Source organism: Lolium rigidum, chromosome 6 (genome assembly GCF_022539505.1).
Source record: "Lolium rigidum isolate FL_2022 chromosome 6, APGP_CSIRO_Lrig_0.1, whole genome shotgun sequence".
NCBI lineage: Eukaryota > Viridiplantae > Streptophyta > Magnoliopsida > Poales > Poaceae > Lolium > Lolium rigidum.
This window is the reverse complement of record NC_061513.1, coordinates 255,626,977-255,699,065: the sequence shown is the minus strand read 5'-3', so window position 1 is coordinate 255,699,065 and position 72,089 is coordinate 255,626,977. Positions and strand designations below refer to the sequence as shown.

At 45.3% G+C, this 72,089-nt stretch overlaps 1 non-coding gene across 1 annotated transcript; it reads right to left on the bottom strand.

Moving 5' to 3' along the window:
- Positions 1-36,567: 36,567 nt before the first annotated feature.
- On the bottom strand, positions 36,568-36,706 carry LOC124668797. Its single transcript, XR_006991878.1, has one exon. It is a non-coding gene; the product is annotated as a small nucleolar RNA Z247 (small nucleolar RNA).
- Between the last annotated feature and the right edge of the window lie 35,383 nt (positions 36,707-72,089).

Below are 72,089 nucleotides of genomic sequence, written 5' to 3'. Positions count from 1 at the left end.
ATATTGATATCTTTTGGATCAAGGACAAGTATATTGATTGCATGATGCCTTATGAACCCATTGATGTCAAGAGTCTCCTTGGAAGATAAAGCTGTCCTAAGCTAACCTCCTATGAAGTGGTGCACGAGATGCAAGCTCTCAAGGTGGCCGAACAAAACTCTCAATATTCTCGGAATCGTGCTATAGGGATGGCAAGAGGTACAAATCTTACTTTGAAGGTCAATACGTTGGAAGAGGTGGACACTCAAGAACCATATAGAACCTCTTGGAGCATGTCCTATCCGGAGGATTTGGAATACCACTACCATGACCATATGGCATTCCATGCAAGAGCATTTTGGGTTGATCCATCCAAAGCAAAGGAACAAAAACATCAAGAGAAACAAATCAAGTGGGTTCAAGAGCTCAGGCCCAAGATCAAGATCTTGCTTCAATTGTGGTGACAAGTTCCATTTCATCGTTGAGTGCCCCTATGAGAATAGAGAAACTTGTGGTGGAAGGCTCATTCCCAAGGACAAGAGCAAAGATTCAAAGGCCCCCAACAAGAATCTCTACATCAAGAATAAGAAGAACAATAGGCCATCAAGGATTGTACTAATGACTAAAGAGGAGTATTCTTCCGATGACAATGATCGTGATAGTGATGAAGAAGAGACCTCAAAGGAAGTGGCAGCCATTTCCACTACCAATATTCCCTCTTCATCTCTCTTTGAATCCCCCAATGAGAACCCTCACATCAAGAATGCACATTGCTTCATGGAAAGGTCCTTTTTGGATACATCTATTGTGCTCTCAACTCAAGAAGAATACACATCCGGGGATGATGATGATGATGATGATGATGATGATGATGATGATGATGATGATGATGATGATGATGATGATGATGATGATGATGATGATGATGATGATGATGAAACCTCCAATGGGTTGGTTGTGCTTCCATCTCCCCCACCTCTTCATCACCAATTGAAACCCCCAATGAGGATATTCACATGAAGGAAGAAAATTGCTTCATAGCTAAATCTTCTGAGGTATCATCCCCTAACCCCTCTAAGCCTAACATGCCAAATACTCTAGGGATTGATCATGCTAGCTTAAAAATTAAACAAGAAATGCTTGAGTTTGATGAGTTCATGCTTAACTTGAAAGGTGACAAAAAAAGCATGTTGGGGCTCTCATGTGTCGTCTAGCACAACTAGAATATATCCTTTATAAAAAAAATTCAAATAAAAAGAGAGGATTCTCTTGAAATTGCCTGTTTAAAAAATGATCTTTGGAAGAACAAGAAATTAGAGCCTCTCTTGAAAAGAAACTAGAAACTCTTGGAGAGACTCAAGATGAAATTGCTAAACTCATCAAATAAAGATATCTTGCTCGGGATAAGTAAAAGTGCTTAAAGAGGAAAAGGCCAAATTTGGTGTTGATCATGACAAATTTTTGAAGGATCTAGATGAAATAGACAAGGCTCACAAAGCCTTGAAGAGTGAACACTCTTTCCTCGCCAAGTCTAATGAGCAACTTAAAATTAGGCTTGCTAAATATGATGTGCCTAGCTCTTCTACCTCTACTTGTGACCATGCAAATATTGTTGAGGAAAATGCTAGGTTGAAGGATGAACTTGCTAAGGCCTCCTCTTCCCAAAGTAAGCTATCTTTGGATGACCTCTTGAGTAAGAAAAGGTCAAACAATGGGAAGGAGGGCATTGGCTATAATGCCAAGGAAAAGAAGGAAAATAAGAAGAAGGCCAAGCCCGCACAAGAAAATAAGAAGGTTGTCATTAATGGTGATTCCCCAAAGGCCAAAACCATTAATGATGATCATGCGGGAATTGCTAACCCTCACTATGTTTTATTTAAAGATTATTATGGTGATGTTTATGCAAAATATGTTGGCCCTTATGATGGTTATATTGCTTGGTATATTTGGGTCCCAAAGACCCTTGTTGCTAACAAAAGAGGACCCATTGAAAAATGGGTATCTAAATCCAAGAATTGATCTCATGTAGAACTATGTCGCCAGAGGTTCAAAATGGGTGCTTGATAGTGGATGCACAAGTCATATGACCGGTGGCAAGAATCTCGTCAAGGAGTTGAGGCCCAACATTCATGAAATCACCGTCTCCTTTGGCGATAATTCAACATCCGAAGTATTGGGTTTTGGCAAGGTTGTGGTTGCACACAACATTACTCTTGTGGATGTAATGCTTGTCAAAACCTTTGGTTATAATTTGTTGTCCGTTTCCGCCCTTGGAAAGATGGGTTTCGCCCTCTTTATTGATAATTATATCGTGGTCCTCTTGTGGAGCAAGACTCTGAAAGTCGCTTTCGTTGGGTATCGTGAACACAACGTATGTGGTGGACTTCTCGTGGGCCACCACGTCAAGTGTGATGTGCCTATGGGGAAAGGCGGATGTACGTGGGGTCGTTGTGGCATCGCTGCTTGGCCCATGTCAACATGAGAACTTTGAAAGTCTTCACAAGGGGAACCATATTGTGGGACTAATGGACAATGTTTATTTTTCCAAAGATCGTGTTTGTAGGGCTTGTGTTGAAGGCAAAATGCATGACTCTCCGCACCCAAGCTAGACTATTATCTCTTCCAAGAGGATCTTGGAGCTCCTTCATGTGGATCTCTTTGGTCCTACCACTCATGCAAGTCTTGGTGCAAATAAAAATTTCTTGGTGATTGTTGATGACTATTCAAGATACACTTGGGTCTACTTTCTCAAGAAGAAAGATGATACTCAACAAATCTTCATCGACTTTGCCACCGAGGTGCAGCATCAACACAACCTCACTATATTGGCAATAAGAAGTGAAAATGGCTCTGAGTTCAAGAACTACACACTCAATGATTTTTTTAGTGATGAGGGGATAAGACATCAATATTCCTCTGCGTACACCCCTCAACAAAATGGTGTTGCGGAGAAACGGACTCTTATGGATATGGCAAGATCTATGATGGTGGAGTACAAATCCCGCTACAATTTTTGGGCCGAAGCCATATCCACCGCTTGTCATTCTTCTAACCGGCTCTATCTTCGTAAGGGCTTGAACAAGACTCCATATGAAATACTCATCGGGAACAAGCCTAATATCTCATACTTCAAGGTGTTCGGCTGTAAGTGTTTATATAAAATCAAAGGAGTTCGTTTATCTAATTTGCTCCTAAAGCTTTGGAGGGTATATTTGTTGGTTATGGTGCCGAATCTAACACTTATAGAATAATTGAAAAATTCTCTGGGATTATCATCGAATCTTGTAGTGTGAAGTTCGAGGAAAATGATGGCTCCCGGGTGGGGCAAGTTGATGTTTGTGCAGGTGATGAAATACCCCAAGATACCATAGTAAGAATGGGTGTGGGATTGAGGGACATGGTGTGGAGTCTCGGGAAGTACTATGCTCTACTATTGTGGCGCCCTCATCCTCACAACATCAACAAGCTCAACTCTTGAAGATAATGATGCACCAACCCAAGAACAAGAACAAGACCCTCCCTCTAGTGTGCAAGATCAACCAAGGATTCATGATGGCTCCGATGAGTATCCATTTAGTATTTGCTACTCACCAAATGATGTCCAAGATCAAGCACATGATATTGAGCACACTCAAGAAACTGAGGAAGATCAAGTTGATGGTCAAGACGGGGACCGAAATGATCAAGTTGAACAAGTGAAACCTCCAAGGCCTAGAAGAACCAAGGAGGAGATCAAGGCCGCCGTCTTGCAAGAAGGGATAGGAACTTGGAAATTCTTGAACACACTCATGAGAAGGTCCTAAGTGATGTAAGAGGAAGAGTTTCCACAAGAAGACAATTGGCTAACTTTAGCAATCATCATGCTTATATCTCCTTAGTGGAACCAAAGAAGGTTTTTGAAGCTCTTGAAGATCCGGATTGGTTGGATGCTATACACGATGAACTCAACAACTTCGAGCGCAACAAAGTATGGACTTTAGTATAAAACTAAAAGGAGTGCCGCAATGTTATAGGCACTGAATGGATATTCAAGAACAAGCAAGATGAGCATGGAATTCTTGTGAGGAACAATGCAAGATTAGTAGCTCAAGGTTTCTCCCAAATTGAAGGAATTGACTTAGGAGAAACTTATGCTCCCGTGGCTCGCCTTGAGTCCATCCGTATCCTTCTTGCATATGCATCACATCATAATTTTAAGTTACAACAAATGCATGTGAAAAATGCATTTCTTAATGGTCCTTTGCATGAAGAGGTTTATGTTAAGCAACCCCTAGGGTTTGAGGATCCCGACTTTCCTAACCACGTCTATAAGCTTGATAAATCACTTTATGGTCTCAAACAAGCTCCTAGATCTTGTTACGAGCACCTTAAAGAATTGTTGCTAGACTGTGGGTTTGATGTTGGGCTAATCGATCCCACTCTTTTTACTAAGAGGGGCAATGGGGAATTTTTTGTTTGCCAATTATATGTTGATGATATCATCTTTGGCTCTACTAACAAAGCTTTCAATGATGAATTTTCAAAGCTTATGATCGATAGGTTTGAGATTTCTATGATGGGAGAGATGAGGTTCTTTCTTGGTTTTGACAAGCAATTGAGAGAAGGGACTTTCATCAAATAAGCAAAATATCTCCAAGACATGCTCAAGAGGTTCAAGATGAAGGAAATGAAGGGTGTAGCCACTCCTATGGTTGCCAAATGTCATCTTGCACTACATCCCAATGGTAAAGAGGTGGATCAAAAGGTATATCGCTCCATGATTGGATCCTTGCTTTACCTTTGTGCATCTAGACCGGACATAGTGTTGAGTGTTGGTGTGTGTGCAAGGTATCAAGCTTCTCCTAAAGAGAGCCACATGATTGCTCTCAAAAGAATCTTTTTATATTTGGTTGATACCCCAAGATATGTTCTTTGGTATCCTAAATGCTCAAGTTTCTCTCTTAATGGATACACAGATGCGGATTGGGCAGGAGACAAGGATGATAGGAAATCAACTTCCGGGACTTGCCAATTTCTTGGTAGGTCGTTGGTATGTTGGTCTTCTAAGAAGAAAAATTGTATATCTATCTCCACCTCCGAAGCCGAGTATGTTGCCGCCCTAAGTGGATGCACTCAATTGTTATGCATGAGGCAAACTTTAAGGGAATACTGTGTCACTTGTGACAAAGTGCCTCTTTTATGTGACAATCAAAGTGCCATCAAGATTGCCTGTAATCCGGGGCAACATTCAAGAACAAAGCATATTGAGATCCAGAATCATTTCATCAGGGATCATGTTGCCAGTTGTGATATTGAGCTATGCTATGCTCCAACCAAAGACCAACTCGCCGATATATTCACGAAGCCTCTTGATGAAGCAAGGTTTTTCTATTTGAGGAATGAGCTAAATATCATTGATTCGAGGAGTATAGCTTGACCATCTTGCAAACACACATTCTTCTCAAAACTTTATTTGGGTTAGATGTGGGCATGGACATAGGGGTGTGGTTTAAATTATTGAGCTATCCCTCCCCTCATAATTTCAATAGTAAGAAATCATTATCTTTATATCATGTGTTGATATGTGAGCGTCATTGACGAGTATTGGTTTTGGACACAAGATATATCTTCGCGGTGCCATACCATAACACTCATACATGATGGCCTAGGCCACCACCCTTCTTTGTGAAGAGTTGGTGTTATTTGGATCTTGATGGACTTTATTTGACATCTATATGTTCTTATGGGAAATCACTCTAGTTTGGCCTTTATTTGCTAATCTTACAAACCTGAGTGATCATGTACCATCTACAGTTTGAGCCATCTAAACCCAAGCCTATTCCCATCTATAGCCTTTTCCATCTTCTCAAAAGTCATGTTTTGGTTAAAACTTGGAGTTTGAGGAGGTCGGTCGGATATTGTTGGTTGCTTCATCTTATTGGCCAATTTGCACCTTATACATGGCATGATACTCAATATATTGTATCACATATGGGATAGTGCAAATACCCAACAAAGATAGGCCAGATTCCCAGTTTTCTGGAATTTCCGGAAAACCGGATTATCCGGCCCTTAAGTGCACCAGAATATCCGGCTTGGCCGTATTTATCCGCCCCAAGTTGGGGCCGGATTAACCATCCTGGGCCGGCTGCGCTAAAACAGCAGGGGCACGGGGAGGGAAGTTGCTTCGTTCACTTCTCCTCCACGGCGCCTCTCTCTCCTCCCCTTAGCCGCCGGTGACAAGGGTTTAACTTGTCAATGCCTACAAGTTGTAGACTAGGGTTTCGCGGAAAATATAAGGCAAGTAGATCTCGATGGTTCAGCCAAAAAAGGTGCTCGACTATGAAAACTAGGGTTTGTGTTGACAATGATTTGATGCTTTCTTTCTCCCTCGGCTCCCCTTTATATAGGAGGTGGAGCCGAGGCTTTCGTATCGCTCAAGTTACAAAGTCCGGGAGGTTATACGAGTCCTTCCCATATTATTACAAGACTCTATTCCTAATCCATCTCTACTTTCCATATCGACGCTTATTGGGCTTCCGGGCTTCATAATCTCCGGGTCGTGGGCCTCCAGCCATCCTCGGGTACTTTATTTGGCTGGCCCATTCGGGATGCCTATATCAGTAGCTCCCGAGATTTTTTTTGAATCGTAGAGTCGAGTAAAATCTCCGCCGTAAAGTAAATCCATAAATTCTTGGAATCACCATAACACTTTGTTCTAAAATATTTATATTTTGTGCAGGGATAATGGTAGATGGGGCTGGTTCATCTGACGAGTCAGGTACCAGTTAACTGCTCTCGTGGCAAACCCGCAAAAACCTACTTCAAGGTCAAGTCCCTGGACTCGATCTTGATACGTCTCAGACGTATCTATAATTTCTGATGTTCCATATTTATATCTTATATCTTATATTTACTAATTGGGGACTCCCATTAAGCCTCCACGTTAACTCTCACGTGAAAAGAAAACTAACCATCCGATTGTCTATTTCCAAAATCTAAACGGTTACATTGCAATCAACCCTAAAACATGTCTATGTGCTTCTCAGGAAAAAAAAACATATATCGTGTACGCCGCGGCCGCCGCTGCTGTCTGCGGTCTTCCACGATCTGCCGGCCGCCTCTCCTACTTCATCCCTTCCCTGCCCTGGCAGCACCTGATGTCCTTCCTACCGCCTCTCCACCGATTTGGCCGGGTGTAAGCCGGGTGCTATCTTCTCAGCTCTGCCGACGGTTTTGACGTGCAAGCAAATCGAGCACACCACATCAATTCTCATCTCTGCCTTGATGTTGCTGTACGCTGTGGTCATGCACAAGCGGACGGAGCATGGTAAGTCTGCACAGCTATCTAACTAATTAGCATCTATGATTGTTGATGATTTCACTTCTTGATGCCACGCAGACCCGTAAAGTCATGTTGATGTATGTACTCACGTACGTCTGGCTAATTGCCTGATAGACTCCCTCTCCTGGTACGCAAGCTGATGTGATCACCCATTAGTAATTTCTGCTACTAGCTCAGGAGAAAATTTACTTATACGGGCCTACAAGGAAAAAAAATGCATTTACATCGGATTATATATACATGTTATGTACAATTGGTTACTTTGGTTTTGATGAAAGTTCAGACGGAAACATCTCCAGAAACGAATTATATGAAAGAAATAAACCAGAATCTCATGCGAATTGAATTAAATATACTCCTATATCTTACTTTCATATTTTGGAAGTTTTGCAGTTGGTCTCGGAACAAAGGAAAAGCTGAAACAACTATCTTAGTTAATATCGCTTGAATTGTTCACATACTCAACAGAGAATGCATAACGCCAATCTGTGTTAGCTTTTGTTGCATTGCTTACAGATGGGAACTTTTACCCGACTAAAAACTCAATATTCAACTGAAAAGCCTTGGGTAGAATCACGACACAGTTCCCCGGATCAAGACTTCAACATAATCGAACATGCTCAAGAATTATGGATAATATGCAGATGCTCCTCTGAGAATGATAAAAAAAATACAGGGATGATGTAGAAAACGTCACAAGGTAAATGAATCTTTCATCTTGACGATTTTTTTTTTGTGAAAACCACTCTCTGAACATACGGAAATTGAGCTCATGTTCAAATCAAATAGTTTTATCAGACATATTCTACTTTCCTTGCATTTGGAATTGATGAATCTCATGCACCTAGAAAATATCTAGGAATTTAAGACTAGATGGAACAATATCACTTGGTAACCTCATTTCAGGTAACATAATACTTCTCTTAGGTTTGTATTTTGTTGCTGAATTTCTGTTCTCGAGCACATATCCGAAATTAAGTTTTCCTTGAGTTCTAAACGATTTTCTGCAAGATTTAACTCTAAGTACCATGCTGAACTTTTGCCATTCACCAAAATTTTAACATTTGTTTCCTAATATGTCAATAACAACAAGCTCTTGAACCATTGCAACGATGCATGGATAGGTAAGTAAGATCAATAAACATAACAGTAAGTGAATGAGTTAAAGAGGTCAAGATAAAGTTGGCTGATAGTTAAGTTTTTCTTCATGGGCATATATCTCAATAGTACCGCAAATCAACAATAATTACTGGTCAAATTTTCAGTATGCATTTTTTTAACCTTTACTACTTCCAAAGATTTTGAATTTGAGCACCTAATATAGAAGGTGACTTTCCTATAATATTTGTCTTTCCCTTCAAGTGGAATTGATTAACACAGTCGATGGGTGCTGATCATACCCTAAACAATAGATCCTAAGGGTCATTTCTCCGTCAGGGATCTTCCAGGATTTGGAAATGGGAGCATCATTGTATGCTCGACATTAGTTGCAGTGTTTATATCCTAGAGTAATCATGTTGCCCTCTTAATCTATATATGCGGCACTGATGCATGATTTAGTAAGAAATTATATTACACTAAATATGATTGTGAGATAACCCGATTCAACTTACCTCGGTTGGAGTTCATGATATATCATAGTAGATGGAGAAATAACACGAATAACGTTGGAAAATATGAAAATAACATGGTAACGTCGAGGTAGCACACTATGGCATTTTAAGTGCTTCCCATTATATTTTTATATGTTTGGAGTGCTACCTTTCCCAAGTTTTAACATATAGTCTGAATTAACCACTTTCTTTACGAACTATATCTCTCTATCATTTGCTAAACATGATATAAGGTGGTATTATGGATATTCTATATCTATTATATACTAAAAGCAAAATAAGAGATTTTAACGGAGACACTAGGTTAATCCACATCATCAAAATTAATTTTAATTGTTAGATCTAAAATATATGGCTGAGATTTTATGAAAGATTAGTAGTTATGTAACAAGTTGACACGTATATATATTTAAAGAATCACATCTCATTGAGCGTAAGATGCAAAAAGGAAAGTAACGGGGGGAACCGTAATTCTGTTGGACTCTAACAGCCTTTTCTAAATAAATTAAAATATGAAACAAAATATCTGTTAAAAGTGGAAAATCTTCACATTGCCATGCAGCGGGTCCACGCACGCCCCAATCCCATCAGCCAATGTCCCATGTGCATTGCTGCTAACAACTCTTGAGAAAATATACATGCATGCACGTTTATCTTAAAAAAATGCATGCGCGGTGTCATATAACATTAGATGCAGCTCACGTTAAAAAAAAGCTAGATGCAGCTTAAGTGTAATCTTTGTATGTGGTGCTGCTAGCTAAATGCCTGCTACGTACGCATGTGCACCTCCTGCTAGCTCGCTTGACTCGGTAGCTCGCCAGAGTTTTAATAAATTCGTCAAGCTTTGGCCCCGCTATTGACGACCATTCCGATCAAGTAGGTGCATATATTACTTGAAGATGGAGCTTCAGAGCATACATCCGTGATATCGTCTGATCCCTCCGATGACTCTGACTATGACGATCCCGAAGAAGACAATGGAGTTGTCGTGTGGCATGTGGTCACCGAATGTATTGTCCATGGGCCTTCGGCAAATTACTATCACAATTTTATGTTTTGCAGATATTTAGTACTATAATCAACATATACAATCTATCATATACTAAAAGGAATACAAGAGTCTTTTTCGTGGCACGAGGTTAATCCACATATGGTCAAAAAATATAAACCGGTTACTCTAATCTTAATGTCTGATAATAAAAAATAAGAAGTGTTACGGACAATAATATATGTATACAAAAGTAAACTTAGGACACGTAAACCCTACATGTGTCCACACGATCGAGTTCTTAGAACATATCTCAAAAATAATTGCATAGCCTAGATTCACACGTTCAATGGTTTAGTCCAACTTAGCAATCGTGCAATGAAGAGATCTCTATTGATAAAGTTCAGGCGGTTTTCCAGCCGGTAAAAAAAGAGGTGGATGTGCATTCTGACACGTGTCTATACCTATTTTTGAAGGTGAACACTGGTATGAATTTTCTTAGTTGGAAAGAGATAAAAATAATTCACCTAACGCAAAGGCCACCCGAACACCACCAAAGTTTGACAAAAACTTCAGCCAGTGATGATGTATGTAGAAAGCAAGATTTCGCAGAGAACAGATCCCAAAAATCTGCATAGAATATCTGCAGATAGCAATAGGTCAGTTTGTTTAGAAAAATAGACATACACACTACGTAGCTCCATAGAAATAAAGAGTCCGTTCAGGAAAAAAAATTACACGATCTGCATGTGCATTGTTGTATGTTTTACGTCCTCTAATTTTAGTATAAAACATTAAAAAAATGATATACTACATATTTTGAAACTTGATTTACTAAAAATTACGTGAAACACCTAATTATCTACATCAGTTAAACATGCATGCAAACAAAAAAAACAAAAAAAAGCTACTATAAGAAAATAGATGATACAATAAAAGTATTGCAAATGTACTTCTCTAACTTCGACTAGCGCATATAAACACGTCAATGAATCCGGAAAAAATACTACTAAAATGATGATTTTTTGGCCTAATCTTAATTTTTAGATCATATTAGTATACAATATAATGTGAACGGTGGTCTAAAAGTTCGCAAGTTTGGGAAAGAACAACAGACTTAGGTTACAGTTATAAATCCCCTGAAACAAAAGGTTACAGTTATATAAATATCTAATTTTGCTCACCTATTAACACTGATGAACTTTTTCTCTTTTAAGATCATCAATAAGATTTATCAATGTTAATTAAATCGCATTGTGATATACCACGGAGCATAGGTATACTACTGAGCTAATATTACTTACAAACAACACACATGGTGGATTTAAAAAGAATGGTGGAACTGTACTGCTTCCTATCTAAAATGTTACATCTATGACACCATTACTTCATTTCTCGAGCACTTTAAATCCACACAACATGATGCCCTCGCATTTGCGAGGGCCACCATGCTAGTTATAATTAATAGTATGTACATGTAAGTTCATATACAAAAAAATATAAAAATAAGCTTATATTAGAAATGCAACACATGCCTGCATTAAGTGACTATCATATTTATTTTAAAATGTGAAATTAGGTAAGCAGTATGCACACCAATGCAAACTAATGCTTAGTATGGACCTGCGATTACATCAATGTTATGAAAATATTAATAGTAACGAATATGATTGTAAATCATATTACAAATATAATTTTGCGGCATGCCTGTTGTTTTTAGCATTTTTGAATCATATGCGTGCAATATCTATACTTGATACATTTCAAGTATGTTATTACACTTGAAAAGATAACATGTTGTAACCTAATATTTAAACACGTATTACTTCCTACTAATCTTTAAGAAGGGTATGCGGCAAAATTAAAGTTGGAGCTATTCAAGTTTTGGTTTTATCTGTGGAAAGAATGAATCAATATTTACTTCATGGTATGGCATAAATAAAATAATATATCATCACAGTAAGCAAAACCATAGCTATTTCATCACGTGTGCATATATTAGACTAATGTAAGTATTTACTTAGGATTTAACAGTAAGTCATTATTTAGTTACTGAAATTTTGATTCATATTATTATAATTCTTTGCTATAAGCAAGATAAACTAATGATTAAGCTTTACAACTGAAGCTAAAGTCACTTTAAGTTTTCCCATTAAACCAAAAACAAATGTTATTAAAGTTGTTGAAAATTCTAGCCCGTGCAAAATGCAATTGCACGGGTTAATGACTAGTTATACCAATTGCTACATATTTTATACACACTTTATATCATTTTTATGCATTTTCTGCCACTAACCTATTAACAAGATGCCGAAGCGCCAGTTCCTGTTTTCTGCTGTTTTTGGTTTCAGAAATTCTACACAGGAAATATTCTCGGAATTGGACCCCACGAAGACAGAAGTCAATATTTTGCCGAGACGGACCCGAAGAGCCAGAGAAGGGCCAGAGGCGGGCCAAGGGGCTCCCACACCATAGGGGGGCGCGGCCCCACCCTGGCCGCGCCGCCATATGGGGTGGGCCCCTCGGGACTCCTCCGAGGCCGCCCTTCCGCCTATATATTCTCCCAGATGCGAAAACCCTAAAACGATCAGTCATATTCCACGAAGAGTTACGTAGCCGCCGCCATCGCGAAGCCAAGTTCGGGGGATAGAAGTATCTGTTCCGGTACGCCGCCGGGACGGGGAAGTGCCCCCGGAATCCATCTCCATCGACACCACTGCCATCTTCATCGCCGCTGCTGACTCCCATGATGAGGAGGGAGTAGTTCTCCCCCGAGGCCGAGGGCTCTACCGGTAGCTATGTGGTTCATCTCTCTCTCCCATGGTGTGATCTTTATGTGATCATGAGCTTTGTATCACTATTAATCTATGTGCTACTCTAGTGATGTTATTAAAGTAGTCTATTCCTCCTCCATGATGTAAAGAGGACAGTGTGTGCATCATGTAGTACTTGACGTAGGCTATGATTGTAATCTCTTGTGGATTATGAAGTTAACTATTACTATGATAGTATTTATGAGATCTATTCCCCCTTTCATAGCTATTGTTGACAGTGTGTATGCTATGTTAGTACTCGGTCTAAATTGCAACGGTATTATCTTGGATTATGATTTGATGAGGATATCCCTATGAGTGGTGTTTGTCAAGTACTTGATGAACTTTGAGTGGAGCTTTTGTAGCCACTACGTGATGATTAGTGATTCCAATAGGAGAGTAATTCGGAGTAGCACAAGTGAAGAGAAGTTATCTAATTGTCCAATTATGTGATCATTGTTGAGAGTGTCCACTAGTGAAAGTATGATCCCTAGGCCTTGTTTCTAAGCATTGAAACACCGTTTCCAACAAGTTCTGCTACATGTTCGTTTGCTTCCATTTTTATTTCAGATTGCAATTACTACTTATAATCATCCATATTACTTGCATTTCACTATCTCTTCGCCGAACTAGTGCACCTATACATCTGACAAGTGTATTAGGTGTGTTGGGGACACAAGAGACTTCTTGTATCTCAATTGCAGGGTTGCTTGAGAGGGATATCTTTGACCTCTACCTCCCAGAGTTCCATAAACCTTGGGTGATTCACTTAAGGGAAACTTGCTCGCTGTTCTACAAACCTCTGCTCTTGGAGGCCCAACACTGTCTACAGGAATAGAAGCATGTGTAGACATCAAGCTATTTTCTGGCGCCGTTGCCGGGGAGGTAAGGTAAAAGGTATTCACATCCTCCGACTACTAAGCTATTTCCTAGCACTGTTGCCGGTGTGTGAGTGCTCAAAGCTATCTCCTTTAGATTCTGCAATTGCATCTTTTTGTTTCTTGTTTTTATTTTCACTAGTTAGGCATAATGGAAGACAACAAAAAATTTAGTGAGCTTTTTAATCTTTTTCCTGAGTTAAGACATGAATTGTTTGATGCGAAAATTAAAAAACCTATGGAACCTTATTTGCATGCTAGTAGCAATGTTATTAGTATGAACACAATTACTGCTAATGCTATGGAAAAGTCTAAGCTTGGGGAAGCTAGTTTTTATGATCTTTTGAGCTTCCCAGCTTTAGGGGAGAAAATTTGCTTTGATAATGCTTTGTTTCCAATATGTGGTAATTCGAATGATGCTTGAGATATTCCAAATCCACCTGTTGAAAGTATTCCATATAAAATACCTATGAAAATTATTGAACGTGTTGTGGATAACCGCTATGAAGGGGATGGAACTGTCCATCCTGGAGATCATTTATTGTTTTTACATGAATTATGCGGGTTATTCAAGTGTGCAGGTATTTCTATGGATGAAGTTAGGAAGAAACTATTCTCTATGTCGTTGTCTGGTAAAGCGGCGCATTGGTATAAATTGCTGAAGAATAGGCATTCTCTTGATTGGAAGGATATTATGCCTCTATTTTATTCTAAATTCTATCCTCCAAGTGAAATTCACAAAGACCGAAACCGCATATATAATTTTTGGCCTCGTGATGGGGAGAGTATTGCCCAAGCATGGGGAGATTGAAGTCTTTAATGCTCAAATGCCCCATTCATGAGCTTCCTGGTAATATCATCATTGATAATTTCTATGCAAGACTTTCTTTTCAAGATAAAACCTTGTTGGATACTACTTGTTCTGGATCATTCACGCGCAACAACGAAGAGTTTAAATGGTATCTTCTTGATCGGATTCAGGAGAATACTGAAGATTGGGAGAACGACAAAGGTAAAGAATCAGGTATAAACTATGAATATGAATGCATTAAGTCTTTCGCTCAAACTGCTGATTTTCAAGAGCTTAGTGCTAAATATGGTCTTGATCCTCAAATTATGGTCGATTGCTATAGAGCCTTTGCTTCTCATATTAATGGTCCTAAAGAAAATTGGTACATGTATCATGAACCTTTTAAAGACACTTGCATGGAAAATGAAATTGTTGTTAATGATTGCAATAAACATGCCCAAACTTCGAAAATACTATTTCTTATAAGCATGTTAATTTTTGTGGAATGCATAGACCTTGTGGAATTAATCAAATCGAAGATGAATATTGTATCCATCATAGGAATGAAAAAACTAGAATATGGTACAAGGCTCTAGATGATCTTGGTGAAAAAGTTTGTGACCTCCATACTTTTATTTGTGAACTTTGCTATGAAGTGGGTCATTTTAATTTTCAATGTTCTGGTCATGATGATAGTATTTCGAATTTAATGAGTACTTCAAGTCTATATTGTGATAACATGATCACTTCTAATCAGCATGATGAACTTACTTTATTTTTGGGGTGTGAAGAGTTATCAAGAAAAATTTCTTTGTTAGATATGAGTGATCTTTATATGAATAGTGTGTTGCATGGATGTTATCTCTATTGTGTTAATAATTGCCATGCCAACACCTACATACAAAGTGCTATAAAGGATGGGACTTTACCAAAATATGACAGGACTAATATGTGTTTTGTTCTTATTAATGAAAGAGAGGTATCCTCCCAAGTTTCTTCTATCGTTTCTAATAATAAACCAGGTTATGTGGAGAAGCTTCCTTTCAAGCCTCTCCCTCCTAAAGGGGAAAAGAAGAAGAAGGGAACGAAGAAGAAGAAGAAGAAGAAGAAGAAGAAGAAGAAGAAGAAGAAGAGGGGAAATAAAAATAAAGAGGTAACGGCATATCCCCGCTTGTATGAGATAATGATAGGTAATCGTAAGTATGTTTCTCCTAATGATTATTATGATAATGAATCTGAGTACAATGATCTTCCTATTCCCTTTACCTATATTAGTGATCATGATTTGGAAGAACACACTACTTTTGATATTGAAGATCTCTGGGACACTAATTCTGAAAATGATGATGTTAATAATTGCCATAGTATTAGTACTATCCATGTTTCTTCCCATGATGATATAGAAAGCTCTAAGCTTGGGGATGAGGTGTTTGAAAATCCTTTTGCTACTGATAATTATATGTTTGATACATCTCCTTCTAGTAACAATGATGGTATGTTTACAGATGAACATACTTTGGAAGATAACTATTCTATTTCTTATGATGACACTATGCCTCCAATCTTTGACAATTATTATAAAGAATACTATGACATAGGTTATAATTACAATTATCCTTATGAAACTTGTCATAGTTATGATGGGATTTCCAAAAACCATCCCCTTAGTATGCAACTTGTTTACCATGTTCAAATTCTTGATAATGATCCTGCTCCAATTACTATTAATGAGAAGAGTTTTTCTTATGCCAAAAATAATGATACTTTTATGCATATGAACCATGATAAGAATGTTTTAAGTGATGGTTAGATTGTGGATTTCATCAATGATGCTACTGAAAGTTATTATGAGAGGGAAACATGGCTATATGCATCTTAATAATATTAAGTTTCCCCTCTTTATGTTGAGAATCTTGAAGTTGCGCTTGTCTTGTTTTCCTATGCTTATTGCATTATGCTTACATGACTTGTTTATTTACAAGATTCCTTTTCATAGGAAGTGGGTTAGACTTAAATGTGTTTCATATTCGCCTTTTGATGCTCTCTTATATTCAACTCTCATCTTTATAAGAGCATCATGAAAATTATCATGCCTAGCTAAAAGGCTTTAAAGGAAAGCACTTCTTGGGAGATAACCCATGTTTTTATTTTGCTACTATTTTGTTGTGTATTGGAAGTTGTTACTACTGTAGCAACCTCTCCTTATCATGTTTATTTCGTTTTTGTGCCAAGTAAAGTCTTTGATAGAAAGTTGATACTAGATTTGGATTTCTGCGCAGGAACAGATTTTTAGCTGTCACGAATTTGAGTTGTTCTCTCTGTAGGAAATTCGTAAAATCTTGAAACAATTCATGAGTAATCCTCAGATATGTACGCAACTTTTGTTCAACTGGAGATTTTTCATCTGAGCATGTTAAGTGCCTCGAAAAAATTCGTCTTTACGAACTGTTCTGTTTTGACAGATTCTGCCTTTTATTTCGCATTGCCTCTTATACTGTGTTGGATGGATTTCTTTGTTCCATTAAATTTCAGTACCCTTGGTAATGTCCAGAAGTATTGGTAATGATTGTGTCCTCGCTGAACATGTGAAATTTTATTATGCACTAACCCTCTAATGAGATTGCTTTGAGTTTGGTGTGAAGGAAGTTTTCAAGGATCAAGAGAGGATGATGATATAATATGATCAAGAAGAGTGAAAATTCTAAGCTTGGGGATGACCCCGTGGTTCATCCCTGCATATTTCAAGAAGGCTCAAGCATCTAAGCTTGGGGATGCCCAAGGCATCCCCTTCTTCATCAATAACTTATCAGGTCACCTCTAGTGAAACTATATTTTTATTCCGTCACATCTTATGCACTTTACTTGGAGCGTCTGTGTGTTTTTATTTTTGTTTGTGTTTGAATAAAATCTGATCCTAACACTCTTGTGTGGGAGAAAGACACGCTCCTCTTTTTCATATGAACACTGGTGTTCTTCGTTTTACTTTTAATGTTCATGGCAAAGGCCGAAAGCCGCTGCACTTATTGCTATTTGGTTGGAAACAGAAAATGCTTCATTTGGTAATTGGTATATTGTCTTGAATAATTTGATACATGGCAATTGTTTTGAGCTCTCAAGTAGATCATGTTTAAGCTCTTGCATCATGTAGTTTAAACCTATTAGTGGAGAACTACCGTAGAGCTTGTTGAAATTTGGTTTGCATGATTGGTCTCTCTAAGGTCTAGATATTTTTTGGTAAAAGTGTTTGAGCAACAAGGAAGACAGTGTAGAGTCTTATCATGCTTGCAATATGTTCTTATGTAAGTTTTGTTGTACCGGTTCATACTTGTGTTTGCTTCAAACAACCTTGCTAGCCAAAGCCTTGTACTGAGAGGGAATGCTTCTCGTGCATCCAAAACCTTGAGCCAAAACCTATGCCATGTGTGTCCACCATAACTACCTACTATGTGGTATTTTTCTGCCATTCCAAAGTAAATTGTTTGCGTGCTACCTTTAAAAAATTCATTCCTTGTCTTTGCAATACATAGCTCATGGGAAAGTACCCTAAAAAACTATTGTGGTAAGGAATATGTCGCTTGTGTATCTTAATTCTTATAAGTTGCTTGTTGAGCGGTAACCATGTTATCTGGGGATGCCATCAACCTGTCACACCTTTGTTGAATATCATGTGAGTTGCTATGCATGTTCGTCTTGTCTGAAGTAAGGGAGATTTTCCATGATTTGAAATGGTTTGAGTATGCATATTGTTAGAGAAGAGCATTGGGCCGCCAACCAAAGCCATGTATCATGGTGGAAGTTTCAGCTTGGACATTAATCCTCAAATCTCTTATGAGAATATTATCTCGTTGTTGAATGCTTAAAGCATAAAAGAGGAGTCCATTATCTATTTTCTATGTTGTCCCGGTATGGATGTCCTCAAGTTGAGATCTATCAAAATCGAGAAATCAAATGCGATTTATCTCCTTGGACCTTTGTACAGGTGGCATAGAGGTACCCCTTTGTGACACTTGGTTGAAACATACGTAATGCGATGATAATCCATGGAAATCCGAGCTAATTAGGACAAGGTGCAGGCACTATTAGTATTCGATGCATGAGGCTTGCAACTTATAGGAAGTTCTATACATAACCCATATGAATTATTACTACCGTTGACACAATTGTTTCCATGTTTTCAAAATAAAAAGCTCTAGCACATGAGTAATCCCTGATTCCCTCTGCGAAGGGCCTTTCTTTTACTTTAGGTTCAGTCAGTTTACCTACTTCTTTCTATCTTAGAAGCAAACACTTGTGTCAACTGTATGCATTGATTCTTACATGCTTGCTTATTGCACTCATCATATTACTTTGTGTTGACAATTATCCATGAGATATACATGTTGAAAGTTGAAAGCAATTGCTGAAACTTAAATCTTCCTTTGTGTTGCTTCAAAACCTCTTATTAAGAATCTATTGCTTTATGAGTTAACTCTTATGCAAGACTTTTTGATGCTTGTCTTGAAAGTACTATTCATGAAAAGTCTTTGCTATATGATTCAGTTGTTTAGTCATTATCTATTTGTTAGTAAACACTATAGACCGTTGCTTTGAGTCACTTCATTCATCTCATATGCTTTACAATAGTATTGATCAAGATTACGATGGTAGCATGTCACTTCAGAAATTATTCTTTTTTATCGTTTACCTACTCGAGGGCGAGTAGGAACTAAGCTTGGGGATGCTTGATACGTCTCAAACGTATCTATAATTTCTGATATTCCATGCTTATATTATACCAATTGCGACATGTTTTATACACACTTTATATCATTTTTATGCATTTTCTGGCACTAACCTATTAACAAGATGCTGAAGCGCCAGTTCCTGTTTTCTGCTGTTTTTGGTTTCAGAAATTCTACACAGGAAATATTCTCGGAATTGGACCCCACGAAGACAGAAGTCAATATTTTGCCGAGACGGACCCGGAGAGCCAGAGAAGGGCCAAGGGGCTCCCACACCATAGGGGGGCGCGGCCCCACCCCTGGCCGCGCCGCCATATGGGGTGGGCCCCTCGGGACTCCTCCGAGGCCGCCCTTCCGCCTATATATTCTCCCAGATGCGAAAACCCTAAAACGATCAGTCATATTCCACGAAGAGTTACGTAGCCACCGCCATCGCGAAGCCAAGTTCGGGGGACAGAAGTCTCTGTTCCGGCACGCCGCCGGGACGGGGAAGTGCCCCCGGGATTCATCTCCATCGACACCACCGCCATCTTCATCGCCGCTGCTGACTCCCATGATGAGGAGGGAGTAGTTCTCCCCCGAGGCTGAGGGCTCTACCGGTAGCTATGTGGTTCATCTCTCTCTCATGGTGTGATCTTTATGTGATCATGAGCTTTGTATCACTATTAATCTATGTGCTACTCTAGTGATGTTATTAAAGTAGTCTATTCCTCCTCCATGATGTAAAGAGGACGAGTGTGTGCATCATGTAGTACTTGGCGTAGGCTATGATTGTAATCTCTTGTGGATTATGAAGTTAACTATTACTATGATAGTATTGATGAGATCTATTCCCCCTTTCATAGCTATTGTTGACAGTGTGTATGCTATGTTAGTACTCGGTCTAAATTGCAACGGTATTATCTTGGATTATGATTTGATGAGGATATCCCTATGAGTTGTGTTTGTAAAGTACTTGATGAACTTTGAGTGGAGCTTTTGTAGCCACTACGTGATGATTAGTGATTTCAATAGGAGAGTAATTCAGAGTAGCACAAGTGAAGAGAAGTTATCTAATTGTCCAATTATGTGATCATTGTTGAGAGTGTCCACTAGTGAAAGTATGATCCCTAGGCCTTGTTTCTAAGCATTGAAACACCGTTTCCAACAAGTTCTGCTACATGTTCGTTTGCTTCCATTTTTATTTCAGATTGCAATTACTACTTATAATCATCCATATTACTTGTATTTCACTATCTCTTCGCCGAACTAGTGAACCTATACATCTAACAAGTGTATTAGGTGTGTTGGGGACACAAGAGACTTCTTGTGTCTTAATTGCAGGGTTGCTTGAGAGGGATATCTTTGACCTCTACCTCCCTGAGTTCGATAAACCTTGGGTGATTCACTTAAGGGAAACTTGTTGATGTTCTACAAACCTCTGCTCTTGGAGGCCCAACACTGTCTACAGGAATAGAAGCGTGCGTAGACATCAGACCTCGGTATACTGGCGTAATTTGACATGTGCCGCTTAAGGTCTTACCACGAGCCGAATTCCAGTCATATTTTATCGAGTACCTAACGCGTCCGTTAGGATTTTTATTCGCGTCTGTTTACATGGATAAAGTAGTAGAGCGCATTCGGGTGCGATACCACGCCTCACAGGAAGGATCCTGGGGACTTACCTTCGTAAATATTACGACATCCAGAATTTACACCGCGGTGAATGCGCTCTGGGAATATATTGTCGAGTGCCTTTTTCGGCTGTTGGAATTGATAATTTATTTGAATTGTTAATGATAATTTCATCTTCCTCAACGTATCCGCGTACATGAGGTTCAAACTGCTTCCTTCGTTGATGAATATGCGTGAGACCTCGAATCCCGCAATCACCGCAGGTAAAATCATAGCCGATTGACCTGGTCGTGGAACCTGAGGCGGGTGGTCCACCTGAGTGAATCCTATGTCATGTGCCGACCAATTAAGGTACTCGATGGTTGGCGGAGGCATTTTCTCTGCCATGTATACCTGTCGTGAAATTACTTTTTGTGTCCTATTCGAAGTTCTACCTTTCTGAATCATCGACACTGCTCCTGTTGTGTCGATGTAAGGGCCGTTGTTGGTTGGAGCTGTCGCCAATTGCAACTGATGTTGATTTGCGGTAGTAATTGCGGGTGGTGGTGGCAGATGGACCTCACACCTTGGCCCCTGTACGTGCCCCCTGTTCGCTGCTTGTGCATTTGTATGCTCCGCATATCTATGCAGAGCTTGGAATGTTCGGCAGTCCTTCTGAAGGTGGCCTGACTATCTTTTCCCTTCACTGTCGAGGTAAAAGTGCATCTGGCAAGGCTCGTTCAGAAGATCTTCGGGTGATATATTGTATGGCCTCTGGAACCTTGGTCAATTATTTTGTCTGCTGGAGCTTGGCGCATCTCTATGATCTTTGCGCTGCTCGCAGCCTTTCTGATAATCATCCCGATGATTTCCTCCACTGATTCCTCGGAAGCCAGTCGCCACTTGGCTGGGACCATCGTAATCTGAGAACTGGCGAGAATATTGTTGCCTATTTTGGTTGTTGTTTCTGTTGCGATCTTCTTCGGGTGATCTGTGCCATTTATTATGAACAACATCTTCGCCATCCGCCCAACGATTCACTATCTCCATGAGCTCTGATATTTTTTCTCGGGTTGGACCTACCCAAATCCTCGATTAAGTCTCTTCCGTATCCCCGCAACAAATGTGTCAATTGCTCTTTCGTCAGATATGTTTTCTACCGAATTTTTTATGATGTTCCATCGCTGGATATACATCCTCATTGGTTCATCATACTTCTGCTTGCAGGCCCTTAGTTGCTCTATTGGGGCAGGTTTCTTGCACGTGGAACGGAAATTTTTCACGAACAAGTCCTCGAAAGTCTCCCAGCTGTCGATGGATCCTTCTGGTAATTTCTTTATCCACGATCTTGCGGCTCCGCTGAGGTGAACCAGGATGCTCTGCATGGCTGTTGCTCTAGTTCCACCCGTCAATTTCACTGTTTCTAGGTAGTCTATTAACCAATCATATGGGTCTTGCAAGCCATCAAATTTTTTGTAGTTATCAGGTAACTTAAACCCAGAAGGAACCTGAGTTTTACGAACTCGTTGAGTAAAACAAGGGAGTCCACACATATCCACTTCATCGACTTCTGGTGAGTGCCGACGTTCTCTTCTCTCCTACCGTGTTCTATCAACTCGTGCTTGTATCGTTGTATCTCTTGTGTCACCTTCTCGAGGGGGATCTCCCGCTGCCGTAGTAGTTCGAGGATTATTTTGCCTTGGTGTGCTCTCGGGTTGCGGCGTACTCGATCCTGCTATCGTTGTCCCCATGACACCAACTCCTGCCATAGCCATCTGATATAAAGCCTCTCTGGGATCTCCGGGAGGTGGCTTGGATGCTAATATGAAAGCATGAGTCGCCATATATCATGCTTCCAGTGTTTTGGGGATGATTTGCCCTCTTGTATCTATCGACATAAAGTACATGTCGAGGTTTTCTATCAGGTTCTTTCTTTCATGCTCAGGCACGTTAACTAGCCGAGATCTTCCTCTCGCGTGTGCCGCTCTGTGACTATCTCCCGAAGTTCCTAAGATTGGCTCATCGTTGGCCCTGCGTGCACTTGATGCGGAAGCTGCAGCTCTTCTATCATCAATTATCTTTCTTTTTTTTCTAGTTCACGTCCAGCACGAGCGAGTCTATATTGATATGCTTGCAATTCCTCTGATGTGGCTGTTGTGGTCGTCGGCTCTATGCCGTTCATGGCTCTCCCAGCTCTATCCCAAGCTGCTTGCGAAAGCTTCACTTTTTTGCGAGGTATGGAGCCGACATACTTATTTCCGGTTCCTCGCATGAGATCACCGGGATTGATGTATGGATTACCCAGATCATCGAAAGCCTCTGACGCCTCTTTTGGATGGCTTGATTCACCGATTACACAGATTTGATGATATATTGTAGCTTTGTTTTCTTCCTCGGGGTTGGTGACACCGTCTAATAGATCGGCGAAGACCTCCCGAATAGAAGTAGATCTGTCAATGAAGTCGAAGCTGTCGATACCTTCTGAATCGCTGCTCAGATCGGAGCCCGTGAACGACCCGAAAGACATGTTGCTGAACATATCGGCGAGTTCTCCACCGATGGCGGGCTTGGTGAAGCTTGACGACAAAACCTCCTCGTCGCCCGACTCGAAGATTGATGTTGATGATTCCGGAAAGTCGGAATCGGCCGCTGGTGGTCCCGACAAAATCGGTGCCGCAAAACGGTGTGATCCTTCTTTCCCGACGAGGAAGTGGAAACTCCCAAACGTCATCTCCATCGACTCCTCCAGATCTGCATATGCATGCAAACGGGCGGGAGGGTGAGGAACAAAATCGACGAGATCAGGTTTGACCTGTTTACCTCCATCCATCGCGTTGCTTGCTACTAATGATGTTGTTGATGTTGACAGTGCCATCTAGATCAGCTCCTTGTTGCCTCCAATTCCCACAGATGGCCCCAATTGACAAGGGTTTAACTTGTCAATGCCTACAAGTTGTAGACTAGGGTTTCGCGGAAAGTAGAGGGCAAGTAGATCTCGAAGGTTCAGCCGAAAAAGGTGCTCGGCTATGAAAACTAGGGTTTGTGTTGACAATGATTCGATGCTTTCTTTCTCCCTCGGCTCCCCTTTATATAGGAGGTGGAGTCGAGGCTTTCGTATCGCTCAAGTCACAAAGTCCGGGAGGTTATACGAGTCCTTCCCGTATTATTACAAGACTCTATTCCTAATCCATATCTACTTTCCATATCGACGCTTATTGGGCTTCCGGGCTTCATAATCTCCGGGTCGTGGGCCTCCAACCATCCTCGGACTTTATTCGGCAGGCCCATTCGGGATGCCTATGTCAGCCGGACCTCCTCCTTCTCACCGGAGCTTCTCCATCCGGCCTCTCTTGCGATTCTTGGTCGGATCGGGATCCCCTCCCTCCTAGCTCTCATCTCCTCCAAGCGGTTCCTCCAATGGATGAGGGTATGACTAACAATCCATAACCCTAGATGTTGTGATTTATATGTGCTATTTTCTTGGTTGAGATGGTGTCTAGTGGTTCAAAATTGTTTGTAGTATACTACATTTACATGCTATGAGGTTGATCTGTTGCTAGACTTGTGTTTTGATCAATTTTGAGTGTTGGTCGCTAGGCCGGATTATCCGCCCCTAGCGATGGTCGGATTATCCGGCCCCTAGAGACCCCGGATTATCCAGCCTGGGAGTTCTGTCCCGGGTGCATTCCTTTTTGATATACCATGTCTAAATGTTTATCGACCACTAGTATGCATATATGGTACTCTACTGTGTCAATTCATGACTTATGAGCTCGCTTTCCTACATGTTATCACTCTATGTCACTTCACAGGTGGTGGTTCACGTAGGCGTCGCGCTCGCTCTACTCGGTCGAGTGATGAGTTGCGTCAGTCCGCTCCTAGGAAGTCAGCCACTATGAGGCGTAAAGGCAAGGAGACAAGGGTAAATTACAAGGATATGGACTAAGTTGCATACTCATCCATCAGACAGAAGAACTGGTATGAGGAAGTCGAGAGGGATTTGGACATTGAAGATCCTCACTTTTGGTGCATGGAGCAGCTCTTCATATTCAAGGAAATCTATGAACCCAAGAACAAAGTGAGGCCAATGCAAGCTATTAATGTGGATCAGTTTTCACAGAATGATCACTTTGAGGATCCCATTTGGGTGACCGAGAGGATGGGTTTGCACAAGCTCATGAAGATCTAGTGCAACTACAGCATTCCCCTAATACAGCAATTCTATGCCACTTTGTTTATCAAGAAGGATGATGATCGCACCATGCAGTGGATGTCTGGCACTTCTCCCTGTTAGTCCTCTTTCCACAGTTTTACTGAGCTTCTTGATTACCCCTTTGATGGTGGTCACCGTCTCCATGGTCCTCAACGCACAGACAGGGATGTGCTCTTTGATCTCTACACCGAAGATGGAGCTGTTGGCACTATCGCTGGACTGCTTCCTATATATGATCAGCTTCTTCGCTTCTTTAGGGCCACCATTGCTCCAGGTGGTGGGAAAAATGATGCTCTTCGAGGTGCACTCGTGGACCTTCTTCGTCTCTCATGTGAGTGTGCACAGGATGGTGATGAGACTAAAGATTTCACCATTGATGTCATGGATTCTATCTTTCATGAGATCTTTTACGCCATGGTTTCTCAGACTTCTATGTCATATGCTCCTTACATTCATCCCCTTATTAATGACATTGTTGTGGCGGAAGATCTTAGTCAGTTTCCATTTGAGGAACACAAGTTCAAGAGGGCATATATCAAGAGGAAGAAAGATGCCCCAGTTGCTGGTTCATTTATGGGAGATGTTCATTCTAGTGCCTATGCACCCGGTCGTTCTATTGTTACTCCTCTCATTCAGAGGGAGGTAAAGAAACTCAACTGGTTCCAGCGCAATGTCCTTTGCATGAACATTGAGATCCACAAGGAGAACTTTCAAGCCAGTCGTCAGCGCGCAGATATCCAGCATACACAGGTGGATATTCTGCATAAGCTCGGTGGTGAGCAAGGTCCTCCTCCTCAGCCTCCTGTTCACCCTGCCTATAGCGGATGGCACTCCTCTCAGGTTCACTGGTACGACATCGAGCAGAGTCTTATGAGGAGCAACATCTCTCGCGCCTCTCCTCCAACTGCAGACAATGCTGAAGAGTATGAGTCCGAGTCGAGCACAGAGTGATTCCCATGGGGCGTGTAGCATCGCTCTTCTTCCCTTTTTGGCATTTCGATGCCAAAGGGGGAGAAGTAGTTCTATTAAGGATTCTCCGGGATTTTCTTGGGAGGGCACAAGCATATGCGTTTACCATTCTTTAAGAGCTTGTGTTCCTTTTATTTCGTTGAACATTTGTGTTTCCTTATCGGTTATGTTCAATTATGGGCTTGTAGTTTGGTTTATGAGACATGGATTTCGGTAGTTTATTATGATTGAGACTATGGATTTCGGTATTCTATATTCTATATGTTGAGACTACGTATTACTATATGGTGTGTGACTTATGGAATTCGGTATTCTAAATCACCATATTGGTACGATCTCTATCTCATTGTCTCAACTATATGTGATTATGTCTCATGTTATTGTTAATGCTGCATAGCTTATGTGTTGATGCATCTCGTACCTATGTGTGGTTGATGTCTACGGGTGCTTCTATTCTTGTAGACAGTGTTGGGCCTCCAAGAGCAGAGGTTTGTAGAACAGCAGCAAGTTTCCCTTAAGTGCATCACCCAAGGTTTATCGAACTCAGGGAGGAAGAGGTCCAAGATATCCCTCTCAAGCAACCCTGCAATCACGATACAAGAAGTCTCTTGTGTCCCCAACACACCTAATACACTTGTCAGATGTATAGGTGCACTAGTTCGGCGAAGAGATGGTGAAATACAAGTAGTATGGATGTATATGAGTGGTAATAACAATCTGAATAAAATATGGCAGCGAGTAAACATGCAACAGAACAGTAAATAAACGGAGATTCGATGTTTGGAAACAAGGCCTAGGGATCATACTTTCACTAATGGACACTCTCAACATTGATCACATAATAAAACCACTCTACACTCTCTTGTTGGATGATGAACACCACTAATTGTGTAAGGCTACAAGAGCACCTCAATGCCGGAGTTAACAAGCTCCACAACATTCGATATTCATATTTAAATAACCTTAGAGTGCATGATAGACCAACGCAATTACACCGAGTACTAACATAGCATGCACACCGTCACCATCACACTATGAAGGAGGAATAGATCACATCAATACTATCATAGCAATAATTAACTTCATAATCTACAAGAGATTACAATCATAACCTACGCCAAGTACTACATGATGCACACACTTGTCACCTTTACACCATGGAGGAGGAATAGACTACTTTAATAACATCACTAGAGTAACACATAGATGAATAGTGATACAAAACTCATATGAATCTCAATCATGTAAGGCAGCTCATGAGATCATTGTATTGAAGTACATAGGAGAGAGATCAACCACATAGTTACCGGTACAGCCCTTAGCCTCGATGGAGAACTACTCCCTCCTCATGGGAGACAAGCAGCGGTGATGAAGATGGCGGTGATGTTGATGGAGAAGCCTTCGGGGGCACTTCCCCGTCCCGGCGGCGTGCCGGAACGGAGACTCCTGTCACCCGGATCTTGGCTTCGCGATGGCGGCGGCTGCGGAAGGTTTCTCGTACTGTGGCTTTTTCGTATCGAGGTTTTAGGTCAGGGACCTTTAAATAGGCGAAGAGGCGGAGTCGGAGGGCTGACGAGGCGGTGACACAGTAGGGGGGCGCGGCCCAGACCCTGGCCGCGCCACCCTGCCATCTGGTGGCCCTGTGGCCCTCCTCTGCTAGCTCTCGGGTGTTCTAGAAGCTTTGTGGAAAAATAGGATGCTGGGCGTTGATTTCGTCCAATTCCGAGAATATTTCCTTACTAGGATTTCTGAAATAAACAGCAGAAAACAGGAACTGGCCCTTCGGCATCTCGTCAATAGGTTAGTTCCGGAAAACGCATAAATATGACATATAATGTGTATAAAACAGGTGAGTATCATCATAAAAGTAGCATGGAACATAAGAAATTATAGATACGTTTGGGACGTATCAAGCATCCCCAAGCTTAGTTCCTACTCGCCCTCGAGTAGGTAAACGATAACCAAGATAATTTCTGAAGTGACATGCTATCATAATCTTGATCATGCTATTGTAAAGCATATGAGATGAATGCAGCGATTCGAAGCAATGATGAAGATAATGAGTAAACAAATGAATCATATAGCAAAGACTTTTCATGAATAATAATTTCAAGACAAGCATCAATAAGACTTGCATAAGAGTTACTCATAAAGCAATAAATTCAAAGTAAAGGCATTGAAGCAACACAAAGGAAGATATAAGTTTCAGCGGTTGCTTTCAACATCAACATATATATCTCATGGATAATTGTCAACATAAAGCAATATAACAAGTGCAATAAGTAAACATGTAAGAATCAATGCACACAGTTGACACAAGTGTTTGCTTCTGGGATAGAAAGAATAGGCAAACTGACTCAACAATAAAGTAGAAGATAGGCCCTTCGCAGAGGGAAGCATTGATTACTATATTTGTGCTAGAGCTTTTCATTTTGAAAACAAGAAACAATTTTGTCAACGGTAGTAATAAAGCATATGTGTTATGTATAAGATATCCTATAAGTTGCAAACCTCATGCATAGTATACCAATAGTGCTCGCACCTTGTCCTAATTAGCTTGGATTAACATGGATTATCATTGCATAGCATATGTTTCAACCAAGTGTCACAAAGGGGTTGGAGAAAGCTCGCATTGGATTTCTCGCTTTTGATTACTCTCGACTTAGACATCCATACCGGGACAACATAGACAACAGATAATGGACTCCTCCTTAATGCATAAGCATTCAACAACAATTAAAATTCTCATAAGAGATTGAGGATTAATTTTCCAAACTGAAACTTCCACCATGGATCATGGCTTTAGTTAGCGGCCCAATGTTCTTCTCTAAAAGTATGCATACTCAAACCATTTGATCATGAAAATCGCTCTTACTTCAGACAAGACGAACATGCATAGCAACTCACATGATATTCAACAAAGATAATAGTTGATGGCGTCCCCAGAAACATGGTTACCGCTCAACAAGCAACTTATTAAGAAATAAGACACATAAGTACATATTCTTCAACACAATAGTTTTTAAGGCTATTTGTCCCATGAGCTATATATTGTAAAGGCAAAGAATAGAATTTTTAAAGGTAGCACTCAAGTAATTTACTTTGGAATGGCGGAGAAATACCATGTGGTAGGTAGGTATGGTGGACACAAATGGCATGGTTATTGGCTCAAGGATTTGGATGCACGAGAAGAATTCCTCTCAATACAAGGCTAGGCTAGCAAGGTTGTTTGAAGCAAACTCAAGTATAAAAGGTGCAGCAAATCTCACATATGAACATATTGTAACTATTATAAGACTTTACATTGTCTCCTTGTTGTTCAAACACCTTAACCAGAAAATATCTAGACTCTAGAGAAACTAATCATGCAAACCAAATTTTGACAAGCTCTATGTAGTTCTTCATTAATGGGTGCAAAGTACATGATGCAAGAGCTTAAAAATGATCTATATGAGCACAACAATTGCCAAGTATCAAATTATTCAAGACATTATACCAATTACCACATGCAGCATTTTCTGTTTCCAACCATATAACAATTAACGAAGCAGTTTCAACCTTCGCCATGAACATTAAAAGCTAAGAACACATGTGTTCAAATGAACCAGCGGAGCGTGTATCTCTCCCACACAAGAATTTATTCAGAAAATGAAAATAACAAAACGAAAATAAAAGCACACAGACGCTCCAAGTAAAGTACATAAGATGTGACCAAATAAAAATATAGTTTCAAGAGAAGAAACCTGATAATTTGTCGATGAAGAAGGGGATGCCTTGGGCATCCCCAAGCTTAGATGCTTGAGTATTCTTGAAATATGCAGGGATGAACCACGGGGGCATCCCCAATCTTAGACTTTTCGCTCTTCTTGATCATATTGTATCATCCTCCTCTCTTGACCTTTGAAAACTTCCTCCACACCAAACTCAAAACAAACTCATTAGAGGGTTAGTGCATAATAAAAAATTCACATGTTCAGAGGTGACACAATCATTCTTAACACTTCTGGACATTTCTCAAAGCTACTGGAAGGTAATGGAACAAAGAAATCCATCCAACACAGCGAAAGAGGCAATGCGAAATAAAAGGCAGAATCTGTCAAAACAGAACAGTCCGTAAAGACGAATTTTAAAGAGGCACCAGACTTGCTCAGATGAAAATTCTCAAATTTAACGAAAGTTGCGTACATATCTGAGGATCACTCACGTAAATTGGCAGATTTTTCTGAGTTACCTACAGAGAATCATACCCAAATTCGTGACAGCAAGAAATCTGTTTCTGCGCAGTAATCCAAATCTAGTATGAACCTTACTATCAAAGACTTTACTTGGCACAACAATGCAATAAAATAAAGATAAGGAGAGGTTGCTACAGTAGTAACACCTTCCAAGACACAAATATGAAACAAAATTGCTGTAGTAAAATAAACACATGGGTTATCTCTCAAGAAGTTCTTTCTTTATAGCCATTAAGATGGGCTCGGCAGTTTTAATGATGCACTCGCAAGAAATAGTAGTTGAAGCAAAAGAGAGCATCAAAAAGAAAATTCAAAACAAATTTAAGCCTAACCCACTTCCTATGAAAAGGAATCTTGTAAATAAACAAATTCATGAAGCATAATGCAACAAGCATAGAAAGATAAAACAAGTGCAGACTTCAAGATTTTCAGCAAAAAGAGAGGTGTTTTAGTAACATGAAAATTTCTACAACCATATTTTCCTCTCTCATAATAATATCCAGTAGCATCATGAGCAAACTCAACAATATAACTATCAAATGAAACATTCTTATCATGAGTCTCATGCATAAAATTATTACTACTCCCAACATAAGCATAGTCATTCTTATTAATTGTAGTGGGAGCAAATTCAACAAAGTAGCTATCATTATTATTCTCATCATCAAATATAGGAGGCATAGTATAATCATAATAAACTTTATCCTCCATAGTAGGCGGCACCAAAAGACCACTATCATTATAATCATCATATATGGAAGGCATATCATAATCAACATAAACTTTCTCCTCAATACCCGGAGGGCTAAAGAGATCATTCTCATCAAAACCGACCTCCCCAAGCTTAGAATTTTCTATATCATTATCAACAATGGTGTTCAAGGCGTTCATACTAATATCATTGCTACTAGCATGCAAATAAGGTTCCATAGGTTTTTTAATTTTCGCATTAAACCATTCATGTCTTGACTCGGGAAATAGTACAAAAAGCTCACAGATGTTTTCCATTATGCCTTACTAGTGTTTAACAAGAAACAAAAAGATGCAATTGCAGGATCTAAAGGAAATAGCTTCGAGCACACACACAACGGCAACGAGAAAAGTACTTAGTTACCTGGGACCGGAGTATGAGTGCCTTTTACCTTTCCTCCCCGGCAACGGCGCCAGAAAAGTGCTTGATGTCTACGGGTGCTTCTATTCTTGTAGACAGGGTTGGGCCTCCAAGAGCAGAGGTTTGTAGAACAGCAGCAAGTTTCCCTTAAGTGCATCACCCAAGGTTTATCGAACTCAGGGAGGAAGAGGTCAAAGATATCCCTCTCAAGCAACCCTGCAATCACGATACAAGAAGTCTCTTGTGTCCCCAACACACCTAATACACTTGTCAGATGTATAGGTGCACTAGTTCGGCGAAGAGATGGTGAAATACAAGTAGTATGGATGTATATGAGTGGTAATAACAATCTGAATAAAATATGGAAGCGAGTAAACATGCAACGAACGATAAATAAACGGAGATTCGATGTTTGGAAACAAGGCCTAGGGATCATACTTTCACTAATGGACACTCTCAACATTGATCACATAATAAAACCACTCTACACTCTCTTGTTGGATGATGAACACCACTAATTGTGTAGGGCTACAAGAGCACCTCAATGCCGGAGTTAACAAGCTCCACAACATTCGATATTCATATTTAAATAACCTTAGAGTGCATGATAGACCAACGCAATTACACCGAGTACTAACATAGCATGCACACCGTCACCATCACACTATGAAGGAGGAATAGATCACATCAATACTATCATAGCAATAATTAACTTCATAATCTACAAGAGATTACAATCATAACCTACGCCAAGTACTACATGATGCACACACTTGTCACCTTTACACCATGGAGGAGGAATAGACTACTTTAATAACATCACTAGAGTAACACATAGTTGAATAGTGATACAAAACTCATATGAATCTCAATCATGTAAGGCAACTCATGAGATCATTGTATTGAAGTACATAGGAGAGAGATCAACCACATAGCTACCGGTACAGCCCTTAGCCTCGATGGAGAACTACTCCCTCCTCATGGGAGACAGCAGCGGTGATGAAGATGGCGGTGATGTTGATGGAGAAGCCTTCCGGGGGCACTTCCCCGTCCCGGCGGCGTGCCGGAACAGAGACTCCTGTCCCCCAGATCTTGGCTTCGCGATGGCGGCGCCTCTGGAAGGTTTCTCGTACTGTGGCTTTTTCGTATCGAGGTTTTAGGTCAGGGACCTTTAAATAGGCGAAGAGGCGGAGTCGGAGGGCTGACGAGGCGGTGACACAATAGGGGGGCGCGGCCCAGGCCCTGGCCGCGCCACCCTGTCATCTGGTGGCCCTGTGGCCCTCCTCTGCTAGCTCTCGGGTGTTCTAGAAGCTTCGTGGAAAAATAGGATGTTGGGCGTTGATTTCGTCCAATTCCGAGAATATTTCCTTAATAGGATTTCTGAAACCAAAAACAGCAGAAAATAGGAACTGGCCCTTCGGCATCTCGTCAATATGTTAGTTCTGGAAAACGCATAAATATGACATATAATGTGTATAAAACATGTGAGTATCATCATAAAAGTAGCATGGAACATAAGAAATTATAGATACGTTTGGGACGTATCAGTGGTGCATTTGTATTCAACTGCAAATTACTTATATGCACACATGTAGGGGGGTGCATCTATCCTTTGTCAACATGATGGTTCATACTAGTGATATTATTGCAAATCCGTATATTTTCATCAAACACCAAAAAGGAGGAGATTTAAAGAACATCTCTCTAATTAAATTTTTGTGTGTTTGATGATAATATCTAGAAGGGTATATTGCCCCTATGTGTGGTTTTGGTAATTAGTGACAACCGCTATGGACTAATGTTTTCATTGAGTTTATATGAAGGAATATTCCATATGTACTACTTGTATTCCATATGTTGGATTCAAGTATGGATGCCATGAAGATTAAGATATACCATGTGTATTTGCATCAAGATCGTCGATTTGAAGATATATATGTGATGATCAAGAACAAGAAATGAAGATGGAGTTCTTATGTGGAACTCAATATTATCCATTCTCTAGCTTATGTGATAAGCAATGAATGATCAAGATCTTGAGTGCTTGATTCCAAGTGAAGAATTCAAGTTATGGCTCTAAGTCGGTGTCATGATAGTCTCATAAGTTGAGCTATGGTTGACCAAGATTTAGAGCATGCAAACAAATGAAGAATTCTATATACACCTCAAGACAGTATGATATAGAAGTCTTAGGGAGCTCAACCCTTTGCATACTTTTCATATCCCTATTACTTCTTGGTGTTTCTCTGTGTGAGGTCATTGAGCTTGTTGCTAGCTTTACAACAAGCCCAAGTTCATCGAAAACGGAATTCGCATGCATCTTCTATTGCATTTTTGAGTTTGGACGTCTTCACCGTTTCTTGACGGTGGGAGACTCCCTCTCTAGAATCTCTAAAAATATCCTGTGAGGAGTCTCCATATTTGTCGTTATCTTTCCAAAAAAATTGGTTTCATGTCAATCAGAGTTCGGGAGCATTTTATGTTTAAAAGGAAAAGAACATGTCTTCAGGGGTCCGGCTGGACCGGCCGTGGCACCGGCTAGCCCGGCGCAAACCGGCTCCTGGACCGGTGCCAAACGGGCACTATCCAGTAAGGTTTCCAGCTTCGCCCGGTGTTGGTCCAGCCTGAGGTCCAGTTTGGACCGGCCGGGTCCGGCCCCTCAACCGGTCGGACCGGCCTGTGGACCGGCCTCCCCGGCGCCGATCGGCTCCTGCTCCGGTGACAACCGGGGACATGTTCTGTATGTCCCCGATCCGCCCTGGTCACGGCCCGGCGCCAGGTCAGGTTTGGACCAGACGGTCCGGTCTGTGGCCCGGTCTGACCAGCCCCTGCACCGGATGGCCCGGCCCCAGACCCGGTTGACCGGGCTCCTCGAAAGTTTGCTGAGCTGGACCTTTCCCAATGGTAAGATTTCGGCTTGGGCTATAAATAGGCCTTCTTCCACCTTGGGCTTAAAAAGTTCTTCCACTCTCTCTCCTCCATTGTTGACTTTGAAGAACTTGCCATTTCTCTTGATTCCCCCCATGATTCTTGCTCATTCTTGAGGGATCTAAGAGAGGAGATCTAGATCTAATATCCACACAAATCCATTTCTCCTCTAAGTGAGGGGAACCCTTTGGATCTAGATCTTGGAGTCATTTGTTGATTTCCTCCTTCGTTCTTCCTCTCTAATCTCAGCCTAGCATTTGTTGCTTTGGTGGGATTTGAGTGTGAAGGATTTGAACACCTTTGGTGTTGTTGCTTTGCATCATTGCATAGTGTTCAGCTCTCCACCACGATTAGTTCGAGTGAGAGACCGTGAGCTTGTTACTCTTGGAGGGTGACCTCCTAGTTGGCTTGGGTGGTGTCCCGGTGACCTCCTTCGTGGAAGGTTGTGAAGGGGCTCGGGATTCTCCTTCGTGGAGCTTGTCAAGTGGTTGTGGAGCTTGCCATCTCCGGAGTGGAGGAAAATCTAACCATAAGGAAAGGGTCATTATCCTTCGTGGGTTTGTCTTGGAGAAGAAGGTGAGCCTTCGTGGCGTTGGGGAATCCTTCGTTCGACCCCCACCTCTCCAAACGTGACGTGCCTTCTTGCAAAGGAAGGGAACACGGGAATACATCTTCATCTCCGTGTGCCTCGGTTATTTCTATACCCGAGCTTACTTTCCTTTGTGATAGCCATCAAGTTTGAAGTACTTATTATATCTTGCTATCACTTGTTGTTCATATATGTGTCTATCTTGCTTAGCTCTAGTTGTTGTTGTTGCATTTAGTTGAGCCTAGCTTATTTAGGGTTTGTGCTTGTAAACTAAACGTTAGTTTAGTTCCGCATACTTTGAGAAAGGTGTAGTCCAGGACCTCACCAAGCAAAGCCTCAAGGGGTGTTTTCATATCAAGAACACGAGTAGGAAGGCTATTGATGAGAAAACAAGCTGTAGTAACCGCATCACTCCAAAACCGAAAAGGGAGGGATGCATGTGCATAAGGTGTGAGACTAGTTTCAACAACATGTCTATGTTTTCTTTCACAGCACTGTTTTGTTGATGTGTATGAGGACAAGAAACGTGGTGACTAATGCCAATGTTCTGAAAGAAAGAATTAAGTTTAATGTATTCTCCATCCCAGTATGTTTGAACATGAACAATTTTATGATCAAGGAGGCGCTCAACATGATTTTGAAACTGCAGAAAGATATGAAACACATCGGACTTATGTTTGAGCAAATAAAGCCAAGTGAAGCGACTGAAACCACATCAACAAAACTGACATAATATTGGTGTCCATTCACAGATGTTTGGGTAGGGCCCCATACATCAGAAAAGATAAACTCCAAAGGAGCAGAAATTACTCTTTCCGAAAGCGAAAACGGTAATTGATGACTCTTGCCTTGCATACAGGCATCACAAACTGAACTCTTTTTATCTAACAACGACGGAAGTTCATAGCGACTTAAGACATGCTGAATAATTGGAGACGCTGGATGACCTAGATGACAGTGCCACTTTTCTCGCGACACCCGAACACCATTGAAGACACTGCTGAAAGCTTGGCGCCCAAAAGGAGGATCAAACTTGTACAGCTCACCGCAGCAACATCCTCTAAGAATTTGTTCCCTCGTGCCCTGATCCCTAACAATCAAATCAAAAGGATGAAATTCAACAAAAAACGTTATTATCTCAAGTAAGTTTCTTGACTGAGAGAAGATTACGTGTAACATCAGGAACATGGAGGACATTGGTGAGACGAAGTGGTGACGAAGATTTTGTGGGAAGTGAAGATTGACCAACATGGAGTATGCGCATACCTGAACCGTTTGCGGTGTAGACTTGATCCTTGCCTTGGTAGGGCTCCTTCATATGCAGCTTTGCCAATTCATTGGTCAGATGATCCGTGGCTCCGGTGTCTGCTTACCAACTCGGGTCGACAGGGTAAGATGGAGTATGGCCCTGAGTAGCTGAAGCTGCTTGACGTTCAGCAAACTTTTCGTTGTAGCCGACACCCCGGAACTCGCGCTTGAAAAGCAATTGGAGGCAATATGACCAAGCTTTCCACATAACTGACATGTTGTCCTGTTTCCACCTACACTATTGCTGGCACCCGAGTTGAAGTGACTGAAGTTATTGTTGACAGGCGACGGCGCGAAGGATGGTGGCGAGGGAAGTATAGGGCGCGGTCCACCAGTACCGCTGAAACCACCATGACTGCTGCCATAGTGTCCACTGTAATTGCCATTACCACCATATGGCTTTCCTTGGTCACATCCATCCGAGCGATACGACTTAGCGCTGTTTCTCCCAAACGATGCAGCATTCGCTGAGTGCAGACCAGCCTGAAGTTCAGCCTTGCGATCCTCCATATGTTGCTCTGTACTCAAGAGCTGAGCATATAGATCACGTATGAGGATAAGAGTAGTGCGATTGTTAATAACCGCATCAAGTGGGTCATAGTCCTCATCAAGTCCATCCAAAACGTACGTGATGAACTTCTCATCTCCAAGTGGCTTCCTGATCGAGGCTAGGGTATCAGCGCAGGACTTGATCTTGTTGAAGTAAGCCGAATTGCCGAAACTGAAGGAAAATCAACCTTTTTTATTTTGTTTAGCTGACGCTTGATCTGCATGGAACGCGCCGTGGACTGAGCTGAGAAGCTTCCGGCAAGAGTACTCCATGCTTCATGAGACGTGGCGGAGAGATGGATCATACCAACCACCGATGTTGAAGTGGTGAGGATCGAAGACAATATTGCCTGATCTTGCTGCAGCCACGCGATGTAGGCAGGATTGACGATGACCGGAGGAGCCCCAGCTTCAGAGGCCGGGGGGTTGGGCACCGTCTGTGAGGGCGCTGGAAAGCTGCCGTCGGCATAGTCGAAGAGAAGATGGCTGCGGAGAACCGACACCACCTGAGCCTTCCAGAAGAGGTACGACTCAGTGGAGAGCTTGATGGGGATCAGTTTGCGAAGTTGAACGGCGCAGACGTGCCGCCGCTGGAGGAGCTACCGGCGGGGAGAGACATGCCCGATGGAGCAGTTAGCGCCTTGGACAGCGCGTCGGTGATGGCGGTGCTGGTCGAGGAAGTCATCGCTATGGAGTAGAGGAAGGTGGAGGCGGAAGCTTTTTAGATTAGATCGCCCGTGAGCTTTTTAGTTTGGAGGGGAACGCACACCTCAATCGGATGGCTTGTCACATTGTACAGAGTTTACAAGGTTTACAATACCAGCCATACTGGCCTATCTACATACATGTACAAATACGTAGTCTATCAGGCCGACCACGTCCCGCTGCGGCCGCCGCGCTCCCGGGCGCGCCTGCTCGGACTGGTCCGCGTCAGCTCACCGTCCGCGGCTGACTTCTTCGCCCTGCGCCACCCTGTCCGTCGCCACCGCTCTGCTCGCACGCATGCGTGCAGCTGCGCGCCCGACCGCCATCAGCCCAGCGCCATGCCGCCCGTCGCCGCCGCTTTGCTGGCACGCATGCGTGCTGTTGCGCGCTCTCCGGCTCGCCACCCATCTTCGACTGCGGCCCCACGCTGTCCGGATGCGGCCGTGCCGCCTCTCCTCCCGCGAGTCCGCGCGCGGCGCCTCCGCCAGCAACTGCTCCTCTCCCGGGATGATGCAAGTGGACTGGGCATAATTAAGCTGCGTGGTTCTCCATGGACCATGGAAGTTGCTGCTGCGTGGTGCATCCTGGGTGAGAGAAAGCAGAGAGGGTGAAGGCCGTGGGCCGACGGCAGGGTGCCAGAAATGCGAGCGATGGCTGCGGCCGACGGCGGAGACATCTGCATTAGATATGTGGCGATGTCTGTGTCAGAACGGAGTGCACATGCGTGACATGCCGCATGCCTCCGCCACGTCGTTGTTGGCCCAGACCCGGCAGTACTCTCGCCGATCTGATACCAAACACAGCCCCTGCCGTCGAGTGCTCTCCAACGACGCTGACGATGAGTTCCGACGAGACACACGCACGTACCCGATACCTTCCGCCACGACGTACGTTCAGCAAGAACTGAAGCTAGCTGATCGATCTATGATTAGCTAGTACAACTTCGTACGTGCACAACACCAAAACAGGTTATAGCCACAGGTGCATATCGCACCTTGGTTTCTTTGTATTGATTCAACTCACGGCGGTACTTACAAGGGGCATACACGCATATATATATGCTAGGCAATAAACTGATGCTAACTGACTAGGATTAGAACTCTACTCCTACCCGGATTACTACATCAGACACACATACGTATACTACACGTATACAGTTGTGTGGCATACGGAGTGCTTATTCCTAACAATCACCCCCTAAGCACGACGTGCTCTTCACCTTGACCTGGGTCCCAAATGCGCCAGCTGCTTCCCGCGAGCGTCTTCCTCGGCATTGCTTTCGCCGCTCCTCGTGGAACCCATGCCACCAACTTTACCTTCGTCGGCTTCTTCATGGCTTCACGCCGACAGTTCTCCTTGTCCGCGTCTTCAGTCTTCACCGGTACCTTGATGAACAAACATTTCTTTTTGCGTTTCATCTTCACCGGATTATTCACCGTCCGAAGTTCCTTCTTCGGATAGTAGTCCAACACGCGTCGCATGCGTGCTCTTGTCGGTCGTAATCGTCTCGTCTCCAATACAGTCGGAGAAGGCACGACGTACTCTTCAGCGTCCGACGTCGCATTTGTTTCTTCAATTGAGGGTCCTTCATTTGTTGGTTGATGACCCACGTCGCTCTCTCGCGACTCGCCAATGTGATCTCGCCGAAGTTCTTTCTCGCCAAGATTCACACGAACTTGCATGCTGCAGCTACTAGCAACGCTAGCTAGCTCCTTGCCTGATGGGTGCAACTCAAGCCGATTCTTTTGGCCATCATGTACCCACGTACGAGGCAACTCACATGTAGCTAGATCAATTAGCTGGAGACATGCATAATGTGGCTGCTTATTTCTTGCTAGGATGTTAACTTCCATCCCGTCTGGTGCAACCTGAGCTAGGCTCCTCTTTTCTTCTGGCCCGGTCAAAACAGCAACACGGCTGCCCTCATCCGGCCTTGTTTCTGGGCTAGTGAGCCCTTCTTTACTTCCTAGACCTCCTGACGAATCCCTATCGTCTGTCGCAGAATCTGGGATGTGCTCCCCTGAACCTTTCTCTAGTTCGTACGTGGAACCTCCACGAGGCCCTTTTACTTGGCTGGGCAAGTGCACACCAAGAAATAAGCCTCCTGGTTCCCAACGTGGACACCATGCTTGTGAGCCTCCACGCCTGCTTGGTGGGCTCCCGTATGCACCTCCTGCCGGCCTGCTAGCCTCGCTAGGAGTGGTCCGAACTGAGCTCCCGTGGAGCTCCACTGCTGAGCCTCCTGGCGCACTGCTGCCTAGATTGTCTGCCCAAGCGCGCGAGCTGCTGCTCGCTCTGGGGCTCCCACGCGGAGAGACACCTCCAGGTGTAGCGCCTGGAACTTCACCGCTGGATTCGCTCGGCTCATCTCCAGGTCGAGCGCGAGACACTAGCGAGCGTGCTGCTGCACCAACGCTTGTGTCTGGCCAAACTTGATCATCTGCATGCCTACAATCACTGTGTCCAACAGTGAAAATCTCTTCCGGTTCCGTGGAGTTCCAAATCCATGATAAGTCTTTCTCGAAGACTACGTCACACGCGACAATCACCTTGTTGGTCGAGGGATTGCTCAAACGGTACGCTTTCGAGCCTTCTTCATAACCAGTCATGATCATTGGAGTACTCCGATCCGCCAAGCTTCTTTTATGGCCGGACACCGTCTTGACATGCGCCACACACCCGAAAGTGCGAAGATGATCAACCGAGGGCTTTCGTCCATACCATGTTTCGTACGGAGTCCCACCAACCATACTCCTAGTTGGCGTCCTGTTCAGCAAGTAGACAGCCGTGTTGACTGCCTCACCCCAAAACTTTCCTGGCAAGCATTTGCTCTCCATCATGCTCCGTGCCATGGCCACCACTTTATGCTTCAATTCACCACCCCGATCTATGCGTAGGGACTTTCTCTTCGCCCTTGCTTCGACTCCTCCAGCTTTCTTGATCTTCTCAAATGCTTGTAGACCTTGATCTTTACTCTTCAGCAACACAATCCACATGTATTGGCTGAGATCATCCATCACAAGCATGAAGTACTCATTGCCGGACGGGGTTGCGGGTGAAATTGGACCGCATATATCGCCATTAACGAGCTCCAAAGCTTCACTTGCCTCATCTGTGGTTTCACGTGAAAACGGGGCACTCCGTTGCTTCTCGACGACACCTTCATCGCATAGCTTTTCCACGTGATCCACATACGGTAGACCGTGATCCATCACAATCTCCGTAGCCGTTGATGAAGGAGGTAGCTCCTCCTCGTCCTTCTGCTCGCATACTTCGAGCATCGAGCATCATCGGTCCATCATCTCCTTCTCGGGCGATGAGAGCCCTTTCCTTCGGCTTTGGTGGTTTCCGGCAATCAACCTTGAAGTGACCGAGCTCGCCGCAGTTATGACATCTTACTTTCTTTATGTCAAATTTCCTCCTCGGAGGAGCGTCGTCCTCGTCCTCCCCTGCGATGTACTTTTTCGCTGGGCGAGAAACTTCTTCATCACTTCTCCTGCTATATGCCTTGTCGCCCTTCTCTTTGGCGACCACCGCCTGCCATTGGGCACGGGTAAGCATAACGTGCTCTTCCGGTACCACATCACCATAGGTGATCTTCATCCGCTCATCATGAGCCTTGAACCGTCCAACTAGATCATCCATCGTGAGAGTCTTGAGATCAACGCACTGCTCGATCGCTGAAACAACGGACAAGTAACGCGGCGGCGCCGCGCGAAGGAAACGCCTTACGATCGAGATCTCCTCGAGCTTCTCGTCGAGCGCGCGAATCCCATTGACCAATGTAGCGACCCTCGAAGCGAAGGCGTCCACCGTCTCATCTTCTCCCATCTCCAGATTCTCGTACTTCTTCTGCAAGGTTTGTAGGGCCGCCTCGCGGACGCGCTCGTGACCAAGATTTAGCGTCTTGATCGTCTCCCATGCCTCCTTTGCAGATGTCTTCGAGATTAGGTGCTGCCTCACGTCCATCGGCATCACCGAGCAGATGGCCGTGAGTGCCTGTCGGTCCTTGCGGTACATCGACGCGCCCTTCTTGAACTCGTCGCCGCCGGGATCAACAGCCTCCCAGATTTCGTTGGACTCGAGCGCCCACATCATCGTGGTCGCCCACACCGTGTAGTTGTCGCGGATGTACTGCGGGTACTGCATCGACACCGGCGCCGCGACACCGGAATACTCGCCCACCTCCTTCGTCATGACCTCCCGTTACTAGGAGATCCTCCACGAGGCTCTGATACCAATTGTTGGCCCAGACCCGGCAGTACTCTCGCCGATCTGATACCAAACACAGCCCCTGCCGTCGAGTGCTCTCCAACGACGCTGACGATGAGTTCTGACGAGACACACGCACGTACCCGATACCTTCCGCCACGACGTACGTTCAGCAAGAACTGAAGCTAGCTGATCGATCTATGATTAGCTAGTACAACTTCGTACGTGCACAACACCAAAACAGGTTATAGCCACAGGTGCATATCGCACCTTGGTTTCTTTGTATTGATTCAACTCACGGCGGTACTTACAAGGGGCATACACGCATATATATATGCTAGGCAATAAACTGATGCTAACTGACTAGGATTAGAACTCTACTCCTACCCGGATTACTACATCAGACACACATACGTATACTACACGTATACAGTTGTGTGGCATACGGAGTGCTTATTCCTAACAGTCGTTGCTGGGTTGGCTTTAGGTCGCCGTTGCGGAGAAAGACCGCGATGAGCCCGCAGACGAGCACTGCTTGATAGATGTGGAGGAGCTCATGGTCGTTGCTTAGTGCGTGTGTCATGTTGGCCGGAGTGGCGCGGCATCTGCAAGACAACCTCTGAACCACATCACTAGATCCACCTAGCTCGAACCCTGCGTCACTGCATTGCTAGAGAAGAAACAGATTGGGGAGCAGTCTCAAGACATCAACCACGTCGAAGCTGTTTTAGTTTCCAAACTGGTCCAGCTGCCATAGGAACTTCAGGTTCAGGATGTTCGCGTCGCAGGTCGATTCCGACGAAGCTCGCCGTCCGCTCATCATCTGACTTATCCGGCTCGCCGCCCTCTCCGCGGCACTAAGAGCATTTCCAATCGCGTCCCCCAAACCGTTCCCCAAATTGATTTGTGATACGTCGGACAAAAAAACGTTACCACCGGCGTCCCTAAATCCTCTTTTTTGTCCGGCGCGGCCCGATACGATGTCTGGCGCCCGGAACCCGTCCTCGCTACACAAGGGACGCTCCGGGCACGCCGGACACAACGAAAAGCGAGGCGAGGCGTGGCAGGACCGACGCATCAGCGGCACATTAAAGTTTGAACCTAATCGTCGCCTACCTCGCGACGGAAGTTACTGGCGCGCAGTGACACATGACCGAAGCATGTAGCTTTGCCTTAATGGCGACGGAGGGGCAGGCGAGACGTCTCGTCGGTGCTGCGCAGCCTTCACGCGTTGCTGGCGTTCGCACGCCACCATTCTCGCGCTTTCTTCCCGCCGCTTCTGACCTCTTCCCACGCTTTCTTCCACCGACACCCCTTTCTCCGCCGCAAATACAGCCCTCGTCGCTCGAACACCACTGCGCAATGATGAACCGCCCCGGCGCCGGCCAGTTCCCTCCACCGTTGTCTCCACCACCACCACCACCACCACCGTAACCGCAGTTCGACATCGACGCCGCCATGGAGGAAGAGTCGCGGAGGCGCCGGGCGGAGCGGTGGCGTGCAGAGCGGGCGTCATCAGCGGGAGGCAATCGAGCAGCGGGAGCGTCAGCTGCGGCAGGCGGTGGCGGGAGCGTCAGCAGCGGGAGACCCCAAAGCTGAGGACAACACAGCGTGGGAGGAGGGGGCGCTGGCGGACACCATTGCGGCGTTCGACGTCACCACGGCGGAAGAGGCGCGGAGGTGCCAGACGGAGGAGATGGCCGAGCGGTGGTGTGCGGAGCGGCAGCACCAGCGCACGGAGCGGGAGCTCCAGTACCGTGAACGGTGGGAGGCGATCGAGTGGCGGGAGGCGGTGGAGCATCAGCAGCAGCAGGCGGCGGAGGAGCGTCAGCAGCGGGAGGCGACGCTGGCGGCAACGGAGGCGGCCTGGGGGACGCGGGCAGATGCGTTGGCGGCGGAGGCCGACGCGTTGGCGGTGCAACTGGAGGCGCAAATGGAGGAGGACGACGACGACGAGGACGAGACGGAGGAGGACGAGGTGGAGCAGGAGAATGATGATGATGATGACTTCGAGTGGTCCAACGACGACGGGCCGCACTCGGACGAGGCAGCGGATCAGCAACGAGCGCTCGTCGAGTTCTTCAAGTCGGAGAAGAAGCTCCAAGACGACGCCCGTGCCCTCGAAGAGGCGCAGATTCACCGCGTCGTCGAGCTCTCCCTTCAGGAGGCGCAGCAGGGGAGGGCAGGCGACGACGCACTGCTAGAGTAGCGGTGTCTGCTCACCGCGCTACGCATGGAGAGGCGGCGCGCGCAGCAGGAGCTGCGGCGGAGGGGAGGGTCGGTAGTCAAGGGTTTAGATGAAATCTAGCCGTTTTCATTCAAACTTTGTACAGTATTATATAATCAAATTTGAATAAAAATATTTACTTTTGTGCACTAATATTTATTTGGGGACGACGTTTGGGGGGTCGGCTGGAGAGAACATCTCCCGATACGGCACGAACAAAATACATCACCAAAGCTCAATCCAGCGTTGTCTGGGGACACGGTCGAAGATACTCTAGGACTGCATGCCGCCGTGAGACAAACCAGCGAGAAGTAGCACGGTTGGCATGAGTGAGAAAAATTATTCCAACGTGATTGCATATCACTTTAATTCATGGTCCACCCATACTGTATTTCCCTGTGTATTACCTTTCTTTACAAAAATGGCAGCTGACCCATACTGCAGTTGTGTTTCCGCCAGGAGCACATGTCGCCGTGTGCAACAGAGCATTTTCCTGGAATACAGAGTTAATTGTATCCAAGAACTCAAACTGTAGTCATACCCCAGACATACATGGTTCCCAAAACAGTGCACCATACCTCAGATTGCGATGTTGCCCCTGCGTACCATCAAGCAACAGAAACAGGCCATCAGCAAAATTTGGTTTTGCTCAAAATCATAAACTAAATCACTGCCTCTTGTGTAAAAACAACACAGCCAAACCAAGTCCATGTCGGAGAAAGACCTATATTGGTGTGGTTCAGAATAACATTGTGTAAACATACAGCAAAATAACAGATGACGAGCAAAACCGAAGTTAAAGTGATGTTTGGGTTTTGTTCCTCCCAACCGCCACTCTCTGGTTTATATGCCCCAGAGCCTTTATTACAACGATCTGAGAAAATACTACTACTATAACAAGCTAACAGCAGCGTTTTGGTCCATTCCCTCACAACCGCAACTTCTTGGTTTATGCACTAGAGCCTTTATTACATGGATTACTGCAGATTGTCATTACACCTATTATAGTCTGTCGATCATGGGCTGATCCTTCAGAATTGATTCAGCCTGAAACAGAGACAAAAATCCTGACAAAGTTCAGATGATGGCAAATAGGAAGGGTTAAAACCACTATATCACATTATACTGAAGGTTGGTGATAATTAGAACAGTTAAAAATAATTAAACATACCAGTAACAGAAATTAGTAACTTATTCTCCAAGTCTAATCCCAACCAGATACTCATTACTGATATTTACATAATTAAAACTTGATGAGCAATATCCATTACTAATAGTTCCTTAATTAAAACTACATAGGTTGGTGTTGGTGAAAATTACTACACTGATGGATCATAAAACATATTTGTCACAGCAATTAGCAAAAAGACATTATTCAACTAAGTCATAGTATTTGTATTGATCTGCACGAAAAATTAATACCAATAAGATGTCTATTCACTAAATGAACATCTCTACTGCCAAGAGTTGTTTTATGACATGTAAAGCAAATGAAACCAATAACACAAGGGTACAAAATCAAAATTAAATTACAGGACGATTTCAAGTCCACTCCAAACACGTTAGTCGCGTATTCAAAGGGAAGCCATAGAACGACTGCTGACAAAGATAGAATGATGCGAGATAAGTTTGAGTGAACCAGAGGGTAATAAACTATGCTTCAACATAGATACTACATGAAGTCAGAACACTAGATATTACCTTTCACACTGCAAGGTACAAAATCCTCTTCAGCAATACTACTACTGCAATACAAAGAAGTAAAAGTAACAGTAAGAATTCAGTTAACCCATTGAAAATTACTCCATTGATGTTAAATACTAGAGTTAAGTCAGAAACATTTTAATGCCAGCAATTAAAATATATAAATCACATCAGTAATGCATTAGACATATATTTATAATAAAAGAGACAGCTGATATTAATGTTTAGGCAGCATACTTCTGTTAATTCAATTAAATCATTATCACCACAGCAATCTTAATTAACTTTAGACTAATAAGCCAGAAACAGACAGATAATTATACTGACAACTAAGAACTGGAATAGATCGTACTTTAGGCAAAATATCCCCAATACCACTTACGAAGAAAAAAACTAGCGACAGATGGTTCACAGGAAACAAACTCACTAGGTTCAAAAAAAAAAGTGTGTCTTAGTCTGTACCTCAAGTTCATCAAATCGCATTGCATGAACGACATTCTCCAAAAACAACTTGTCATTTCCCATCTTTCGCAGTAGTTTTATAGGAGTTTCTTCATCTGCCACAGCATCCTTGATTTTCATCTTAACCAGATTCACATTGTCTTCAAGGGACATACGTTTCTCAACAACCTTACAAGTAAGCATGAATAAACTGAGACAGAAGGAATATAGGGGCTATCGATATGAACAACAGAACAACATAAGATAACAACCTCATCAGCCACGCGGTCTGGACGGGGCGGGTGGGGGAACTCATTTTTCTGATTGGTATACCGAACACGCCCTCTACCGTTGTCCTAACAAAAAGAAAAAAGGGCATAATACATGCCATTAGTGAATGGACAAAGTTTCATAAATAACTGAATACAATCTTCTTCAACAAACACATGAAACAAATCTTTACATAAATTTAAGAAGATACTCTACCATTGTCCTAACAAAAGAAAAAATGACATTACTTCTAGATGCTGGACAAAGTTTCATAAATAAATGCAATACGTGTGAAAGTGGTGGATAATGCTGAAGTTTCTGTTTTACTTCGGTGCCAGAAACTGTGCATTCAAGGTGCTTAATAATGTTGGACGCCCAAGTTATCATAAAATTTCAAGGCAAGAATGGTACCAATGAAAAGAATATACGCAAATATCTGAGGCCATGATACCAAAAAAGAAAATTGCTAATCACCAGGAGCATCTCGTCGGCCGTCTGAGGGGCTTGTGCTGGTAGCCTACGGTTGGGCTTTGGTGGACCTGGAGGCACAGTCAGGCCCCAAGACAGGGCCGGAAGCGGAGTCCATCGTTGCTTCTTCATTCCAATAAACATGGAATAGCAGCAACAACAAAAATTAAGCTCCCGTACAATGCAGAGATACAGAATGAATTATGAACAGCCATTCTCATAACAAATTACGCTAACCTAAAACCAAACAACCATAATCCATTAACGACAAACTGAGATGACACAAACATTAGTGCAAAACTACATTTAACATGTGAAATACACGATCACCTCCATGTTTTGCAAGAATACATGCGTGATAGCCTCGCATTGCAGCGATTAAGTATAAATCAACCCACGAAATCCAAATTAAAACAGCCGGAGATCAGTAGGGGTAGTTCAGTCCGAAAGATAAAAGCCCAAAGACAGAAGTCTCCAAACTAACAGTTTAAAATCGACTGAGATATACTCATATACTTTTGCAGGCGTATCTAGCTTTTTAATTCGTCCAGGAATTCGCTAAAACCCCATTGGTTGTCCTGTACGGACGGGATCGAGGTGAGGGCATCTCTGTGCTTAAGGAGGAAGTCAAGGGCCTCGAACCAAATAAGTTGAACTTACGAAACCGCACGCAAAACAACTGTTGACGGAGACTAAAACGTTCGTGATTGCACACAATGGGGCGACATCAAAGCATTGGTTGTGCTGTACCGAAGGGTAGGATTCGGGGACATTTCGTGCTGAAGGAGGAAGAGACCCGAACGAAATCAAACTTAGGAAACCGCATGCAAAACCAGAGGTGACGGAGACTAAAGCGTTCGTGCTTGCATAATAGGGGCAAATCAAACCGATTAACAACCCCGTTTGTTCAAACAAAACTAGGCGAAAAACGCCGGCGATTGAGCCTATATCGCACCTGAACTCCACATCTGGCCAAATTATACAACGTACATGGTGAAATCGATGAGCTGCTGCGATTATTCAAACAAAACACAACGAAAACGAACAATACTAGAGCGTTCCTGGACCAAAACGTAAGGGGAAAGGGATCGAATCGATGAAATGCTTCGCATAAGAGCGCACGTACACCAAAATAGCTGATAAACCACGGGATTGGGTATTCCAGAACAGTGCGAAGTTACAGGGGCGGAGGAAATTCGGGGGGAACTCACAGGCATGGCGTCCTGAGGGAGGGGGCGACGGGGCAGAGAGAGCGGTGGCGTCCGGGTGCGGGCGAGCTCGGGGTTTTTGGGGAGGCTGGTGAAATGGTGGGGGGTTCTGCGGGAGGTACACGAAGGTGGTGTTTATATACCGACGGCAATGCCTTGCTCTGGAAGGAATTGGAAAAACGATGGTATGGTGCGGCGAATGAATTGTGGTTCGGAAGCAGGAGGGATGCGACGAACAGCATCGTTTTTTTTTTCGGGTGGGAGGAAGAACAGCTTCGCGAGTTTGAAGTTCCCTCTCTTGCAGAAGAGAGAATTAGAAGAAAAAATGATTTCGGCAAAAAAACTCTTCCGGGTTACGGCCCATTAAAACGCAGCTTCAGAATTCTCGAATCAAAAAACCCAAAGGATCTTGGCCCATCAAAACTCCAACGGGGCTCGAAACAAGGCGGATGGGCCAAGTGCAGAACGGGCCTTAGTAGGCCGGTAGGCGGGAACTAGGCTCACCTGTTTCTGGAGATGCGCCGCCGCGCAGATCTCATTGCGCGCACCGCCGGCAGCGCGACGGTCACGCCGGCGAGGAGCGCGCCGCCGCTGGTCCTCCAGACCTGCTGCGAGCAGCGCGGCACCGCCCCGCTAGCTGGGCCTCGCTGGGATGCTCGCCGGGCACCCTAGCGGCAGGCCAGCCTCGGCGCCGGAGAGGTGCGCGCCGTCGCCGAGGCGCACGGTGAGCACGGCTCTTCGTCGCCGCCATCCTCTCGCTGCCAGAAGGCCGCCAGGCACGCCACCGGCAGTTTTCGGCCGCGCCGGCGCCAGCCATATCAAGGCTCGCCTTCGGGGTGAATCTTGCGATGTCTCGCTTTGGGGGAGAAAGGAAAAGGCAACGTCTTTGGGGATTTTGGAGGAGACGACGTGAAAGAACCGGTTTTGTACTAGTCGGTGCTCGTGTTTTTTTTGTTGAAACAACCATATATATTCATTGGATAATCCTTTTACAGAGATTATACATATAGTCACGACACGAGACAAATATACATGTCAAGCAACTTTGCACAAGGAACTCCACAAGAAGTAAAATTACAATTTCACTCTTAGGAAAATCTGTGCCTCGCCGAAACATCGTCCATCGTCCTTCGCCGCCACCATGGTAGCACCGAAAAAAGAGGCGAATAGCCGCCGTACCTAGATCTGGGAGAGCACCATCGCATTCAAGGTTGCTTTTTGAGCCGATGAACCGGGCCGCCGCAAACGACGAACCCGAGACTTTGTGGCATGTCGGCCGGGATCTTCCCGTGGTCACCAAATCCCAACGCCGTCAACTTCACCGGACATAGTCGAAGAAGAGAAACGCCGCCGCCTGCCGTCATCCACGCGCCCAACCGCAAGACGACACACACAAGCTGCGGTAGTCGGTGCGATCAACACCCGCGAGAGTGCCGAACACCATCCACCGGACACAATTCTCACCGGATCTAGAGACCGGCGAGACAACCGGGCCACCCGCCCCACGACGTTGCCGGTTAGAGCGACGCCGAGACGGAGGAAGAGCAGAGGCAAATTATTTCGACGCGGCGCAGTCTCCTCCATAGAAGCAGCGCCTCAAGAAAGCACTAGGCCAACCCACTACAGGCCGGACCGTTACTCCGGGTCCCCACCCCCTCCCGTCGCCGGAGGGGCCGACGGAGGAGGCAGGGACCAGCGAGTTGGCTGCTGTAGTTGGGGGCAGCGCCGCCGAGTTCCCTTTCGCTGGAGCGGTTCCAAGGCAGCGAAACCGCTCTCGTCTCGGAAAATTGCGTTCTGCCGTCGGTGCTCGTGTTCGGTATCCCACGACCGTCCAAACCTAGCCAGACTGCTCGGATTTTATTTCCCCCTTCTGTTCGATGTTTGACTAGTACGAGTATTTTTCTGTCTTTTCTTATCTTCTCATACTACTAAAAATAAATTGCTAAAAAATGCTTGGATGCTCCCTATCTAACCGAGCACTCGCTTCTGAGCCGTTGGATCCGACCTAGATGGACACACCACTTTCCACATCGTGCTCTTTGATCTTGGCACATTTCCACATGGGCTCAGACCAAGTCCCACATGGCTTCGTGCCGTGTAGCGTGGCATTTGAATTGCACGCATCCTTCTCCCCGGACTACCCAGGCGAGGCGTTCCACATTTCTCCCCTCTCTCGCTTCCTTAATCCCATTTCTCGGTCTAGGGTTTTTGTGGCGGAGGTCGCGTGCGGAGAAGACGTGATGCTCGTCACCGGAGGGTGAGAGCGCGCAGAAGAAGGCTCGCTCGTTGGCCTCGCAAAAGAAGGCGCGCAGAAGAGCTCTGCTTAAAGGAGCGACGCTACCGATCGGGGCTGACGAGGTCGATTTCCGTTCATTAGGTTATCAACAGCAAATGCACTTTAAACTTCATACTAGTATGGTTGCAAAGGAGCGCAGGATGTCATGCTTTTCATTTATCTACTATAATTTACGGGACTCATGCGGGACACCGCTTGCCACCCCACCTAGTAGAAATTTGAACTAGTTTCATATGTTTAGTACCTTAGTATACTTGTTTAGAAATTTCAATGGACTGTTAATTTGGATAGCTTTCTTTTTTAAGTTAAACGTGAGTTGTAAAAATATTCCCAAATTTTCTGGGTTTGCCTTCTTTTTAACGTGCCCACTCATGTTAAGTCACCCTCATACTCTATAGATAGGTTTTGTGGTTTTCTGAACTTGGCTTTGGAACATGGTTAATTCTTCTTCTTTTTGAACCTAGGTATGTTGGTTTGTGAACATGGTCTAAATTTGTTTCCTGGATCTAAGCTTTTTGGCTTTTCAGATCATGGTTAAGTCTTGTTTCCTGTATAAAACTAAAGTTGGATTCTGAACATGTTCAATTTGTTTTACTGAATCAAAGTTTTTTTTGGCTTAGCTGAACTTAGTTAAGTTTTGTGTTCCTACACGAAAGTAAAGTTGGATTCTCAGCTTGGTTAATTTGTTTACCGAAACTACTTTTTTTTTTTTTGGCTTAACTGAACTTGGTTAAGTTTTGTTTGATGCATAAAAGTAGAGTTGGATTCTCAGCATGATTAATGTGTTTACCGAAACTACTTTTTTTGGCTGAACTGAACTTGGTTAAGTTTTATTTGATGCATAGAAGTGGAGTTTGATTCTGAGCATGATTAATATGTTTACCGAAACAACTTTTTTTGGCTTAGCTGAACTAGGTTAAGTTGTGTTTCGTGCATAAAAGTAGAGTTGGATTCTCAACATGATTAATTTGTTTACCGAAACTACTTTCTTTTTACTTATTTGAACTAGGTTAAGTTTGTTTTTAGTAAAGTTGCCTACAACTTTGGAAAATCATTTTGTATTTACACGCACGCATTTGAGTGCTTCCGTCACCGTCCATTTATTTTTTGAAATTCGTGCACAACATGGTAGATGAAAATATTATTTTCTCTTTACTTTTTTTATTCGAATCTCAAAGCACAATGAACGGTGATAGAAATATCCATACCCTTGTGTGCAAATACAAAATCCACTCTCATATAACTTCATATTAAGTTGCATATTGACGATTGCATAGTTGATTTACAGGTTAACATTTTTGTTGTTCTCTATTACCTTGTTAGTTAAGCTATGGTACCAGGGTTTTTTATGTTCAATAATGCATTTGATCCTTGTATGGACGGATATTACTCTAAGGTGTAAAGTCTGATTTTAAACCTAAAATTCGATCTGAATTAAACCTCCAATCTCTGAAATTGGCACCCTAGATTTATCAGTCCGAGTTAACCTAAAGCACTGGACCTCTTGGGACTAGTTTGGCGCACTAAAAATAAGATACCATTCCGATCTATGATAATTGTCGATTTTTAATTTACACTTGAACAAAATTGGAAATAAAATCTCGATACATAAACAAAGAGCTCACATGTCATGTTCATCTCAAGGTCTAGCTCAATCATAGAGCTGTCGTCGACCCGTAGCTTAGAAAGACTGCGAATGAGAAACGTTCGAAGAAAGACTTTACAAGAAATATCGTCTTCTGACCCCTTTTTTACTGATTTTAGTTTGCAAATTTTAGCGACTGAGACAATATAACTCTCATGACGCATTAACGCATATCTAAATTTCATGTTGTCTAATGTAGCATACGAATCTTCAGCGGGCCGACCCAAACGATCCGCGCGAACAGTCGAACAGCTCGCGCACGTTTCAGCGGGGCGATGGAAACGGATCGATCCGTCCGCCGCGACCCATTCGTGCCCTAAATTTGGGAAGCTGATGCGTCAGCCCGGGAGTTGCACGAACAGCGCGTGTCCGGCAGCGCGTGCTGCGAGCCCGCCTGGAAGCGACCCGATGGCAGAAGGCTGACCGGTGGCAGCGTTTGCCATCAAGGCTGCCGCTGAAGACTATGCCCGCCTTCTGGACTCCTGCGTTGGCATTGAAGCCGATGGGGTGGAAGCTGAGCGTGTGCGCTTGACATTGATGGCCAACGGTACTAGAACCACAGTTGGGCCCGCATCTTCCCGCCACTCCAACCGCCGCCACCATTGCCACTTCTGCATTATCTCGCTCAACATGAAGTTGTCGAAGTGAATGGAGAAATCTGCCAACGACCACGAGGTTGGATACTGATCCGGCCAGCGGCCTCTCCATGATTCTCCACCTCGGCACAACCATACCCGGCCCGCCTCATCCCTTCGCCCCAGCAGCCGCACCTTTTTCCCGGTTCACAGGCGTCGGCGCCTGATGACGCGTAAGCACACGCCCGTTAGGAACCCCAAGTGGAAGGTGTGATGCGTAAAGCAGCAAGTTTCCCTCTGTAAGAAACCAAGGTTTATCGAACAAGTAGGAGCCAAGAAGCACGTTGAAGGTTGATGGCAACGGAGTGTAGTGCGGCGCAACACCAAGGATTCCGGTGCCAACGTGGAACCTGCACAACACAATCAAAATACTTTGCCCCAACGTAACAGTGAGGTTGTCAATCTCACCGGCTTTCTGTAAACAAAAGATTAGACGTATAGTGTGAATGATGATGATTGTTTGCAAAGAACAGTAAAAAACAAATGCAGCAGTTTGTATTTCAGATGTAAAGAATAGGACTGGGGTCCACAGATCACTAGTGGTGTCTCTCCCATAAGATAAACAGATGTTGGGTGAACAAATTACAGTTGGGCAATTGACAAATAAAGAAGGCATAACAATGCACATACATATATCATGATGAGTACTATGAGATTTAATCATGGCATTACGACAAAGTACATAGACCGCTATCCAAGCATGCATCTATGACTAAAAAGTCCACCTTCAGAGTTATCATCCGAACCCCTCCAGTATTAAGTTGTAAACAACGGACAATTGCATTAAGTATGGTGCGTAATGTAATCAACACAAATATCCTTAGACAAAGCATCGATGTTTTATCCCTAGTAGCAACAACGACATCCACAACCTTAGAACTTTCCGTCACCTGTCCCAGCATTTAATGGAGGCATGAACCCACTATCGAGCATAAATACTCCCTCTTGGAGTCACAAGTATCAACTTGGCCAGAGTCTCTACTAGCAACGGAGAGCATGCAAGAACATAAATAACATATATGATAGATTGATAATCAACTTGACATAGTATTCAATATTCATCGGATCCCAACAAACACAACATGTAGCATTACAAATAGATGATCTTGATCATGATAGGCAGCTCACAAGATCTAACATGATAGCACAATGAGGAGAAGACAACCATCTAGCTACTGCTATGGACCCATAGTCCAGGGGTGGACTACTCACACATCGATCCGGAGGCGATCATGACGATGAAGAGACCTCCGGGAGATGATTCCCCTCTTCGGCAGGGTGCCGGAGGCGATCTCCTGAATCCCTCAAGATGGGATTGGCGGCGGCGGCGTCTCTGGAAGGTTTTCCATATCGTGGCTCTCGGTACTGGGGTTTTCGCGACGAAAGCTTTAAGTAGGCGGAAGGGCTGGTCAGGGGGCCACACGAGGGACCCACACAACAGGCCGGCGCGGCCAAGGCCCAGGCCGCGCCGCCCTAGTGTGTGGCCACCTCGTGGCTCCACTTCGTATCCTCTTCGGTCTTCTGGAAGCTTCGTGGAAAAATAGGACCCTGGGCGTTGATTTCGTCCAATTTCGAGAATATTTCCTTACTAGGATTTCTGAAACCAAAAACAGCAGAAAACAACAACTGACTCTTCGGCATCTCGTCAATAGGTTAGTGCCGGAAAATGCATAATTATGACATATAATGTGTATAAAACATGTGAGTATCATCAATAAAGTAGCATGGAACATAAGAAATTATAGATACGTTTGGGACGTATCAGCGCCTACGGCGCAACCTCCTCCTCTACAACAGACGATACGTGCTGATGCAGGAGGCGCGTCATCTGTGGGCGCAGGGCGACTCCTACCGCCACCGCGACGTCTCCCTCCCGCTTGGGAGCACGAGGCACGTCGGGTTATTCGCGACCGTCGGGATTTCATTCCGGGCAACGATGCGCGAAAATGAGGACAATGAGATGGAGGACGTGCCTCTTCCAGCCGATGTGAAGCTGGAACCGGTTGTCCCTGTCATCTAAAGCTTGAATTAGTTTAGATTTTAGTTTTAAACTATGCAAATTATGTTTGAATCTATGAAATTCTACTCCCTCCGATCCTAAAAAAGTGTCTGGTGGCTAGTACAATTCACATTTTACAATTAAACCCTTCTAAAATCTGAAAAAAACAATTCCTCGCTCAGCTCGCTCGCGTCCGGGTCTGCTCCCTCGCCCGCCTCCGCGTCTGCGTGCCCGCCCGCGTGTGCGCGCGCTTGCCCGCCTCCATGTCTGCGCGCTCGCCAGCCTCCGCGCTCTGGCTGGCCGGATCGAGCTAGCTCGCTCTTCCACTCCAGCGCTGATCGATCTGGCCGGATCGAACTGATGTCTCCCATGTTCTTGCCGGTCTTGTTGGGAGTAGTGTGGTGTGGATGTTGGGCAGGACGCCGCCTGTGATGGTGACCGCACCGAGCAGCTAGCTGAGCTCCTTGTCGTTGCGGACCGCTAGCTGGATGTGGCGCGGCGTGATTCGTTTCTTCTTATTGTCATGCGTCGCGTGGCCGGCGAGCTCCAGGACCTGCAGAGGGGAAATCCAAATCGCAGGGAGATGACCGCGAGAGGGTGCACGGGGAGAACGAAACGAGGGGCGAGGTACGGCGAAGAGGTAGACAGCGGCGCCGACGCGTTGAGCGTACTTGCCGATCCTGAGGTACCTGGCGATGTAGCCGACGGGAACTGGATGCGGCCGCGTGGCCATCGGATTCGGCGTGTACGACCTCGCAGCAACCGGATCAGGCCTCGCCGGCGCCAGATCCGACGTTCGTCGCCGGCAGGACCAAAAGGTCAGCCGTTTTGCGGAGGGGAACTCGGCGAGCGGATGCAATGTCGACGGAGCAGAGAGAGAGTGAGGGGAGCAGAGCGGCGTGAGCCGTGAGGTTCCGGGTGGGGTCTGACCAGACGATCGCTTGGAGTGCGGGTTGACGAAAATCTAAATGTGAGGGCCATTTTACAAAAGGGACCGTCCGACTCTTTTTTCAGACTGGAGGGAGTATTAAATTTTCACGTTTTTTTAAATTCTACTCGGTCTCATGTGTGGGCCAGCTAGCCAGCGGGCCGAATGGGTCGCCCAATGCGAGTGGTGTTCGGGCCAGCTGCAAGACGCACCGTGTCCGGCGATCCAACCCAAGCAAACAGAAGCGGAATGTTTGGGTGTTTGATTTGGATCGGATGCACCCACCCTAATCGTTGCACGCCATTAACCCTTCGTCCTTGTAGTTCATGCAGCAAGATCGTTCGATTGACCTAGTCGTATCTAGGGTTTGGGCGACCTCGGAGGCGATTATCTTCTCCGACGAGGGTTTTCGATCCCGTGTTGCTGATCGGTCCTAGATCTCCTGTCTCCGCTCGGGCTGACCAAGGGGCTGTCTGGCACAGCTTCCCGGCCTTGGTGGAGCGGCGGGTCCTGGGCGATCGGCGGCTGATCGGTGCCTGAAAGGTAGTCATGGAGGGGGGATCGTCTGGTGTGAAGAAAGGACTAGATGTGGAGGATCTACTCCGCAAGTTGCATCTGAGCGATGTGGAGAAAGAGGGTGTTTTCCTAGCCAAGGAGGACCGCGGCGATCTACCGGTGGTGAAGTGGATGGCCGTGGGGAAATTGCTGTCGAGGAAGAGTTTTAGCGCGGAATCGCTGAAGCGGACTATGTTCGCGGCTTGGAATACGGCGCAGGAAGTCACGTTCAGAGCCATTGAGCAGAATCTCTTCCTGATCCAAGCACATTGTTTGGGGGATTGGAAGCGTATCATGGAGGAAGGTCCTTGGCTTTTTCGTGATTGTGCGCTGATGTTGGAAGAGTTTGATGGGGCAACAACTGTACCATCGGTTATACCGAACAAGGTTCAAGTGTGGATCCAGATACACAAAATCCCACCCCTATATCGAACAGAAAACATTCTGAAGCAACTGGCATCCAAGGTAGGGGAGGTGAGCAAGGTGGAGACGAAGGTGGTATCCTTTGGGAATGGTGAGTTCCATAGGGCTCGGGTGAAACTAACTGCGGACAGTCCGTTGATGCGGTTGGTTAGTCTTTCCCCTGAAGGAAGTGAGAGTCTGTTTATGCAAGTTCTTTATGAAAAGATGCCACGTTTCTGCGACCACTGTGGCTTGATGGGGCATGGGGTGCTCGAGTGTGGCACTGGTGAATATGAGGATGATCAGCTGCAGTACGGAGAGTGGATGTTGGCGGCAATGGAAACCTGGCACCCGGAAACGCCTCGCGTTAGGGGTGGCTATGGTAGGGAGCGCGAAGGTCAGGGGGCAGGGAGTGGCATGGATGGCCGTAAGGCAAACCGTGCTAGTGGCCGCAGTGGCGGCCGCACTGGTACTGGAGGACGTGGCGGAGCGGGTAGTGCAAGAGGGGGACGAATGTCGGTTTGGAAGGAGAAGGAGGTGACAGAACCAAATGCCAGTGTTATGAGGAAGAGATCATCGGCGGATGCGGGGCTAGGGGAGGTCCAGGGCTCGGAACTCGCGGATACAGCCAGTAGTCCTATGAAGCTGGTACCCGAGGAGGCAGTGGCCAACCCTGAATCCAACACGAAGAAACAGCTGCTGCTTGAGGCGACCGCGCATGATGATGCTGCGGGTGAGGAGGTACCGCCGCCACCGCCGGCGTATGTTACACCAAGAGAGCAGAAGAAGCAAAGGAAGACCGACCGGAGTGGGGGTGAAACGGGAACACAAACGAGGCAGGGGGCGGGCTCCGTTGCGGGGCGCCGCCAGCCAAGATGAGTTGTGCAAGTTGGAACGGTCGTGGTGTGGGCACAGCTGCGACCGTCAAAGAGCTTCGCGATTTCGCGAGGACTTATGCCCCTACCGTTCTTTGTGTAGTGGAAACTCAGGTGCACAAAGTTCGGGCTGAAGGTTTGAAACATACTCTGGGTTATGATAAATCTTTTGCTGTTAGTAGTTCGGGCCGTAAGGGTGGAATTGTTATTTACTGGAATAATACAACTTCTGTTGAGATTTTACCGTATTCACAATATCATATTGATGCCATTGTCTCGGATAATGGAGGTGAGCCCTGGAGACTCACGTGTGTGTACGGGGAAGCACAAACCCACCTGCGTTTCAAGACGTGGGACATGCTTAAATTCATCAAGTCATCATGTCATCATCCATGGATGTGTATAGGCGACTTTAATGAGGTTCTACATCGATCGGAGCACGTTGGTGTACAAGAGCGCAGCCTAGCGCAAATAGCAGGGTTCCGAGAGATGGTTGATGTCTGCGGATTGCGTGATCTTGGTTTCACGGGCCGCAGTTGGACGTACGAGAAGAAAGTGACGGGCGGAACTTACTGTAGGGTGAGGCTGGACCGGGCTTTGGCTTCGGCAGACTGGTGTTCCCGCTTTCCGTTGGCCACGGTGGAAAATCTAGTGGCCACTTCATCGGACCATGGCCCCATTCTTCTACGTTGGGACCCAAAACCAGACATGAGGATGAGGAGGGACAGGAAAAATTCCTTCAAATATGAATTAATGTGGGAAACTCACGCTGATTTTCCATCTATGATGACACAGACTTGGCTGAAGGAAGGAGAAGCACGATCTCTTCCAGAGTTGCAGCATAAGTTGGCTCATGTGGCGGATGAACTCCAAGGCTGGGGCCGCTCCACCTTTGGGCATGTTACTTTGGAGCTGAGACGACTAAGAGGAGAGCTGGAGAAAATGCAAGGGGACCCATCAAGGACTAGCCCTTCGCATGCGGAGATCAAGGTTACTGATCGCATAGTTGAGTTAAATCACCGGGAAGAGGTGATGTGGCAGCAGCGCTCTAGGATCCAGTGGCTGAAAGCAGGGGATAAGAACACGAAATTTTTTCATTTACGAGCTAGCCAAAGGGTGAAGAAGAACAAGATAGTACGGCTGAAGAAGCCGGGGGGAGGGACGACCGAAGATGTACATGAAATGAGAACGATGACGACCAATTTTTATAAGGACCTGTACCGGTCGGAAGGTACAAGAAATATGGAGGAGGTTTTGCGCACAGTACCTGTTAAAGTGACTCCAGATATGAATAATGGTCTGCTGAAGCCTTTTGAGGAGAAGGAAGTGAAGGAAGCCCTCTTCCAAATGTTTCCAACTAAGGCGCCCGGACCAGACGGTTTCCCTGCACATTTCTTCCAGCGGCATTGGGACATGTGTGGTGGTGAGGTAACTTCAGTGGTTTTGCGGATTCTGAGAGGGGAGGATGATCCAAGTATGATAAATAACACATTTGTTGTGTTGATTCCCAAAGTAGCAAAACCGGAGGAGTTAGGTCAGTTTAGGCCCATCAGTTTGTGCAATGTCCTATACAAAATTGCTTCCAAGGTGGTGGCAAACAGACTGAAGGTCATTTTACCAGAGGTGATATCAGAGGAACAGTCAGCGTTTGTTCCTGGGCGTTTAATTACAGATAATATTATATCAGCCTTTGAATGCCTGCACTTCATGAAGCGCAAGAGGGCAAGGAACCTGAGATGTTGTGCGCTGAAGCTTGATATGAAGAAAGCCTACGACCGAGTAGAGTGGGACTATCTCCGCGCTATTATGTTGCGGTTAGGCTTCCACCCGTTATGGGTAGCGATGGTCATGAGATTGGTCACGACTGTCTCTTTCTCAGTTTTGTTTAACGGGGATCACCTCGAGAGTTTTGTGCCATCGAGGGGGATTCGCCAAGGGGATCCTATCTCTCCTTATTTGTTTTTGTTGGCAGCAGAGGGCCTTTCGTGCCTGTTAAAATCAAAAGTGGAGTCATCGAGCTTAAGCGGAATAAAGGTGGCACCATCAGCCCCGATGGTTAGCCATTTACTCTTTGCAGATGACAGCCTGCTGTTTTTCAGAGCAAATTCGGCGAGTGCACAGGAGATACACGAGGTCTTGCAGAGTTACTGTAATGCATCAGGCCAACAAGTAAACATGGAGAAGTCTTCAATCCATTTTGCTAAGGGCTGCCAGGAATCGGTGAGGCAGCAGGTGATGGATATCCTTGATGTCCATAATATATCACTCAGTGAGAAGTATTTGGGGATGCCGTCTGATGTAGGTGCATCAGTTAATGGGGCTTTCAAATATCTGAAGGATCGGGTTTGGAAACGAATCCAAGGGTGGCTCGAGATGTTATTGTCAGCGGCAGGAAAGGAAGTGCTGATTAAAGCTGTGGCACAGGCGATACCCACTTTTTCCATGGCATGTTTCAGATTACCCAGGGGACTATGTCAGCATATAAATGGTCTTCTTCGGATCTTTTGGTGGGGCTGCAAAGATGGCAAGCGACGTACATGCTGGGTGGCGTGGGAAGATATGACAAAACCGAAGCACCTAGGCGGGTTGGGCTTTCGTGATATAGAGCTTTTTAACCTTGCCCTCCTTGCCAAGCAAGCATGGAGAATGTTACAGGAGCCGAACTCCTTGAGTGCGCGGATTCTTAAAGCCGTGTACTTTCCTGAGGGTGAGTTTCTGGAAGCGGAGCTGGGGTCGTCTCCCTCGAAGATATGGCGAGCCATTCTTGATGGAAGAGAGGTCTTACAGCAAGGTTTGATCAAGCGCATCGGTACAGGGGAGGAGACAAATATCTGGGACACAAATTGGTTGCCAAGGGATGGTTTCCTTCGTCCTGTCACATGTGCTTTGGAGCCAGGAAGTATGGAGAAGCCTCAGCGGGTCAGTGAATTGATTGATAATATGAACGGGGCTTGGGACCAGGACAAATTACAACAAGTGTTTCTGCCCATGGATGCTGAGACGATCTCTAGTATTCCTTTGAGCACTCGCCGTCAGTGCGATTTCTGGGCATGGCACCACGAGCGAACTGGAATTTTTTCAGTAAGGTCGGCATATCGAATGCTGGTTCACACCAGAGAGAGACGGACGGCGTGGCTAGACAGTAACGCGTCTGTTTCGAATATTCAAGGAGAAGAAAGAAGTTGGACGATGCTATGGAAGACTAAAGTGCCTTCGAAACTGAAGGTCTTCCTCTGGCGGTTAGCTCGGCAGTCTCTGCCCACTGCCGATGTTCTGCACCACCGCAACATGGCGACTCAGAATGCATGCATTGTTTGTGGGGAGCAGGATTCGTGGAGGCATTCTTTGCTTGAGTGTCATCAAGCACGAAGTGTATGGGCCCTGGCGCCAGAGGAGGTTTGTGATTATGTGTATAACCTCCATGAACCGCACGCTCGCGGCTGGCTGGCGACGATGCTCAAGGACCTCGCAGGTGAAGAATCGGTAAGGGTGGTTGTCACCCTTTGGGCACTGTGGCATGCGAGGAGGAAGATCATACATGAAGGACATTACCAAAGCCCGCTGTCTACACACTGTTTCGTCGAGAGGTTTATTGCCGATCTCGGACAGCTTGGGGGTAGCAAGGTGGCTGCTCCTGTGGTCAAGCCGGCGGCACCGAAATGGATCCCCCCGCCCAGTGGCCTAGCAAAGGTCAATGTTGATGCTGCTGTCTCAAAGAATAACCCTGTTGCGGCTATAGCAGCTGTGGCGCGCGATTCATCGGGTGTCTTTCTCGGTGCATCAGCAGTGGCGATGAGGGGAGTAACAGATCCTGAAGCTTTGGAGGCGTTGGCGTGCAGGGAGGGCCTGGCGCTGGCAACTGATCTCCTCTTACGGCGAGTGAGAGTGGCTTCGACCGCCGAACGCCATTCGGAGCATCAATGGACAAGGGAGGGGAGCCTATGGTCACATAGTGATGGAGCTTAAGGCGAGGGCGACGGAGTTCCTGGAAGCTCAGTTCGTCCATGAGGGTCGTTCGTCGAACGGCGACGCGCATGGCTTGGCTAGAGGATCAGTATCTCGAGATATTGGCCGGCATGTGTGGTTCCAAACCCCACCTGATGGTGTATGTATGAATTATGATATTATTGAATAAAGGAGGTGGGAGTTGTTCTCAAAAAAAAAAAAAAAAAAAATGTAGTTCATGCAGCACGCAAAGGAATTCCTTAAATTAAATCGGTGACCGGCTGGAGATTGTGTGTTCATTATTTCATTTGCATTGGATTCCTAGTCGTGTTCGGTCGCTCGAACCAACCGTGGTGCAACCCGTCGGGGCAACGCAGCAAGCAAGCCCTCAGTTCTAGGCAGTGCAGAGAGCGGTCGAGTCGGTCGGGTCGGATCAGACCCGGTGGGCTCACGTAGCTGCACAGGTCAATAGCTGGTCAGCTCGCGAGTAGGTTGATGTGAGTAGGGCGTGGCAGCGCCGCGCGGACGGGACAGGTCATGCATGCCCAACTTGCAACGCCAGAGCCAGAGAGCACGGTCCAACGGTTGGATGCATGCTGTTCACGGCCGTTTGACCCGTCCCCGTGTGCCGGGCTGCCGGCTATGGCACGGAAATGCAAAACCCCGCAAAACACATTGAATCTCATTTCTATGATTATATCGGAAATTTCAGGTTATTTTCAGCCAATAGCGAGAAATAAAACTTAGCTTAGCGGTTCGATGCAAAAAGGCGAGGGGAAACGGGACCGACTAGAGTGTCAAGTGGCATCTCTTCTAAATCTCACTTGTAGTGCATTTTACTTTTTTTTATTTTTTCTAATTTAATTTTTAACTAAAATTTAAACTAGAAAAAGCAAACTACACTATAAATGAAACCCCGGTGCGATTCCACCTTGACACCTTAGAACCGACCCATTCTAGTCCCAATTGGGGCGTCGGTGTGCATATACCACGGAGAGCGAGCGTTCGCTTCGTTATTTACTAAAAAGATAGTGAAGGTTGACCTAAGCAGCGAAGGCTGTATTACTCGCCGTCGCCCGCCATAACATTGCCACGGTTTCTTGCAGCCGTGCGCCATGCTGGTGCCCGTCTTTGGCACCTGCATGGCTGGATGGACCGACACTGTCAGGGGCCCAGCGCAAGCCGCACACCTCACGCTCTAGCTACGCCGGTGGCGCTCCAAGTAGTCACTGTGTCTCGCTAGGAAGATGAATTCCACCCTATCGAGCTCAGGATGCTCCTGTTCCCTCTTCTCCTTAATCTTATGTGCGATGCATTGCCGCCTCCATGGCGACATCTCATCGGGCTCTCTCCGCCAACAACGCCACCTCTATGTGGTCTCAAACGACGCGAGTAGTGCCTGCTACGTTGGCATCACCCAGGTTGTTGCGGTCAAGTGGTCCGCCATTGGTGCTTGCTAGTATTTGCCCATCCACCGAGACGGCGCCATCCCTCTTATATAGCCACAACCAGGGTAGGAAATTGCAGGGCACGCGTGGGAATCGAGCTCCCTCACGACATCCATGACAGGGAGAGGAAAAAAGCGTCGACCCATTAGGTTTGCCTCTCGACAAAGGAGGAGGAGGACGCAGCCGCATATCAGGCCCGGGTGAGTAAATTACAAAAAACTACCACATTTCGGGCTAGGTTAACAGGTCAGTACCAACTTTGGTAATTTTTTCAGAAATGTACAACTTCTTGGGCGAGCAGTTACAGATTGCGCAAAAGGGCAGCTGAGAGCGTTTTAACCTCCTTGGACCCACTCGTCGAGTGCCACGTTGGCGGACGGCCGTTCGCTTCGCCGTTTCTGCCCGGAGACCATAAGAGGTAGCCGGTCGGATCGAACCGGACCGCACCCTCTTATCCTCTATCCTCGCCGCGCCGCCGCCAAGCCGATCCGCCGTGCCGCCCGCGCCGCCATGCCCTCCTGGAATGATGGAGAAAGCAGCAGCGACAGCCTGCTCTCTGGGTTCTCCGAGGGGCACGACTTCAGTCCTCGTCCACCGGTATGTGCGCGTCGGTTAGGGTTAGGGTTTTCGTTGGATTTTCTTCACTGGGGCTTCGATTTGTTGATTGATTCTTTCAGTGTGCGTCGATTTGTTGACTGCAGTAGTAACTTTTGCTTCCTCTGCCCTGTATTAGATCCCAGCCAGCATTTTAGACCCAGATTTCACCGGCTATGATGACTGTGACCTGAGGTGCAAGCATGATCTGCCCATGTACAAGTATGTGTGTTTTGAAGGTGCAAACACCGGAAGAAAATTCCTGGCTTTCTCATCTCCTCAATCCTCTCATCAATTTCTATCTGTTCCTTTCTCCTCATTTCTTGCATCATATCAAAATCTTCCTCTCCCATGTCAAAGTCTTCATATGCTTCATTGTTCATGGCCAGTTCTTCATGATCATCATCACTGTCTGACAGCTGAATTCCCTTTCCTTTCTGATAATTCATGCTCTGTTGAGTGCACACATATGGATTTTGAGACGAACCTTCGTAGGGAAAGATCAGTCCTTGATCATCAACGGAGAACACAGGGAGCTGGACTGAGATCATACACAAATGCAGGTGTATAATTAATTAAGCATGACGATTGCTGAGAGGCAGCAGTGCATTCATCTACATTGATAACCTCCTTAGCCACAGGTTTTTTTGGCCTGCCCCTCTTTACAATCAAACTCAACACTTGATCTTCACTAAAATGCTCCAACAGTTCATATATCTGTGTGTTGTTCTCAATCAACTTCAAGTCCCCATCCTTTCTGCAGTAAATAGAGTCACTGAAACCATAGCCCTTCGTCTGAATCAGCGCTACAAGATTCATCAGTGTGATATCATCACGACCAATCGACCTCTCAATATTGTCCATGCCATCAAAATGAATTCTTATCTCCCAAATCTCAGCATCCAAGCTAGCAAAATGAAAAGGAAAAAATCCCCAACTCAGTAAAACCCCAATTCTGCAAACCCTAACCCTAAAATCTGAAATCGCAATACGGGAAACAAAGTAAGACAGATAGATGGGGAGATACGTACTCAACTCCGTCGAGGCCGCTCGTGAATCGTGAACTCGACGCCGGATTGTCCATCCAAACCTGGGCAAGCATCGCCGCCGCCGTCGATGGCCGCGTCGGCCAAAGCTCATCCAGGTCGTCGACGACAGTGCCGGCTTGGTCGCCGCCGCCTCCAGTTGCAGAATAACTGCTCTAGCCTCCGCCACCGCCGCCTGGATTCGTCGGCTCCTCCATCTCCGGTCAGCGGGCGGGAAATGTGGGGAGAAAGGGGGGAAACGAAATGAGCTGCTCGTCCCCTTCCGACCGACCGCCGCTCCATCTTAACCAGACGATAGTAACGGCGAAACGAACGGCCGTCTGCCAACGTGGCACCTGACAGTGGGTCCAACGAGGTTAAAACGCTATCAGCTGCCCTTTTGCGCAATCTGTAACTGCTCGCCCAAGAAGTTGTACATTTCTGAAAAAATTACCAAAGTTGGTACTGACCTGTTAACCTAGCCCGAAATGTGGTAGTTTTTTGTAATTTACTCGGCCCGGGTTAGTCAAGCAGACTAAAATAGAATGGGTGCTAGAGATGCTCTGATGACCCATGATCTTTTTTGTATTGATAACCGGATATTTTCTTTTTATAAAAGATGCAATAAAAATCTATGTGTGTCTTTTGAATGCAGAGGCTAGGGTTTTATCTAATTTCGAAAAAAGAGATGCTCTGACAAAACAAAAATGATTTAAATCTAGTTTTAAAACCATACATTAGTAGCTAGGTACCCAGCTTGCAAGTTGAAACTCAGCAGCTAGCTATGCAGCAGGGCAGGGCCTGTGTCTTTCCTCGCGTGCGGAGAGGTGAGCCTGAGGGCGGGAACAGAGCCACAGAGGGCTTTGGGGAGTTGGGGTGGGCGGGGAAAACGTTTTCACGCTTGTTATGGGACCCAATATGCAAAAGAAAAGTTTCCAGTGACACATTGTGCATACTTAATGGTGCAACTGATAATGTACGTACCTTTTACGTTTTAAATTATTTGACTCAGCTTTATTAACATATACATTCAAAGTTAAGGCAGTTAATTTAGAACGGGGGAATTTACGAATTAATTCGTACGCCTCTGCAAATGGAAGGAGAGGAAAGAAACATGTTTTCCTGGCACTACGATGGTCGTCTCTCCTCTGAGGGCATCTCCAGCGGCGCGACGTGAGCGACCGTTTGCGTCTGCACCGAAAATGCGTCTGGCTCCCTCTCCATCGGCGCGACGCAAAGTGACCGGGCCGTCCGCAGAGACGTAAACCGTGCGTCTCTACGGACGCGCAAAGTGTCCGCTCGCGTTTTCATCGGGCCTGCCTGGCAGCGAGTCTGCACGAGGGCATCGCTTCGGCGGTCAGCTCTTCCGCATCTGCGCCGCAGCCTTCGCCGTAGCTGCATGTTCTGCGCACGCACTGGCGGGCGGCGGCTGGGGCTTCTGCGCCTCCTTCAATGGCATCGTATCCCGCGTGCGGCCGCCCTTAAAAGTCCACCGGCCGCATTCCTCCTTCGCCCACACCTCCACGGACTGAGATCCAGTGCCCCGACGTGGGCAGGGCACGCTGTGCCCGGAGGCACTAAATCCACCGTTCATTCCCATCTAACGGCCACAACTGCCCAAGACAGCCGAGTCAACCTTCGTTCGCAACCCAGACAGCACGCATCGGGCGAGCGCGAAGGAGAAAATAGTCCACGCGAGCGAAGGGCGGAGTCTGTCTTGCTACCGCCGGTGCCACCGCGGGAAGGGGAGTGGAGCAAGCTCCGGCCCAGGGATCTGAAGAAACGGCGGTGGAAAGCTATCTCCACCCCACTCCGACAACCTCGTCCTGCCCCGCTCCGGCAAACTCCACACGTCATCGGCATAATTACCACATAACCCAAAATCAAGAAATTGCAACCATGGCTACCTACAAGAGAGCTTCCAGGGCCTGCGAAAGAGCCGCTAGTGTGGAACAGAGGGCGTCGTCAAAACGGAGCAGGCGAGGCGGTCAAAGCTAGGCAGGACGAGGCGGACGAAGCGGGGCAGAGGAGGTGGTTGGAGCGGGGCGTATATGGCTTGCCGACGCCGTTTTTTCAGAGCCATGTGCTGGAGCTTGCTCTCCTTTCCTTCCCGCGGTGGCGCCGGCGGCACAAACTTCTCCCTTGCTCGCGCAGGTTCTTTTCTCCTTCGTGCTCGCCCGATGCGTGTTGTCTGGGCTGTTGGACAGTGGTCACCGTCAGATGGGAATGAACGGTGGATTTAGGCTCCGGGCACAGCGTGCCCTGCCCACGTCGGGGCACCGGATCTCAGTCCCACCTCCACTCGCACCACCACCGCCGCAGCGCCATGGGGAAGAAGAACGACTTCGAGGCTTCCGGCAGCGGTAGCAAGAGGGTGCCGCTCCCCGTCACGCTGGGGAGGCCATGGCGGAGGGCCGCAATTTCGAGTTCCCGGAGAACATGACGGACGATGAGATGGCGAAGCTCGGCGTCCTCGTCTCCGAGAACGACGAGCATGTGCAGCCGCCGCGGGCCCGCTACGCCACCGGCGTCATGCCGCCGGGCCTATCGGAGGATGAAGCCCTTCGACATGCGCTACAGGACTCGGCGGCGCCACAACCGCTGCCGTACAACCCCTGGGCTCCTCCTCCACAGCCGCAGCCCTGGGCGCCTCCTCCACCGCCGCCACAGCCGTATCCCTGGAGGCCTCCCCCGCCGCCACAACCGCATCCCATGGGCGCTCCACCTCTCGCACCGCCGGCGCGCCCGGCGTACGCTCCCCCGGATGGCAACTGGCCGTGGGCGATACCGGAGCTCATCATGCTCGACAGCGACGAGGAGCAGCAGTAGGTGTTAGGGTTTTTTTTCATGTTTTAACTATGTAAATTATGTTTCCTGTTTAAAAAAATATGATTCAGCAAAAGAATGCGTTGTGCCGCTCCCAACGCAAACGGACGCACGATCGATTTCGATCATTTCGACTGACGCAAATGGACACGCGTGCGCCGCTGGAGATGCCCTGAAAGAACGGAAGCCAACGGCTAAACATACGTGGTACAGTCAGCGACGTCACGCGTCACCGTACTTGCGGAGGTCCTTTCTCCCTAGCCAAGTGGTCATAGGACGTGGGTCCCGCGTCTGGTTGCCGCGGCGCGACCATGCCCTACGCCACATGGTAGTAGCTTTTTTTAGCTGCCATGGTAGTAGCCGGTACTGCTCCTCCTCGTGACGCCGGCCATCCCGCCGGACGCCGAGCAGTCACCTCCCGCTGCCTTGGACAGAGAGCTCTCGCCGGCCGCTGGAACAACGGGACATGGCATGGAATGGAATCCAATGTGACCTACTGTAGTAAAATTGTGAATAGCAAAGTCTCCACGGCTTGATTCTACATTGAACTTCATGAAATTTGCGAATCGATCGTTCCACATAGTGCGATACTCCGAGGGCATCATGTGAATCCTTGCTCGTTGAACGTTTCAACTGGATGGGAAATGCAGTAACGGCTGCTCAAAAGAATGATGCTAGCTCCTTCAAACAGTCATTCGTTAATCCATATTAATAAAGCAACCGTACCGTTATAAAATTTCAGAACAAAAAAAAAATACAGGTAACATCATAAGCTTGCTCAAATGAAAAAAATAAGAAGGCAGTAACGAAGCGACAAAACAATGATGACCTGTAACCGTTGCGTCTTTCATCTTAGGTCCACCATGCTCCAAGCACCCCAAAAACTCCTCGTACCCTATTTAACCAGGCCGGGGAGGGGAGTTCCGTTCCGAAACCCTACTCTCCTCCGTCGCATCCGTTTCTCCACCGCGAAAAACCCTCGCACTCTGGCGAGGAATTCCAGCCGCTCCCTCGCGATCTCTGTGATACGCTCTGTGATACGTCTCCAACGTATCTATAATTTCTTATGTTCCATGCTAGTTTTATGACATTACATACATGTTTTGTTCACACTTTATATCGTTTTGATGCATTTTCCGGAACTAACCTATTAACGAGATGCCGAAGTGTCAGTTCCTGTTTTCTGCTGTTTTTGGTTTCAGAAATCCTACAAAGGAAATATTCTCGGAATTGGACGAAATCAACGCCCAGTATCTTATTTTTCCCGGAAGCTTCCAGAGCACCGAAGAGGGGCCAGAGGGGAGCCAGGGGGCCCCACCCCACAAGGCGGCGCGGCCAAAGGGGGGGGCGCCCCCCTATGGTGTGGCCCCACCAGGACTCCTCTGAGGCTGTCCTTCCGGCTATATAAAGCCTCCGTCGCGAAAACCCTAAAAGAATAAGCCACGGGACGAAAAAAGTTACGCAGCCGCCGCCATCGCGAAGCCAAGTTCGGGAGACAGAAGTCTCTGTTCCGGCACGCCGCCGGGACGGGGAATTTCCCCCGGAAGGCATCTCCATCGACACCACCGCCATCTTCATCGCCGATGCTGTCTCCTATGATGAGGAGGGAGTAGTTCTCCATCGAGGCTAAGGGCTGTACCGGTAGCTATGTGGTTAATCTCTTTCTCATGTACCTCAATACAATGATCTCATGAGCTGCCTTACATGATTGAGATCCATATGATGAGCTTTGTATCACTATTAATCTATGTGCTACTCTAGTGATGTTATTAAAGTAGTCTATTCCTCCTTCATGATGTAAAGGTGACGGTGTGTGCATCATGTAGTACTTGGCGTAGGTTATGATTGTAATCTCTTGTAGATTATGGAGTTAACTATTACTATGATAGTATTGATGTGATCTATTCCCCCTTTCATAGCTTAAAGGTGACGAGTGTGTATGCTATGTTAGTACTCGGTCTAAATTGCAACGGTCTATTATGCTCTAGAGGTTACTTAAATATGAACTCCGAATGTTGTGGAGCTTGTTAACTCCGGCTTGAGGGAGCTCTTGTAGCCCTACACAATGAATGGTGTTTGTTATCCAACAAGAGAGTGTATGTAGCACAAGTGAGGAGAAGTTATTTATTTGTTATGTGATCAATGTTGAGAGTGTCCACTAGTGAAAGTATGATCCCTAGGCCTTGTTTCCAAATACTGCAAACATCGCTTATTTACTGTTTTACTGCATCTTTACTTCCTGCAATATTACCACCATCTATACCACCTGCGTTTTACTATCTCTTCGCCGAACTAGTGCACCTATAATCTGACAATTGTATTAGGTGTGTTGGGGACACAAGAGACTTCTTGTATCTTAATTGCAGGTTTGCTTGAGAGGGATATCTTTGACCTCTACCTTCCTGAGTTCGATAAACCTTGGGTGATCCACTTAAGGGAAACTTGATGTTGTTCTACAAACCTCTGCTCTTGGAGGCCCAACACTATCTACAGGAATAGAAGCGTGCGTAGACATCAAGCTATTTTCTGGCGCCGTTGCCGGGGATCTGAAGAAAAGTTACACCACAGAGAATTGCCTCCCACGGCAACAAGCTATTTTCTGGCGCCGTTGCCGGGGAGGTAAGGTAAAGGTATTCACATCCTCCGACTACTAAGCTATTTCCTAGCACTGTTGCCGGTGTGTGAGTGCTAGAAGATATTTCCTTTAGATCCTGCAATTATATCTTTTTGTTTCTTGTTTTCACTAGTTAGACTTAATGGAAAACAACAACAAAATGAGAGATCTTTATGAACTTTATCTTGAATTAGGACATGATGTGTTTGAAGAGAGAATTAAAAAACCCATGGAACTTTATATGCATGCTAATGGGAATGTTATTAGTATGAATGCTTTGAACACCATTGTTGCTAATGCTATGGAAAATTCTAAGCTTGGGGAAGCTGGTTTTGATGAGCATGATATTTTTAGTCCCCCAAGTTTTGAGGAGAAAATTTTCTTTGATGATACTTTACCTCCTATTTATGATGATTATAATGATAGTGGTATTTTTGTGCCACCTACTATGGAGGATAAAGATTATTATGATTATACCATGCCTGTAATTTATGATGATTACAATGATGGTTATGGTAGTTTTACTCCCACTATTACTAGTAAAATTGATTATGCTTATGTGGAGAGTAATGATACTTTTATGCATATGAATAAGAATGCTTTATGTGATAGTTATATTGTTGAGTTTGTTCATGATGCTACTGAAAGTTATTATAAGAGAGGGAAACATGGTTATATGCATCTTAATAATATTAAGTTTCCCCTCTTTGTGTTGAGAATCTTGAAGTTGCGCTTGTGTTGCCTTTCTATGCTTGTTGCATTGTGCTTACATGACTTGTTTATTTACAACATTCCTTTTCATAGGAAGTGGGTTAGGCTTAAATGTGTTTTGAATTTGCTTCTTGATGCTCTCTTTTACTTCAACTCTTATTTCTTGCGAGTGCATCATTAAAATTACCGAGCCCATCTTAATGGCTATAAAGAAAGCACTTCTTGGGAGATAACCCATGTTTTTATTTTGCTACTGTTTTGTTGTGTCTTGGAAGTTGTTACTACTGTAACAACCCCTCCTTATCATTATTTTATTGCATTGTTGTGCCAAGTAAAGTCTTTGATAGTAGGGTTGATACTAGGTTTGGATTACTGCGCAGTAACAGATTTCTTACTGTCACGAAATTGAGCAGCCCCGTCTGTAGGTAACTCAGAAAAAATCTGCCAATTTACGTGCGTGATCCTCAGATATGTACGCAACTTTCATTCACTTTGAGCTTTTTCATCTGAGCAAGTTAAGTGCCCCTGAAAAATTCATCTTTACGGACTGTTCTGTTTTGACAGATTCTGCCTTTTATTTCGCATTGCCTGTTTTGCTATGTTTGATGGATTTCTTTGTTCCATTAACTTTCAGTAGCTTTGTGCAATGTCCAGAAGTGTTAAGAATGATTGTGTTACCTATGAACATGTGAATTTTTAATTATGCACTAACCCTCTAATGAGTTTGTTTCGAGTTTGGTGTGGAGGAAGTTTTCAAGGGTCAAGAGAGGAGGATGATATACTATGATCAAGAAGAGTGAAAAGTCTAAGCTTGGGGATGCCCCCGTGGTTCATCCCTGCATATTTTAAGAAGACTCAAGCAACTAAGCTTGGGGATGCCCAAGGCATCCCCTTCTTCATCGACAACTTATCAGGTCACCTCTAGTGAAACTATATTTTTATTCAGTCACATCTTATGTGCTTTACTTGGAGCGTCTGTTTGCTTTTATTTTTGTTTTTGTTTGAATAAACTCGGATCCTAGCATTCTTTGTGTGGGAGAAAGACACGCTCCGCTGTTGCATATGAACACATGTGTTCTTAGCTTTACTTTTAGTGTTCATGGCGAAGGTTGAAACTGCTTCGTTCATTGTTATATGGTTGGAAACAGAAAATGCTTCATGTGGTAATTGGTATAATGTCTTGAATAATTTGATACTTGGCAATTGTTGTGCTCATATAGATCATGTTTAAGCTCTTGCATCATGTACTTTGCACCTATTAATGAAGAACTGCATAGAGCTTGTTAAAATTTGGTTTGCATGATTGGTCTCTCTGAGTCTAGATATTTTCTGGTTAAGGCGTTTGAACAACAAGGAATACAATGTAGAGTCTTATAATGCTTGCAATATGTTCTTATGTAAGTTTTGCTGTACCGGTTTATACTTGAGTTTGCTTCAAACAACCTTGCTAGCCTAACCCTTGTATTGAGAGGGATTTCTTCTCATGCATCCAAATCCTTGAGCCAAAAACTATGTCATTTGTCTCCACAATACCTACCTACTACATGGTATTTCTCTGCCATTCCAAAGTACATTACTTGAGTGCTACCTTTAAAATTTCATTCCTTGTCTTTGCAATACATAGCTCATGGGAAAATAGCCTTAAAAACTATTGTGGTATTGAATATGTTGCTATGTATCTTATTTCTTATAAGTTGCTTGTTGAGCGGTAACCATGTTTCTGGGGACGCCATCAACTATTACACCTTTGTTGAA